Genomic DNA, 72,089 nt, shown 5'->3' with positions numbered 1-72,089 from the left:
ATATGCCGTATGCATCATTTTTGGTGTAGGAGATATGCCGTATGCATCATTTTTGGTGTAGGAGATATGCCGTATGCATCATTTTTGGTGTAGGAGATATGCCGTATGCATCATTTTTGGTGTAGGAGATATGCCGTATGCACCATTTTGGTGTAGGAGATATGCCGTATGCACCATTTTGGTGTAGGAGATATGTATGCATCATTTTTGGTGTAGGAGATATGCCGTATGCATCATTTTTGGTGTAGATATGCCGTATGCATCATTTTTGGTGTAGGAGATATGCCGTATGCATCATTTTTGGTGTAGGAGATATGCCGTATGCATCATTTTTGGTGTAGGAGATATGCCGTATGCATCATTTTTGGTGTAGGAGATATGCCGTATGCATCATTTTTGGTGTAGGAGATATGCCGTATGCATCATTTTTGGTGTAGGAGATAATTATGACTGCTGAAGTGTAGGAGATATGACAGTATCCTCATTTTTGGAGCCGCGTAGGAGATGTGGCTACGCCCCTTACAGTGTACTTGTCCAAGCGAATCCTTTGATTTATTTTTCCATGAATTCAGTACATTGTTCCAGAAACACTTCCCTGTAAAGAAAATATACGCAAGTATTAATCAAGAACTAAGCCCATATATTACTCCAGCCTTAAAATGGAACATTAATGAAAAAAATTGATTAGCAAGACTTGCAAATAAATGGCCCCTAGCGTATAAGGAAACTTACAGACAGTATAGAAACAATTTAACGAAAATATTAAGGTTAGCAAAAAATGAGTACTACAAAAGTAAACTTAAAAGCAGTCAAGGAAACCCAAAATCCCACTGGAAAACTATTAGCTCCCTTCTAGGCAGAGCTGACAAAAGCCACCATTTAATATCTTTAGACCCGTTATGTACCAACATCTCTGATACTTTCAATTAATATTTTATCAGTCAAGGCAGTGTTAAATACTTCTGTGAATAATTACGTGAGCTATTTAAATCAATCTCCCGGTTTTTCAATGTACATTACTCCAACAAATAGCAGGGAAGTAGTAAATTACTTAAAAGACCTTAATACGCCAGGCCATGATGAGATTTCACCAAAAATACTAAAACATTCACGTAATGCATTGGCCACCCCACTAACTTATATCATTAATCTTTCATTAAAACATAGTATATTTCCAGAACATATGAAGAAGGCTAAAGTTATTCCCATCTTTAAATCTGATAATAGAAGTGGAATCAGTAACTACAGGCCAATTTCAATTCTAACTGCTTTCAGCAAAATATATGGAAAAATCATTGCTTACCGCTTAATTAGCTATCTTGAAAAAAATAATCTCTTAACTAAGTACCAGCATGGCTTTCGAAAACATCGTTCAACAGGAACTGCCGTGCTCCATTTTGTTAATAATGTCTACAAATTTTTTGAGGAAAAGATGTATGTGGTTGGGATTTTTATTGATCTGTCCAAAGCATTTGATTCACTTAGCCAAAGTATTTTGTTAGAGAAATTGAAACTTGTTGGGATAAGAGGTATGCCGCTACAACTTCTTATCTTATCTTTGTAACAGATCACAAACTATTCTGTAACAACACCTATTCACAATTTAATTTTATATCGAGAGGTGTACCACAGGGATCAATTCTAGGACCAATTCTTTTCCTTGTTTACATTAATGATAATATAAGTGCTAGCTCTAAATTTCATTACATAATATACGCAGACGATACTAGTCTCATATTAGCTGACAAATATATTAATTCCCTACATTCAAGCGCTATAACGAAACTGAATCCAATCCATCAGTGGATAAAATCTAATAAATTAAAACTCAACGTCTGTAAATCTACTTGTAAGCTTTTTCAAAACCGTACTTGTAAGCTTTTTCAAAACCGATCAATACAGAACCTACTACCTCCATTGCAGTTAGAAGGCGAAACATTAAGTATGGTTAGCCACACAAAATTTCTTGGGATGCGAATAGACGAAAATTTAAATTGGAAGCTACATATAGATGAAGTGTGCACTAAAATCTCAAAGGTGTGTGGAATAATGTACAAGATTCGGTAAAATCTCACTACACATGCTCTGATCAGTATTTATTATACATTATGCTGCCCTCACCTAACATACTGTGTACCTATCTGGCCCAGCACATGGCCGTCATTCTTAAACAAGATTGCCATATCTCAGAAAAAAATCTCAGGTGTATTTTTTTCTTAGGTAGGTTTGATTCTGTGTCCGATATTTTTCTTTAATGGAGATTTTGAAATTTGATAAAGTACATGAATACTTCTCATTATTACATGCATGGGTTACTCATTGGTTCAGGATTAGCCTAGCCTGGTCAAATTAGTCAGCAATTAGTCCACGGTCCAAGACCAATCGAAAATAGTCATCCAGACTAATTGTTGAGGCGGCTTGACTAAGTTTTGTTTTCAGTGTGATATATAAAATGTTTTCAAAATTTTCAGATAATAAAATATTTAAATTTGCTGATAATTTACACCAGTATAGAAGCAATAACGTAGATCTGATTTGTCCACAGTTTAAAACATCTTTATATAAAAATAGCATACTATGCACTGGCCCTAAACTCTTTTACAGCTTGCCACTAAACATAAAATAACTACTCACGACAAGCAGTCTCCCAAAATTTAAAAGAGAAATAAAAAAATATTTACAACAGAACTCCTAGCACCACTACATTTTTGTATATAGTAAACTACTCACTAAGTAATGTATATATTGTTAGGTTGTATTTTTTTGTCAAATTTATTGTGATGTGTTAAAGGTGGAATAAAACATCTTCTCTATTAATTAACATCTGTCTGTCAGGAGCTTCGGCTTGACAGACTGTTGCTGAAACTGTTAAACTATAATTCTATAATATATATATATATATATATATATATATATATATATATATATATATATATATATATATATATATATATATATATTTAAACAATAAATATTTACTTACTCACTCACTTACCAACTCATCAACTCACTCACACTCTTTCCTCGTATGGCAAGTTTCTCAACCCCTGAATCATCTTAGTCATCCTCCTCTGCACCGATTCTAACATTTTGATATCCATTCTGTAGTGAGGTGACCAGAACTGAACCGCATAGTCAAGATGAGGTCTAACTAATGCTAAATATAGTTTGAGGAAGACTTCGGCGCTTCTGTTGCTTACGCTCCTTGAAATAAATCCCAGTACCCTATTTGCTCGATTTCTAGCTTGAATGCATTGTGCCCTTGGACGGAGATCAGAGCTCACTAAGACCCCTAAATCTCTCTCGCACCCAGACCTGCTTATGAGAGTGTCACTTAAGCAATAGTTATGTGAGGGGTTGTTCCTACCTACACTAAGAATACTGCACTTCCCTACATTGAACTCCATCTGCCATTTATCCGCCCGGTCATACAATCTGTTTAGTTCATCCTGGAGAATACTAGCGTCCTGATCCGACTCAATTACTCTACCGATCTTGGTATCATCTGCAAACTTACTGACATCACTACTCATCTGCAAACTTACTGACATCACTATTAAGATACATTCCTGTATCTAAGTCACTGATATAAATAATAAACAAAAGTGGACCTAATACCGAACCTTGTGGGACCCCACTCGTAACACATCCCCAGTCAGATCTTTTACCATTGATTTGCACTCTTTGCTACCTATTGCTAAGCCACGCCTTGACCCAGTTCAAAACTTTACCCTCTACACCGTGAGCCTGTAATTTAAGCAACAGTCGTTGGTGAGGAACTTTGTCAAACGCTTTACTAAAATCAAGATAGATTACATCATAATTTTCATCTCTGTCTACCGCCTCAAATACTTTATTATAGAAGGACAAGAGATTGGTGAGACATGACCTACCTTTCGTGAACCCATGCTGCGAGTCGTGAATTAAGCTATGTTTGTCTAGATGCTCCCGAATGTTCCTGGCTATTATGGACTCCAGCATCTTGCCTCTAACAGATGTTAAGCTAATTGGGCGATAGTTTGAATCAGCTGACCTGTCCCCCTTTTTGAAAATCGGCGTCACATTATCTACTTTCCATAGGCTGGGCACATGACCAGTATTTACCGACATCTTAAAGATATCGGTTAGTGGGTCACTGAGTACATCACCTAATTACTTTAATACCCTCGGCAATATCCCGTCAGGACCTGACGACTTCTTCTTCTTCAGCTTATCTATCTCACCCTGAACTACTTGCCTGGTAATGATTATATCCCTCAATTTATCGCCATCCCCGCCCTCGTACTCCTGAACCCTTTCCGGAATAGTCGTTCGATCCTCCTGTGTGATTACTGAAAGGAAGTAGTCGTTCAACAATATGCTCATATTTTCGTAATTTTCTACTAGCTCCCCTGTGTTTGTTTTCAGCGGTCCAATTTTCTCTCTTGTTTTTGTTCTATACATCTGAAAGAAGCCCTTAGGATTACTTTTCGCCTCATTTGCTACTTTGATCTCATAATTCCTTTTTGCTATCCTGGTGTTTTTCTTCACTAATCTAGATAGTTCGACATACCGGCCCCTGAGATGTGTTTCACCATTCTTTATTTTCTGATAAATTCCCTTCTTTAACCCAATCTCGTGTTTTAGTCCACGAGTCATCCACTTAGGGTCATTGTTTTCTTTTCTAAGTGTTCGCTGTGGTATATGCTGTCCTTGCCCCTCTACTATTACTCTAACTAAATTATTGTAAGACATTTCTACCTGGTTCTCCTGGCTCTCCAACTCACAGTTCTGGCCCTCAGGAATCCCTAAATTATCCCAGTTTACCCCTTCAGTATGTCTTCGAAGCCCCTCGTAATTTGCTCTTCTAAAATCTGGCACTAACACTGGGTTTGGTTCGCGGGTTACCGCCCAGTCTAAGCTAAAACGAACCTTTCTGTGGTCACTATTTCCTAACTCTCCGCCCACCTCCAGCTCATGTAGCAAGTTTCCATTATTAGTTAGGACTAAGTCTAATATGTTATCTCCTCTGGTAGGCTCAGTAACTACCTGCTTAAGGAAATTATCTTGTATAACTTCAAGAAAATCCTCGGTTTCCAGGTCACCCACTAGGTCTTCCCAGTCTATATTCCTATAATTAAAGTCCCCCATTACGCAGACATTTTTACTCCTACTCGCCCTGCCAATCTCCTGTAGTAATATACTCGTGTCCTGCCTGTTAAGGTTGGGTGGCCTGTACAGAACTCCTAGAGTTAGTTTTTCTTTCCCTTTGTAAACGTCCACCCAAACTGATTCTGAATCCATGTTAGTTTTGACTGAATTGTTAACTAAACATTTAAGTGAGTCTTTAACATATAGCGCAACTCCACCTCCCTTTCTGCCCCTTCTGTCTTTGTGAAACATCTGATAACCCGTTATTTCAAATTCCGATCTAAAATTTATATTGGCAGTGTCTATCCATGTCTCAGTGATCGCTATTATGTCAAAATTTTCTGAACAAGCTTCACCCCTTAGTAAGTCTATCTTGTTTCTGAGGCTCCTGCTGTTAGTATAGAAGATTCTTAGCCCGCCCTCTGTTACTCCCCTATAATTACTTATAAGTTGCCTGGTTGTATTATGAGCTAGATGTCCTCTCTCATTACTTCTCCCCCCCTCGTCTATACTAAAAAATCCCTCAGGGTACCAAGTGCTCGCTCAAGGGAGTCTGAGAGAGCCTCAACACCCTTGAACGTCAAGTGTAATCCGTCACGGGCGTAGAGGGCGTCGTTGCCAAAGAAGAGGTCCCAATATTGTCGACGAACAGCCACCCATTGCGCTCGCAGTGCTCAGCAAGTCTGCTGTTCACTGTTATCGCCCTGGACAGCCATCCATCGCCAACGCCCCTCTTTGGCAGGACGCCACACACTACTGGCGACCCATCAGCGTCTCTTATCCTACCTAATAATTCCCTAAAACGCCGGAGAAGGTCCTCGCTTGGCACACGGAAACGTCGTTTCCGCCACAGCTGAGAAAGACAATGGGGTTCGATCCCTCGCTTGCCATACACGCCTCAATCCTGTCCGATATATGGCCCACCCCTGCCCCTGGGAAACACACCCTCGTCCTGTTCTTATCCTTGGAGCAAAAATACCTGTCAATATAACGCACCTGACTATCACCAATGACAAGCACCCGGATTATCACCAATGACAAGCACCCGGCGGCCAGGAGAGGGACCAGAAGGAGGGGTGGGTGAAGGGGGGAGGGGAGAGACCTGCTGTGAAGAACGAGGAGAAATTGTGGAAGAGGTGGAAGATGAAGAGGAGAAGGGGGAGGAGAAGGAAGAGGGAGAGGAAGAGGAGGGGGTTGGGGAGGAGGGGGAGGAGGAGGAGGAGGAGGAGGGGGAGGAGGAGGAGGAGGAGGAGGAGGATGAAGGGGGGGAGGGAAGAATTGATGAGGAGAGGGAGGAGGAAGAGGGGGAAAGGGAAGGTGAGGGACAGGTGTGGGAGGGAGGGACGAACCACCCAACCACTCACTCACTCACGTATTAACTCATTCATTCACCCACTCACTCAATCATCCACCCACTCACTCACTCACCCACCCATCCCGCTCATCCCACCCACACACCCACCCTCTCTCTCTCTCTCTCTCTCTCTCTCTCTCTCTCTCTCTCTCTCTCTCTCTCTCTCTCTCTGATCGCCTGACCTGACGTTAAGAACTAACAATTCACTTTTACTTTCTTTTGTTTTCCAAGATAGCGCTGAAGAAAGGTTCATCGTGCTCCGGGAACTTTTCAGGACAAGTTTTCACAAGACGATCATCCGTTTGCAAGATTTGCCTGATGTGACAGCAGATGGAAACTAGACTCCTTGAGCAAGATGAGAGGCTGACAGCAGTCCAGGAGAAGATAACTGAACTAACTCGTACCGCTGAAACCTTGCAGGACTTTATCCAGTCAAACATCGTCGTACCTTCTACCACTGACGCCCCATCACCTGCCACGCCTGCTCTTCAAGCCCCGCCATCAACCGAAGGTGTCTCGCCACAGGGTAGTGGAAGAGCTTCACCTGACACTGCAGGTTTCACAGGAGGAGCAAGACCCGTTACCCGCGCCATTTACTCTACCCATTGCTTCAACAGATTTGCTATACTAGAGGAGGAGGAAGAGGAGCAGTGCACTTTCCTGGTTGGGGACTCTTATGATTCGCCACCAGGTGGTTGAATTCTATGGAAGAGTCTCCCGTCGTAGGAGTAATTATTGTTATCCTGGAGCTGCAGTTCACGACATCACAGCTGCCCTCGACCAGGTCTCCGTTAAGGCTTCTAATGAGTTTCGTTTTTTTTTTTTTCCCCGTAGGTACGAACGTCACCAAGACTAGGTCCGAGGAACTGCTGGATAAGTACCGTAGGACTATCCAGCAGTACAAGACTAAATCCCCTAAATTGTAATTTCAGGAATCCTTCCAAGGATGTCGGCGGCGAGCGACTTTTTCAGCAAGGTCTTCAGTCTTAACAACCGCTTACAAACTCTTTGCAGGGAGCTTAACGTTGGGGTCCTCAACGCCTGGGACAATTTCTACGGCCAGGGTGACTCCATCTGTTCCCCATCGGAGCAGGCAGACTTGGAAGGTTCCTTAACGATGCAGTACTGGACACCTGGTCAAAAAACTGCTCTCGGCCGTGTCTCACCCCCTCTCCTGTGTAAATAGATGACATGCAAGACAACAAACGCCAAACCGTGAAACTGCAAGTAATACCGCCTCCAAGATAATCTAAAAGTCCCAAGTTTCAATACGCGTAGCCTAAAGGCGCGTCCACACGGTGCGCAAACATCTGTTGTGAACAGAGCCTGTTTAGATGCATGTTTGCAACAGTATTTGGACAGTTGTTTGGAAACATGGTTCAGTAATGTTGTGAACTTGTTAACAACAGCGATGACGCCATACACGCGTCCACACGTGTGCTCGAACATCTGTTGTGAACACTTCAGGCAACATGTTTACCGACAAGTTTGCAGCAGTATTTAGACAAATGTATGCACACACAGCTCAGTAATGTTGCGATCATGTTTGCAGCAGAGGTAACGTGACTGGTGTGTCCACACGAGTTAGCCAAGACTCCAGCATAATGTCGTCGAGTGAGGACGCGATACTGGCGGCTGCAGCAGTAATAGTTTTGGCCGAGGGTATACCAGAGGAACGCCGTCGTCGTCGTTTCTGGATGCGTCCTTCAAGTCAATATCCGTCAGGGTTACTTTATTCATAAAAACATACACAGGTCATGAGAACAAACGAGACATATAGGAAACATGTTTGTGTATATATGCGTGTGTGTGAATGTTGTACTGTGTAGGTAGCATTTATGTGTTGGTGTGTGTAGTAAACAATGTGTAGAAGTGGACAACAGGAGGACATGGACGGACAGTCAAAGATAAACGAGTAACAAGAAAGACAAACGTTGAAGACGCACAAGACACAGGGAGACGAGGACAGCGATAATGAAAATACACTAACTGAGTCTGTGCTGCCACACTCGATTTTCTTAATTAGTCACTGGTAACTATTTTAGCGGGGACTCGCCCGCTACATATTATTAATAAGTCATGCACCTCAAAATGCATTCAATGTATAATGGAACTCTTATAACACTCACAGAGAGAGAGAGAGAGAGAGAGAGAGAGAGAGAGAGAGAGAGAGAGAGAGAGAGAGAGAGAGAGAGAGAGAGAGCAATGGGTTGTTATCCATTGGGGAAATAAGTTACTTTCCATAATGCTAAGGTGGAATTCTTCATGTATATAGTCATTTGCCCTCACAGCTATATCATGGTACATATTGCCATTGCATTAAGATGATGTTTTTCTGTTGGCTACATTTTGATTCTGCAATTTTTCACTCTTCTCATTTGTGTTTTCCTGTGAGACAACTATCTCCATATGATACAGCCTTACAGTTTACGAAATTAATTGTCAGTGCCATTGAAATTTATTATAAACGAAAATCTCACCCCTGTTGCCTTGTTCATTAATATCATTCTACAACAACTAATGACCTTTACTGAAATTTCTAGGCATAGCTGCAGTAGAGATCCTGGAAGAACAACATCGCCAAGAGGAACAACTATTAGAAGCGAGGGTTCCACGGATGGTAGCAAAAGATCGTGGGAACTCATTTCAGTGTTTGTCTGATGAGTTCCTTGAAAGGTATCGCCTCTCCAAGAATGCTACCATAGACCTTATTGAAGAAGTGAGGCCACGTGTAAATGTTGACAGAATGTGCAGAGGTATGATATTATAATTATACCTTGCAATGATAAAGATTTCCTGAACAGTAACATCGCTTTAGAATGTTCTATATCTATGACCACTTGATTTCAAGGTAAATTACTCAATTCCTTATATGAGTCTCAGGATTGTAATCTCTGGAGGGGGCGAGTGAGGCTCCAATGTTTTCTATACCAGCCTCAAAATTCCTCAACAGTGCTTGTTTTCAAAAGATTCCCCTAACCTGCACATCCTCACTGCACTCACCACCTTTCCACCCCCACTTCATTAAGCTATGATGCATTGTAGCCCACTATCTAAAAATCAGCCAAAATTACGGACCTGAATCTTTCATCTTTTGACCATGCATTACCATTATGTTTTCTCATTCATCATCATGGACTCATAAACTACATTACATTCTACTTTCATTAAAGTTTTCATTGTCTCTTATCTCTCTTCCTTTCTGAACACCCCACCTTCATTCATTTCTACCCTAATTTCACCGTTGTAGCATTTCTTTATTTATTGTATTAATAACCTTTGCATGTTTCTCTTACAGGATGTGGAATTCCACTGCATCTCAAAATGCTCGTCACTTTGAGAAACCTGGCGACAGGGAATTTTCTTCTCCTAAGCTGATAACTTGGACATGTCAAAGGCATCTGCTGGCAAGTGTGTTGGAGAGGTTGCACATCTCATATCATACCTGGCACCCACCTACATTCAGTTTCCACGACCAGAGGAAGCACACCATGTGGCCCACCGGTTTTATGACATTGCTGGTATGCCAGGTGTAATTGGCTGTGTCGATGGAACCCACATCCCAATACAGAGTCCTGGTGGGGACGATGTTGAAGTGTATCGATGCCGTAAAGGTTTTTATTCATTAAATGTCCAAGGCATATGTGATTCAGATTTGATGTTCACAAGTATTGTTGCAAGTTGGCCTGGAAGTGTTCATGACGCCAAAGTATTTGAAAATTCTAATGTGTGCTACAACTTAGAACAGGGTAATTATAATGGTTTGTATTCATTAGGAGACGGTGGTTATCCATGTCGAGAATATTTATTAACTCCAAGGAATGAAAAATAAATAAACTATAACATTTCTCACGCAAAAACAAGAAACTGTGTGGAGAGAACATTTGGTGTATTAAAAAGAAGATTTTCATGTTTAAGTATACCACTTCGCACCAAACTTACAAATTCCGAACAAATTGTGATGGCATGTGTGGTCCTGCACAATATTGCAGTGTCAAAAAAACTTGAACTCATAGTTGATGAAGTTCTACCACAGGAAGTCATAGAAATGGGAGATGTAGAACTTGAGCAAGTAGTGGCTGGTAACCGTGCAAGGGATAGAATAGTTCAAAGATGGTTCTAGCTCCTTGAGAAAGTATAGAATACTTTATTGCAGCGACAGCCAAATTTCTCAGGTAGGGAATATGAAATTCATGGCCAACTTTGTACATGCAACACTCAGCCACTGTCATGGAGCCATATGCCAGTACTGGGTGTAGGGTCAGGTGGGCCGGATACCTTGTCTGGATTTCCTTCATCTGATTTTTTTGCAAATTAGTAAATTTTACAATGAATAATTCTACCATTACTATACAGTAGGTCAAAATAAATATTTTCAATAGATATTTTTTTAATACAACTAAATATAAATATTTCCAATAATTCTCACATAACTATTGTTCTATATAGATTATTTTCCAATAAAAATATTACCATTAATATAACTAATTAAATATTTCCAATGAATATTTCTTACTATGAAAGAACAAATATTCACTACAATATTCTTAACCATTATATCATCATCTCATCGACTCCTGCTCCTAGGAGCTCCCACCAGGGGATGGCCACGGCAGAAGATTCTCCATTGCTCTCTTTTCATACACTAATTCCTTGCCTGCTCAAAGTACTATACAGTAGGTAAATATAAATATTTCCAATAGATATTCCTTTTTCTAATAAAACTAAGTATATATTTCCAATAATTTATTCTTACATTACTCTTGTTGAATAAAAAATATCTTCCATAAATCTTTGTCAATTAATATAGATAACTTTTTTCCAATAAATATTAATTATGAAAACAAATATTCTTCCCCCCCAACCTCAGAAAAGCAATAAATGTAAAGTTGGGAGCATATGCCATAGCTGCAAGTTACCTTGCAATCATCATGAGCTATAGTATTCCCATTTGAAACTGTCTGGTGGGGTGTAGGCCAGTGCAGGTCAGCTCTGCCACACACCCTCAAGACTTCTCGCTTCCTCTCATATGTCACCTATTTACTACCTTTACTACTATTAGCTAACACATGAGAGGGAGCTAGAGGTGTTGAGGGTGTTGGGCTGAGCTGACCCACACTGGCCTACACCCCACCAGCCAGTTTCAAATGGGAATACTATAAGGTTTGGTTTGGTATGAACCCATTATCTTGGGCCACAAACAACCATAGTATATGCCACTAATTTTACCTGGAGAAAAGTAGCCCAGAAATGTTATTATAAGACCTTATGAGTGATTTGGAATTTTTTTATCGTAATCACTTGACAGACGGGAGAAAAAACTATTTACAGTGTTACACATCCTTTCGAAGGTTGCTAGGTTTTGTATCTGTTTCATATTTTAACTGCATCAACTCTCGAGCCTTTTTATTAAGAAGTTCTTGGCTTTGTCTTAGACTGTTTAAATTGCTTTCTTTCTTTGCACCAAATCTCTTCCTCTTTAAACCTCTCCCTGTTTTACTATCCCCTGTAGAACTTGCGAATGATGAGGGGAAAGTTGCTGGGGGATCAGCCTGCAGTGCACCTATGGTGGATGAATCAGGACCCGCTGCTGGTTCAGCTGAGGGGATAGGGGTGGGATCCTCAGCAATCGACTCTGAAAAGACAGCAATACAAAAGAAAATTAGGAAATATTAGTAAGAGACTATCGACACATGCATATTGGTGGAGCGCTAACGTGAGTTTCAACTGAGGAAGATTACAGTCAAGCTCAAATGCAGAGCAAGGCACTTTGGGATCTCCTAGAATTTTATGGGATTCCTTCATCTTTTGGCAATAACAGGCACTGCCTGAGTAGGCGAAAGCTTCGGGATTTAATGTTGCTTGGGGAAAAGCCATCGTCCAGGGGTTTTCAGACAAAAGTCTTTTAAAGTTTGTGACTTGTGCAAGTCAGGGGATCTTGCCATGAGGGACCCTGGATGAGAAATGGGCTTGCATCGCATCCTTTTAACCATAAACGCCCCAGTGTTGTTGTTGTTGTAGGGCGAGGAAGGCAATGCACCTCCAGGCATATGCTCCTATTGACTGGCTTAATATGTACACAAAAACTGTTTAGGTATTTTTCTCTGTTAAGGAATGGAACTATTTGAAAAAAATCCCCTTATTGATATGTAGATGATTGAAATGTAAGTATTAAATAATGCTAATTTGATATAGCAAAAGTCATATGCATTAAGTGCTCTACTGCTTAGTTTTGGCCACAGGGGCTGGTGATGCCAGAAAAGGAACGGCTCTGCCCAATCAGCCTCCAGCCTGGGGTTAGATTCCCGCTCAGGGTGAGATATTCTCCGCTGCCAAGGAGCGATTACTGTCCCCCCAGGAGCACCGGGGGGACCAAGGAGTGTGTGGCGTGTGCAAGACCCAGCAGTGCTCACAGATCGACTATAATGAGATGAGCCTTGCTCTTGTCAGAAAGTGCTTGATGGCTATGACGAGGCCAGCTCATTATCAGGCCATGGGTTGGACATGTTTCCGGTCAACAAATTTATTTCAAACACACACACACACACACACACACACACACACACACACACACACACACACACACACACACACACACTCACTCACACACTAGGCAGGGGCATTCTAAAGCCACCTAGAAGGTTACTAGAGGCATATTTGAAGATCACCTCAATGATAGGTATTGGGGCATGGCAAGTAGTGGGGGGCAGGTCCCCCTTGTTCCTCCCTGCAGCTGCTAGGTTGAGTTACTCGTTAGCTTTTTTTATAATGAACAAGGGATCACTGGCACTATGATTTCATTTATTCTAATTAGCCATTATCTACAATTAGTAAATGGTATAATTAAGCAGATTCAACATGTACAGGTCTGCCAACATGTGGTCATGTGAAGCTAGGTCAGGTCAGATAGCATCATCTGGGCCCCTTGCAACCTTAAGCCTCATTATTTACCTATTCGTAGCATACAGGACCTGACCTGAGGATGTTTAAAGCATGGGAATGAACGTTTAACATAACCCGTTCTTTTTCCGTAAGGGACTCAAGGGTATGTATCTGGTGATGAACGGCATCAATTTGAGCCTGGGTAGCCGTGCCAAATAAAATATTGGATAAGGAGCCAAGGAAATTTAGGGCTCCACGCTTGGAACGATCTCTGGGCATGGCACCCATTATGTACGTTAAAAAATTATTCATGTCAAGAAACAATTTGTCAAACTCATTGTCAAATGAACGCAGGGTCTTTTTAAGAGAGTTGACTACCAGATACGAGTCATTCATATGTTGGATGTTCCAGGCGATATCAGCAGTTAAGTTTTTCGCCTGAATGAGGGGTTGCAAGATGTCATCAGCTTTGACTTCGAAAGGGACGATGTAATATCGTCCTGTGAGAAGGGCCCGGCACGCTGGCGAAAAGTTAAGGCCAGCGCGCACAGGAGATTCTCTCGACGGGGCATCAGGAACGACCCCGACGATAAGAGCCATCTGCGGAGAAACGTAGTCTTAGAGCAGCTCCTGATATCTAGAATGGGTTAACGCTTATATTCTATAGGTTTGGACATAACATGTGGAAGATTTGGAGGATCCGTAGATGATCGTAATTGGTAGCGGGGTGTTGTACTAGGTTCAATTTCGGTAGCGACTTCTGATGTGGCAGTTTCATTCTCAGTGTCATTCTCAGTTTCTTTCGCATCAGAACGGTGTATGACCGTTGGTGCAAGTGAAGAGTCGACAAAGTCGTCAATAGAATCGGGGAGGTCTGCCTCCGATGAATCCATGAGTGGATAGGCTCTCCGTATATGGGGATGTTGTTTGTAAGTGATGCTATCTTCGGGGATCACTTTCACACGGTCTGTATGGATAGTAGCCATTTTACTGGTCCTAATATCTTTGAGCTGAACTACCACGTCGCTCACTACTTTTACAACTCTATATGGACCTTTGAAGAGCGCCTGCAATTTTTTATACTCTTTTCTGCTAATTGTGTTTTTCAAGTACACTCTATCGCCTATTTTTAAGGGCTTTATCCTCGACGGCTTATGGTATCTTTCCATCTCTTGTCGACCTATCTCCAGGTATTCTTCACATCTGGCATAGACTTTCTGAGCTGCTAGGGTCATTTCTTCCTTATAGCTGTCTACATTATACCAAGGCTTGGTAGTCTCTTCTAACATATTGTAAGGCAACCTGGGGTCTCTAAGATACAGGAGGAAAAATGGTGTGTCCCTTATGATTCTGTGGTATGCGGTGTTGTAGGTATGAGTTGCGGCGGGTAGCATTGTATCCCAAATACTTATACTTCCTTCAACTAAAGTCCTTAGAATACTGACTATCGTGGCATTAGCCCTTTCTACCACTCCATTTGCTGCTGGGTGGAACGCTGTTATCTTTGCATGCTTTAATTGTAACCGTTCTGTTACATTTCTTAACACGTGGTTTACAAATTCACCACCTTGGTCAGTAACAACTGATTGAGGTATTCCGTGCGCACAGATTACCTTATCATAGAATGCACGAGCAACTTCTGTTGCTTCCTTAGTTTTGAGAGGCACAACCACTAAATATTTAGTGAAAACATATATTATTGTCAACAGGTACCTGTAGCCATTATCTGAGCGGCCGACAGGTCCTACCACGTCCATATGTACTCTCTCAAAAGGTGAGGTAACATCTGGGTAGTGTCGCAGGGGAGCAGGGTAAGAGTTCCCAGTCCTCTTAAAACGAACACAGGTGGTACATCTCCTACAAAAATCTTCTATATCCCTTTTCATCCCTGGCCAGTAAGCGAACTTCTGGCAACGCTGCAAGGTAACCTTAGCACCACCATGCCCACCTGTTGGCACGGAATGCGCTAAAGTTATCGCTTTGGAGATATACTGAGGGGGCAGAAGAACTACACATGTGTCTTCCCCGTAGGGGTTTCTCATTACTCGATAGAGTATAATTATCCTCTTTTAATTGACATCTATCTATAGGTACTCGGAGTTTTACCCTTGCTTGCTTCATTGCCATCTCTATCTCTTCAATTGACTTTCCGTCTCTAAGCATTCTCTTCATGAGGCCATAGGCTTCATGGCAGTCTTGTAGTTTAATAATTTCAGGTATGTCCCATGCAACGTTAGTGTCGTTAGCTCCTGAGACAACAGTCATCACTTTATCTCTAGGATCTACTAGTGAGATACCATCTTCTTCTACTCTACAACGTGATAGGAAATCCGCCACAACATTCTCTTTTCCGGGTAAGTGCTTTATCGAGAAGTCATACTCTGCTAGTAGTGACTGCCATCGAGCAAGATGGCGCCACTATAAACACTAGCCTGCGCCAGAACGGGCTGGGCCGACCATCAGGCCCCACCTGGAAGAGGCCTTGGGCCGACCATCAGGCCCCACCTGGAAGAAGCCTTGTGCCGACCATCAGGCCCCACCGGGAAGATGCCTACCGGCGCAATAGGCAACAACGTAAAAAAAAAAAAAAAAAAAAAAAAAAAAACGCCCGTTTGGGGTTGCTACCTTGAGTAACCAAACTAGGGGGCGATGATCTGTGTGAATCTCGATATGATAACCCAGTATTAAGGGTCGATTGACTTGGAGTCCGTATACTACAGCAAGTGTTTCACGCTCAATGGTACTATAGTTCCTTTCAGCTGAATTAAGAGTTCTAGAAAAGAACGTTATAGGGCGTAAACTACCACCATCGTCTTCTTGTTGAAGAACTCCACCTATACAAGTATCTGAGGCATCCGTAGTGAGAACAAAATTCTTTGAGAAGTCAGGGAACTGTAGCGTAACATGAGTCGCTAATGCGTCCTTGAGGGTGTCAAAAGCAACTTGAGCTTCATCGCTCCAAGGGATAGGAGTTTTGTCATTTTTCTTATGTTTCTTTTCCTTACCTCCCTTGCCTCCTAATAAAAGGGTTAAGGGTCTGCTTATCTGAGAGAAATCCTTTATAAATTTCCTATAATAATTGAGCATGCCCAACAATGACTGAAGGTCATTCAGTGTTTTCGGGGGTTTTAGGTTTTTAATAGGTTGGACTTTTGCTGGTTGAGGTTGCAAACCTTCAGCACTGATTACATGTCCTAAATAATCAACCTTGGGCTGGAAAAAATGACACTTTTCCATCTTCAGGGCAAGTTTAGCTTCCGCTAGTCTACTTAACACTCTGTCAAGGTTAGTGATGTGGTCATCAAAGGTTTCTCCTAGGACGATGACGTCATCTAGGTATACTTGTGTCATCTTTCCGACAAGTCCTACTAATACTGAATTGATGACATGTTGAAAACATGAGGGGGCTGTTTTTATTCCAAAAGGTAGGGAAGTGAACTCCCAAGTCCCAATGTCCAGCAGGTGAGGAAAATGCATTTTTTTCCATGCTGTCTTCATCCAAAGGTATCTGATGATAACCTTGTTTCAGATCCAGACACGTAAAAATTTTACTTTTTCCTAGTTGATACAATATCTGCTGTATATTAGGTAAGGGGTATTTATCATCTCTCAGAGTAGTGTTCAGGGCACGGAAGTCCAGACAGAGTCGTAAACCTCCATCTTTCTTGGGGACAGGGATTAGAGGTGCATTATAGGGAGAATGGGAAGGCCGAATAATACCCTGTTCTTGAAGAGCAACCAGTTGTTTGTCTAATTGTTCATGATAACTGACGGGGATGGGGTAAGGTTTTCGGTAGACAACTTCATTAGTAACTTGTTGAATGATGTGCATAAAATATGGAGTGACTGTCAAAGGTTCTTTTTCCGTGGAGAGAACTCCAGGATATTTCTTTATTAGTTTACACAGAGCTTTGTTCTCACGTGATGTTTTGGGAAATTTACTGTCAATAATTTCCTGTACTCCTTGTTGTTCCTCTACTACGGCGCCAATGAAAGCTGAAGGGGTCGCCTTTTGATAGTTTTCTTGTTGTAACGGCTGTACAAAACGTAAGGTACTGTCTTCATTTACTAGTACAGTTTCTTGTTCAACATTAATATATCATACCATAAAAATTGAGGTGTGTGTTTCTTCAGAGGGAATTAATCGTACCACGCCAGAGCACAGCACACGTGCGGCCGGGTTACCGGGACACAGAGTGAATAGCGCGTCTTGGGCTCCTGTTAGAGGGGTTCTGAGCATTAAATATCCCGTCACGGCAGGGTGAAGGATCACGGTCTCTACCGCTTTGCACTTTACCATATCCTCCTCGTTAACTTCATTAACTTCATTAAAGTCAGTAGTGGCGTTGTTCTCAAGGTCTCCTACATGCACTTTACCCTTTCCTATTTGTTCTAATGGGTACACACTCCCTTTTATTTCAAGAGCTGCAATCTCATTGCCTGGGGTGTTTCTTAAGGTGAGACTGATGTTGTGTGCCAGGAAGAAATCCATTCCTAATATAATAGGGGTGGGAAGCTGGAGGCCTTGTGTAAGGACAACCTCCTGTTCACTTAGCTTATTTCCTACTCTCAAGGTGAGTTCTAGGCGACCTTTATTATGGATTCTGTCTCCGTTTACTGAGCATACGTTAGCAGGAGTGTCTTCTAGTTTGCCATAAATATTAAATTTCTCTACAAAATCTTCTTCCATTAAACTAGTACATGCGCCGGTATCAACCAAAGCAACCACTTCTCTATACTGTCCATTCTTTTGCTTAACTTTTAATCTTATAGCTAATAATTCTTGTTCTAGTTTGTTACTAGCTGACCAACTAGTACCAATCATTTTCTTTTCAGCCTGTGCTTTTACGTCCTCGGTCGGTAATTAGCGCTTTTTTTTTGGCTAGTGTTTGGACCTTGCATCTGTCTACTTTTCCAACATGATGCAGTCCAATGCGTGTTTGAGTTACACGCTAGACAGGTTGGCTGTCGTCCCGCTCGACAATTTCTGGCAATGTGACCCATCTTGCCACAGTGATAACATTGTATGGGCTGAGGCCTGGCCGGGGGTCGTGTTTGTCTAGGGTTAAAGTTACGCCTAGGGGTTGCACCTGTCTGTGACTGATGAGACTGATGAGACTGATGAGACTGGTGAGTCTGTGGAGGTTCCTTGGTGGGGTTGGCTACCACGTTGACAGTGTTTCTAGACTCTTTGGCTATATCCTCGTCTCTGAGTTTGCAATGAGGATGGGTTTCTGCATAATTTAAGGCTTTGTCTAGCACAGTGTGTGGATGTGACCGATCTTCTTTCGTGATGACTGCCCTAAAAGTTGGAGGCATTGCTCGCATGAATGACAAAGTCATGTGATGGGTGGATGCAGACGTGTGTTCAGGCATTTCTTTTTTCAACTTGCACAGCATCTCATACAAGCGGACAAAGTAGGTGTTCAAGGTCTCTCTTGGCTCGCGCTTGGCTTCCGTTAGTCTAATGTGCCACTTATCATAGGTGTTGAGTTCCTTGAAGGTATCCACAATTAACTTTTTTAGTCTTGTCCAGTCAGGACCAGCTTCGTCTGTAGTACATACTATCAACTTACGGGCGGGGCCTACAGAGTATTGTTTGGCTAATTCTATCTTTCCAGCTTCAGTCCAATTTTGGACTGTCTTTGATGTCTTTGATCCATTGGGAAGAGCTAGTAGCAAAGGTTAAGTTAGGATAGTCTTCGTAACGAAAGTCACCACCTCCAAAGTACGGTAAGCCTACCACACGTGAAAAGTTATCAACGTCATTCCGGTTGATGATCTCTGCCAAATCAGAAGAGCTAACAATTGACGATGAAATTGGAGTTTCAGGCATGTTGGTGTATGAATAATCCCACCACAAAGGAATAGGACTAGAACGCGAGGGCGGGCTACTGGAGGAGTCGCTTGAGCGTTTATCTCTTTGCATTAACTAGATTAGTAACTCTTAAAATATCCCTTTAAGCTGCCACCAGTGTTGTAACCCGACCCTTTATATGTGGGTTTGCTTGAGGTTACAAGGTAACGTGTGCCGAAGCACGTGAGTTCTGGGATATTTAAAGATGTATAAACTAATCTATTTATTAAAACAATAAAGTGAAAGCGTTCAGAGACGCATGGTACTTCTTTCGCCTTGTATAGCGGCGTGAGTATTGTCACGATACTGGCTCACAGTGACATAACAAAACCACAAAATGATGACACAATCATAAAGAAATGGAGACAGTAATCACTGCTCCGGTACATACAATAGTACACAGTAATAAATCTTAACAACTTCCTAACAATTCCTAATAATTCCTAATAATTCCTAATCTATGCCGCACTGGACCTTAATCTACACAGCTCACACTTCTACTCACGAACAATACAGACATCAGCATTTTGGGTGAAGAGCAGAGTAACACGTTTCTTCTATCTTGTTTCTTCTATCTTGTTTCTTCTTTCTTGAGCTCTTGTTCCTAGAGTTCTTCTTTCGTGACTTCTTGCTTGAGTCCTTCTTTCTTGAGTTCTGCTTTCGTGACTTCTGGCTTGAGTCCTTCTTTCTTGATTTCTTGTATCTTGCTGCTTCCTGCCGCTTCTGTTTGTCGCGAGTGAGTGGAGCTTGTTCTGTAGCTGCTCTGGAGCTGTTCTCTGCTGTTCTCGCCTGTGCTCCCTATTTTATACGCAGTCTTCGACGAGGATGAGGGAGGAGCTCGAAGGGTGATCGTAGGACCTTCGAGGTGTGGCCTAGATTACTGCTTTCCCTAGGTTTTGCGTTTGTCCTGGCGTAGGCGGGGCTCAGGTACTTTTCGCGTCTCGTGGGTGGCTCTTTCGTTTCAGTGAGTTCCCACGGGGCCTTGTGATTTGTTGCTACTGTACGCTCAGCTTTCGTAGGTTCTTTGGAGCCTTGTGATTGGCTTCTAGTAGCGTGACGTAGCTGTGACACACTCTGGTTTTTCTTCCGCGAGGCTGGAGGCTAATTAGTATGCCTGACGCTGCAGGTGTAAAGGTCAGATGGGCGTTGTCCTTTCTCATTTTTCCTCGCCTCGGAGTCGGGTGTCAGGTGTCGCTGTTGACTAATGATGCTATGAGTGGTGTCACTTTATCTTCCTTGTTTCGGCGTAGAGTGGCGCTGATGACTAATGACTTCTTCCAATGACAATGACTTCTTCTATCGCTACTGTTTGTAACGCATGGGCCGTAAAGGGGCCGCTAATTGTCTTAGCGCGAAGGGACAGGGCTGGCGGCTTGATTGTCCAACAATGTTTTCATATTCTCTTCGTCCTCGGGGAGATAACGTCCAAGTCGCTGTGGTAGTGGGGCACTAATATTGGTGATAAACGAAGTCTGGCGACGAGGGACTGCTCCGCGTGGTATGTCGTCATTTGGGTTACCCGGTTGGTTACCGAAGTTACCAAGAGAACGGTTTGGGTTACCTGCAGGGTTACCACACCGCGCGGTCACACTGGAGCTCTCACGTGGTATTGCTTACGTTTTCACGCTCCTGCTTGCCAACCTCGGCCGACCAGTTATACCAACCTTGCCGACGATTTCGTTTGGGTGCGGCTCTTGTTCGGGAGCGTAAATCTTTGAGTGTTAAAGACGGGCACCTGGCTCTCGTACGCCAGCCAACGAACCTGGCGGGCGTTTTCGTTTTGCCACTCCCCAAAGGACTGTAAGACCGGCCCTCGGTTGTCACTGATGAAGACAGACAAAGCCTCCAAGAAGATTTGTATTAAATTTCAGCTTGGCCTGATAGATGGGAGATGCCTTTTAATGTAGATTAGTGCCAAGTTCTTCGAGTTGGAACAATAAATAAAAGGTTCGATTACGAAATGCGTGACGTTAAACTTAAAAGCGTTCAGTGTGTTAAGTCAAGTGTCAACAAGTATATTCAGACTGGATAATTTTTTTTCTTCACCAACGTTGTAGTGTGAGAATGGAATAAACTCCCACCTTCAGTGGTCCAGTGCAACATGACCGACTCCTTTAAAAACAAGCTTGACCGACACTTCCTTCAACTTAAGGGGGGCGACTAAGGGGGGTCCTCCTGCCCCCTGCTTTAAAATCTTAGTATGTTATTTGTTTCTGTAAATGTGACATTGTGAATTTCACGAAATTCGGGTGAAGTACACGGGAGACTCATGTAAAGTGTAATTGAACACCTCTGTGCAGAATTTGTTGTTGGAGCTGCAGTGATGTTTCATGTGGCAATGATTCTGCAGCTGGTGGTGATGTAGGTGGTGGTGGAGTAGGTGGTGATGAAGCAGGTGGTGGTGGAGAAGGGCGTGATGAGGTACTCGGTGTAGAGAGTGGCGAATCAGCTGGTGGTGGAGCAGGTGGTGGTGGTGATGAGCGGCGGGTGAGCGTGGCAGGATCACGACTCGCTTCATAAGCTCCGAAACTGCTCCCTTCCTGGTCTTGGCCGCTCCATCTTGTTGAATAAGCCTTCTTCATGTTGATGGCTCTCTTACTACTCAACTTGCGTTTGTATGTCATTTCTAAAGACCTTTATTTGGCTGGAGTACAAACGAACTGGTTGCGTGCCCTTCCCCGTTGTTGTCTGGGTAGGGACTGGCTCCGCCACACTCCTCTCCTCAACTCACACCCTCCCTGCGATCCGGCACGAAAGGAATGACACATGACAAAATTTACGGAGAAAAAGAAATATTCTGATGCAGATTTTACGTACATACAAGCACTGAATGATACAGCGTGTGTTGGCGCGCGAGACAGGCTATGGCGCAATAGCGCGGGCCATTTAAATATGGCTTCCAGGGGTGAAGGGCTTTAATTTTACGAAAATAAACCTCACCACATGGCAATTTTGGCTATCCCGGCCATGCTGAGCGAAAAAAACGTATTTGTCCGATTTTAAATATATTCTTAAAAAAATACCCTTAGTCGCCCCCCTTAATATTTACTAAATTTACCAAATATTAACTAGAAAAGTTTTGGAACTATTTGACTAATGTAGAATCACTTAGGTTTAAGAACAGACCACCCAGTCTAGATCATTGGGTATGTGTGGTCTGAATTTTTATGTAAATCTATGTAAACACTCTCTGTCTCTCTCTCTCTCTCTCTCTCTCTCTCTCTCTCTCTCTCTCTCTCTCTCTCTCTCTCGTTCACGTTTATTTATTTTCCTACCCAGCCTCTGGGTCTACCTCCTCTTTCTTGGCCTTGTTCTTTTCCTCCTCCTCCTCCTCTTCTTTCTCCTCCTCCTCCTCCTCATCACCATCCTCATCCTCATTCTCATCCTCCGCTCTCTGAGCGAAAACAGAGAGTAGTTATAAATGATGTTTCTTCTATCTGGCTCGATGCCAGAAGCGGCGCACCTCAAGGAACAGTGCTTGGTCCCATGCTCTTCTTAATTTATGTTAATGATATCGATGATGGGTTCACTTGCAAAGTATCAAAATTTTCTGATGACACAAAAATCGTTAGTAAAGTAACTACGACACTTGACGAAGAAGCATTACAATCAGACTTGCACGTTGGGCCAATCAATGGCAAATGAAATTTAACGTTGACAAATGCAAAGTGTTACACATCAGAAACAATAACAATCGCGTTCAGTACGTAATGAATGGCCAACAACTTTCTGCAGTAAGTAAAGAAAAGGATCTTGGAATCACTATATCAAGCGATTTAAAGCCCGGTCAGCATTCTTCAGAGGTAGTTAAAACCGCAAACAAATTGGTGGGCTTCATCAGACGAGTCTTTGATAATAAATCGGAAAAAAAAGTAATGTTAAAACTGTATAATTCGCTGGTTCGACCCCATCTAGAGTACTGTGTGCAGTTTTGGTCTCCCTATTACAGAAGAGACATAGAAATGTTAGAACGGGTTCAACGGAGAGTAACATAAATGATTCCTTGGTTGATAAATTTATCTTATGAGCAAAGGCTTAAAGAAGTAAATTTATTCAACCTATCAAAGCGAAGAATGCGAGTCGATCTACTAGAAGTGTTTAAAATGTTTAAAGGATACAATGATATTAATGCGGAAGATTACTTTACAATTGATCGATCAAATAGAACAAGAAGAAATCACAATTTCAAGATAAGTGGTAATAGATTTTCGTCGCACGAAGCCAAACACTTCTTCGATCGAGTCGTTAATGTTTGGAATTATCTACCCTGTGATGTCGTTGATGGTACAACAGTTACGGCCTTCAAGAATAGATTAGACAAGTATTTTGAATCCAACCAGCAACTAAGATTTTACTCATTGTCGTAATAACGTTAAGTTATTTCGAATACTGGTTTCCGTGTCCGTTTTCACCGCCCGGTTAGTGGTAGCAGTAATGGTAGTTTTTTTCCTCTTTCCTACATAATTTCCATGCAGTTTTTCCATGCTGCATGGTTCTTTTTCCTTTCCTGCCAGCTTTGGCTGGAGGGATTGTGGGGTGGGGAAGAGCATTCGCCTTTGCTGTTTTTCAGCTTCCACCTTTGATTAGATAGTTAGTGTGGCGTGTCACAAACAGCCTCCTAAGGGCCATCAGGTCTGCTGTTGTTTGTTTTTCTTTGTGTTCCTCCTACTCCTCCTCCTCCTTCTCCTTCTCTGTCTTATCCTCCTCCTCCTCTTTTAGTTTCACTCATTCTTAACCCCCGGTTAAGAGGATACGCGTACGATTGATGATTTATAACGAGAGAGAGAGAGAGAGAGAGAGAGAGAGAGAGAGAGAGAAAATATTGGAACATTTGAACATTTATTTATAGCTACAGTTGTATAATATTAGATTTCTTTACATATTTACATTCAGTGTTTTACAGCTGCAGCATGCCTGTGTGAAGCTGAGGTTTTCAGGCAAAGTTATTTCTTTAATAAATAAGAGAGAGAGAGAGAGAGAGAGAGAGAGAGAGAGAGAGAGAGAGAGAGAGAGAGAGAGAGAGAGAGAGAGAGAGAGAGAGACCTTTTACTGGTACTAGCTCCATCCCCCACAAATCTTCGTAACACGATACTGTATGATCTAGTTCATGTTTGCTCATATATCATTGATGTAAATGGAGGAGACACACTTTTTCCTGTATACTAATTGTTCGCCAATTATCGCATTACATTCTTAGCATCATTTGTTGTACTAACGGTAATGCAGTGCCTACTACAATCTGGCGTAGACCTTGTTGACTCGAGCGTCTTGGCTGATGCGGGACCCGGTACGCACACTTACCCACGAAAGTATAGAGCGACGTAATTTTGGGTATAATAATAGCTGGGCACGATAACATAAAACCTTATTCCCGATAACCGATAACTGATAATGGAAAACCTTATCGGTGATAACCGATATTCGTTAACTGGAGATACAAATATAGGCGATAACCGATACCCGATATAAATCTACAATTCCGATACTAGCTAGCGATAAGTCCGGTAAGAGAAAACGATACTATATTGATATTTCAAGTAAAAAACATATATGAATTCAAATTTTCATTATCTGTATTTTTGAAAACTTACAAAACCTTAAAACCACACGTTGACACGTACCTACCTATGGACGGTAATACTAGAAACGCCTAAATCGGTGTTGTGTTATTTGGCGTCCCCACATTCAATAACTGGCGCTTTTCTTTACAGACATTGGTCTCTCGTGAACTGCGCATGCTCAGACCAGCAAGCGTAGACCTGTACACTCTCAAAAAAGCTTTTTAACCGTAATTGAGAGTTGCTGGAAGGCTGAATCAGACATACAGTACCACTACCACCATCCCCGCTGTTTCTAGAACGACACTCTGTACGAGTTGTATTTATATGTAGTGTCGTTCTAGAAACAGCGAGGATGGTGGTACTGTATGTCTGATTCAACCTTCCAGCAACTCTTAATGTGATAAAAAGCTTTGTGAGACTGTACAGGGCTACACTTACTGGTCTGAACATGCGCAGTTCACGAGAGACCAGTGTTTATAAACAAAAGCGCCAGCTTTTGACGATTAGACACCAAATAACACAACACCGGATGCCTTCAATACCATGGCATGCTCAAAAACGAATATAGAATATCAAATTTGAGGCAGTGAATAATCATTTTTGGGGGCAAAGTTGAATGATTCTTCTCTTTGATATATTGATTTTTGAGTCTAACATAAAAAATAACCAAGTGTTTTAATGTTGATGATCCAAGTATGAAATCTCTTCACCGAAGATATTTCATACCCCGAAGTTTTTTCATACAACACCGGGCGCCCGGGCCACACATGCGAAGTAGGGAGAAGACAACGGTTTTTTTTTCAGAAAGGCGGAAAAAAGTAGCGATTATCGCTAGTTTGGTTACAAAAGTAACGAAGATACCGATATATATTTAAATAAGTAGCGGATGGCCGATAGCCCGATTTTGTTATCAGCGATAAAGTATCGCGATAACTTATCGCGATAACGCTCAGCTTTGGTATAATCATATGTTATAGATAATTGTTTCCTATAGTCCTGCACCATTCTCCTTCACTTAAGCATTCTAAGGTATATTGTTATCCTGTCAATACATTATCGCTAGATAATATCGATAAATGAAGGAAGATGTGTTTGTTCTAATAAGTGGTTAAAATGATTCGATTAATTTTTAGAGTGGTGTTTTATATATATATATATATATATATATATATATATATATATATATATATATATATATATATATATATATATATATATATATATATATTGCGTCCTGAGTGATAATATTATATCTTACAATCATCCTGTCCCGATTTGTAATGCTTAAGAGCATTGCTTGGTATGAATTTTTTGGTTGCTGTTGCTGTTGAATGTATTCTTGTTAATGGCTTGTATTTCCCTGATTAACATCTTTAATACATCAGTATAATTCTACTTTGGATCAGACTCTGAACCAAGCGCTGGGTCTGCCTGCCATCGAATGTCCAAGGCAAAGGTTTCCACGAGATGCCAGACTTCAAGCGTCGTAACTCAACCAACATTATGTGACGCAAAGAATGTTGTGCTTTCTAGGGATGGGAACAACAATGTACGCAGACAATTATTACAACATTGCCTGACTGAAAAGTATATAATTATCATTTAGCATTTTTGCGGTTGCGTGGAGAAGTGGTTAGCGTGTCTAGCTACACATCTGCGGTTACGGGTTTGAATCCAGTCTGGGGCAGTCGGCATGTAGATAACCCAGCTGTTTATCCTCCCTTTCCGGCTTTCGATGAACGAGTACTTAGGGAAAGCTGAGGAAGGTAAACTTTGGTAACCTGGAAGTCACACTTGTCCTGTATCCCGCGGCCACAGATTCTCACACGCCAAAGGCTCAAGGGCTAATGCGACGAAGAGGAGCACCGAAGCCATGCGCAGTTTTAGCGTATACTTCTAACGTTACATTTTACCCTTATCAAGAACCTTTAACATGTATAATATTTACATGCCGAGGCGCGGGCTATAATACTTCTAAGTGTAACATTTCGCATGGATGCTGTATGATATATAGTTATATATATATATATATATATATATATATATATATATATATATATATATATATATATATATATAATATATGTATATATTTATATATATATATATATATATATATATATATATATATATATATATATATATATATATATATATATATATATATATATATATATATATATATATATATATATATATATATATATATATATATATATATATATATATATATATATATATATATATATTAAATATCAATGACGCTTAACTCTCTCACGTACTCTCAACAATCATTCATCACTTACAACTTATAATTGTAAACCTAACAGCAGTATTTTTTTTTTCCTTACGGCAGAGGAAACAGCTCAAGGGGAAAAAAAAGGAAACAATAATATAAAAAAAGCCCGTTACTCGCTGATCCTATTAAAAGCGTTCAGAGGAGTGGCCGAAAGATAAGTCAAATTCGGGAGATGTGTCCAGACACCCTCCTCTTGAAAGAGTCCAAGTCGTAGGCAGGAGGAAATACATATGAAGGAAGATTGTTCCAGAGTTTACCTGCGTGAGGGATGAAAGAGTGAAGATGCTGGTTAACTCGTGCGTAAGGGATTTTGATAGTAAAGGGATGAGCTTGAGTAGAAAGTCGTGTGCGGCGAGGCCGCAGGAGGGAGGGAAGCATGCAGTTAGCAAGTTCAGAAGGGTAGTCAGCGTGAAAATATCGATAGAAGATAGAAAAAGAGGCAACATGGCGGCGGAATTTAAGAGGTAGAAGACTATCAGTAAGAGTAGGAGAGCTGATGAGACGAAGAGCCTTAGACTCCACTCTGTCCAAGAGAGCTGTGTGAGTGGAGCCCTCCCACACGTGAGAGGCATACTCTATACGAGGGCGGACAATGGCACTGTATATGGATAGCAACTGTGCGGGGGAGAAGAACTGGCAGAGACAATACAGAACGCCCAACCTCGAGGAAACTGATTTAGGAGAGATGTGAAGTTTCCATTTAAGATTTTGAGTTAAGGATAGGCCGAGGATGTTTAGTGGTGAAGAAGGTGACAGCTGAGTTATTGAAGAAAAGGGGATAGGTGTTAGGAAGATTGTGTCGAGTTGATAGGTGGAGAAATTGGGTTTTTGAGGCACTGCAGGACACAAGGTTCCTTTTACTCCAATCGGAAATGATATTAAGGTCTAAGGTTTAGCGTTCTGCAGCCTCCAGTCTGGAGTCTTGTAATTCCTGTTGAGAGGGTCTTCTGCTGAAAGAAGTTGAATAATTCAGAGTGGAGTCGTCAGCGTATGAGTGGATAGGACAGTTTTTTTTATGGAAAGATCATTGATGAATAACAGGAAGAGAGTGGGTGATAGGACAGAGCCCTGTGGAACACCATTGTTGATAGGTTAATTAAGGGGAAGAACAGTGACCGTCTACCACTGCAGAGATAGAACGCCGGAAAAGAAAATGGAGATAAAGGAACAGTGAAAAGATAGAATCCGAAAGAGGGCAGTTTAGAAAACAAAGCTTTGTGCCAGACTCTATCGAAAGGTTTCGATATGTCGAGCGCAACTTAGAAAGTTTCACAAAACCGGCTGAGAAGATGACCAAGAGTCAGTTAAGAGAGCAAGAAGATCGGCAGTAGAACGCCCCTTGCGGAACCCATACTGGCGATCAGATAGAAGGTCAGAAATGGAAAAGTGCTTTTGAATCTTCCGGTTAAGGATTGATTCAAATGCTTTAGATAGACAGGAAAGTAAAGCTATAGGCGGTAGTTTGAGGGATTGGAACTGTCACCCTACTTAGGCACAGGCTGCATGAAGGCGTACTTCCAGCAGGAAGGAAGGGTACATGTTGATAGGCAGAGGCGAAAGAGTTTGACCAGGCAGGGTGTCAGCACGGAAGCACAGTTCTTAAGGACATTAGGAGGCACTCCATCAGGTCCATAAGCCTTCTAAGAGTTGAGGCCAGAGAGGACATATAAATCATCATTCTTAAGAATTTTAAGAACAGGCATAAAGGAGTCAGAGGGGTGGATGAAAGGGAGGAATTGTAACAGTCACCGCTCAAATTGTGTGCTCGTTCCCCTTAGTGACACTTAAGAAAATGGGCGCTACAAGCACAAACTATGTATTTTGTTATTGTCGTCCGTTGACTTGTATTGCTTCTCAATTGTTTATATATTGTTTCTCGTTTACCTTCTACTGTCCGTCTATGTCCTCTTGTTGTCCACTTTTACACATTGTTCTACACATACACCAACACTTAAATGTTAACCCACACTTCACAACATTCACACAAACACATACACACACAAACACCTTTTCTTTGTGTTTTGTTTGTGCCCATGACTTTGTAAGTTTGTCCAAATAAAGTAACCCTGGCGAATATGACTTTCTCTATCCGTGAACCGATTAGCACTTAGGACACTCGCTACCACCAACAATTGGTGACCCTGCAGTGTTGTTATGGTTCAAGGTGGCTTATAAACCGGTGCCGTTTCAAGAACACTCTCTCCCAGAGGGTGGACCTGAGTCAGAAGCATCTGATTCATTCGTCCTACCCTCTCCTGGGGCAAAAATCCTCACCGCCATTTGGGGTTCGTGAGGCTGAGCACTCAGGCCGGGAGAATCATTACGCCGTGGGCGTAGTTGCCACCTTTAGGGTTCTCCCCCGCCCTCCCCCTGGCGCCTTCTGCGCCTCCTCCAGGCACCCTCTGTGCCCTCCTCCAGACGCCTTCTGCGTCTCCTCCAGGCACCCTCTGTGCGCCTCCTCCAGGCACCCTCTGTGCCCTCCTCCAGACGCCTTCTGCGTCTCCTCCAGGCACCCTCTGTGCGCCTCCTCCAGGCACCCTCTGTGCGCCTCCTCCAGGCACCTTCAGCGCCTCCTCCAGGCATCCTTTGTGCCCCCTCTCCAGGCATCTTTTGTGCCCCATGGTGCTCTTCCCGGCGCTCACCCACCCACCCCCACCCCTCCTCCTTCCTGCCTTCCCGCTGGTACGGCGACTGAGACACGCACACCGTGTGACACTACACAGACTCAGTGAACACTCAAACACAGTGTGACACATTACTGAGACACAGTGCCACACACTCAGTGTACACGCCACACACAGACTCAGTGTACACGCCATACAGACTCAGTGTATACGCCGCCACACACCACACAGACTCAGAGAGACACGCAAACACAGTGTGACACCCTACTGGGATTACTAGCTGCCCCCTGGATTAACCACCGCCTCCTGGATCTACCACCGCCCTCTTGGATTATCCTACACTTGTGGATCTTTGTGTACAGTGCAGTGTGTCCAGCAGCAGTTCAGTGCAGCGCGTCCCCAGCAACAGTTAGTGTCACAGTGTTACCCACTAAGCGTACAGTGTTGTGTTACAGTGCCTTTTTGAACACTGGTTCACTCCCCGAGCCACAGAGGCCCCCGGCACGTGCCGGCGCCTATAGTACACGCAGTTCGTTCTACTCTCACGGACTGCCGCGGCTCCTGGCACATGCTAGCGCCCCTCACTTTTCAACCCGCTGTGGCCCCCGGCTCGCTGGCATTTAGCGCCTTCCCACGCAGTCGTTCGACGCACTCACGACTGCCGCGGCTCCTGGCACATGCTAGCGCCCCTCACTTTTCAACCCGCTGTGGCCCCCGGCTCGCTGGCATCTAGCGCCTTCCCACGCAGTCGTTCGACGCACTCACGACTGCCGCGGCTCCTGGCACATGCTAGCGCCCCTCACCTTTCAACCCGCTGTGGCCCCCGGCTCGCTGGCATTTAGCGCCTTCCCACGCAGTCGTTCGACGCACTCACGACTGCCGCGGCTCCTGGCACATGCTAGCGCCCCTCACTCCTCAACCGGCTGTGGCCCCTGGCACGCTGGCATCTAGCGCCTTCCCACGCAGTCGTTCGACGCCCTCACGGACTGCCGAGGCCCCTGACACGCTGGCAGCTGGCGCCTTTAATACACGTTGTCGTTCTACTCTCACCGACTGCTGAGGCCCCTGACACGCTGGCAGCTAGCGCCTTCACACGCAGTTCCCTCGACGCACTCTCTGACTGCCGTGGCCCCCGGCGCGTTTGCGCCAGTGCCTCTCGCCCATCTCCACGCCGCTCGACTTCATCATACCTGACGACGACAACTTCCTCTACTACAGCGGTGTCCTTCAGAGCACCACTCTTCTGCTCAGGACCCGTCTACGTGGTTCGCGATTTCGGAGCCTTCCAAGATCTATTAAACAGCCAACCACTTAACTTACTTCAGCTCGACTTACCGTAGCTGTCCTCACTGCGCTACTCATCTCAGCTCGACTCACCGTAGCTGTCCCCTACGCGCAACTCACTTCAGCTCGACTCACTGCAGCTGCACACAACCCTCAACTCACTCCAGCTCGACTCACCGTAGCTGTTGTCACCGCACTACTCACTCCAGCTCGACTTACCGCAGCTGTTGTCACCGCACTACTCACTCCAGCTCGACTTACCGCAGCTGTTGTCACTGCACTACTCACTCCAGCTCGACTTACCGCAGCTGTTGTCACCGCACTACTCACTCCAGCTCGACTTACCGCAGCTGTTGTCACTGCACTACTCACTCCAGCTCGACTTACCGCAGCTGTTGTCACTGCACTACTCACTCCAGCTCGACTTACCGCAGCTGTTGTCACTGCACTACTCACTCCAGCTCGACTTACCGCATACACACACAAACACCTTTTCTTTGTTTTGTTTGTGCCCATGACTTTGTAAGTTTGTCCAAATATAGTAACCCTGGCGGATATGACTTTCTCTATCCGTGAACCGATTAGCACTTAGAACACTCGCTACCACCAACAGAATATCCCCAGAATCGTCCAAAGTGGAATTTTTACCGAGAGTTTGAGAGAATAGTTCAGCTTTAGAGATAAATGAGACGGCGGTGCTGCCGTCAGGGTTAAGGAGAGAAGGGAAAGATGAAGAAGTGATATTGGAGAATAAATTCTTGGCTAGGTGCCAGAAGTCTCTGGAAGAATTAGAAAAAGCAAGGTTTTGACATTTACTATGGATGTAAGAGCTTTTGGTACGTCGAAAAATAGATTTGGCACGATTCCGGGCAGAAATGTAAAGATCATGGTTAGCAGGAGTGCGAACCAACAGTAATACAGTCACAAGATATAGCCTGAGTCTGCTGCAATGTTTACAATTCAACCAACTTGTCACCCGTTGGCCTGGTATTTTGATGGTCGGGGAGGTCGGCTGAGACTGCCTTTTTTTGTCCCCCTACCGGGCAAACACGGGCTTTAAGGAGCCCGTAACTGAAAAGTGTTCATGATTCTAGGGCGAAGCAATATTCAACGGGGGAAAAGGTTGCTGAAGCAGAGGTCGATGAGGGAGGTGGTGCTAACGTTTGTTACTTTAGCTGCCTGTATTGTTTCTGCATCCAGGGGGATTGGAGGGGGACATCGTAGCCGGTGTGTTCCGGGGCAGCGAAGAAAGGAAGTGATAGAGTAGATGGGGGTCCTCCTCAAGTCAGTTGCCGCACGAATAGGATCCCTGACCACCTGCGACCTGCAGCGGAAGCTCATTTTCAAGGGGGAGATATTCGTGGCGAGGGGGGTTTTATGGTGGTTGGTAGGCGTAGCGGTTCGTGGTTCGTGGCCGCTGAGTAATAGGATGCAGAGTCAGAGCCCTCTGCCACGTGATGTTGGAGGGCTCCCTGATGCCCTCATAAGCCACAGTGTTCGCAGCTGCCTTGATATGTGCCAGGCTAGGCTGTAGGTGGATGTCGACATCCTGTTTCAGAGCCCCACTGCGCGCAGCCCTGCCCGCCTCCCCATTGCCTCGAATGCCTACATGCCCATGTACCCTATAGAAAGTTACGCTTTTGTTGGCGGCCCGTAATCGGCACATTATAGCCAGTGTTGGGCACCGTTAACCGAGGAGTTAGCTTCGCTAACTGGTAATCCACTGACTAAAAAGTTAGCTTCGCTTACGCTAAACCGCTAAACTGATAAATAATTTAGTGGAAGCTAACGTTAACCGCTTACCATTATTTTTTTTATGTATGGATTTAGCTTCGGTTTAGTATTTTGGCTATAAAACCCTTAAAAACAGACATAGTGACCTGAAATTTTAATATGTTGTAGCTTAGACAATAAGTTTCCCTAATAATTGTCCAATTACCCTACTTTAATTCGTAATTTACTCAAAAGTGGAAGCCCTGAAATTATTCGGCCATGTGGCTCAACTGGTGCTGTGTCTGCCCACATCGACAAGAACAAACCAGTATGATTTTTTTTAGTGAACTTTAAGTTATCGGAGGAGGAACTACATTTAGCGAAAGCTAATTAGTCCGCTAACTGTTTCCAAAGTTAGCGAAAACGTTAATCAGCTAACGAAGAAATTAGCTTCGCCAATTCGTGGTTAGCGGATTAGCGGAACCGTGCCCACCACTGATTATATAGCACTGATGATGATGTGGAGCTCAGCGTTCTCTGAAGTGATTGTGGCATAGGGATTCCAGGGCAGAGTCCCGTAGGCCCAAGGCGAGTTGGGCGGTGACTAAGATGGCGGTCAATTTCACCTGGAAGGCAGAGGTACCAGCTGAGAGGCGAAGGGTGTGTTCGCCGTCGTTGGAAATGAAGTCTGCACCCGGATGGCCGTTAGCCCCAACTGAGCCGTCGGTGTAGCAGTAGTAGGAGCGAGGCGAGCGCAGGCTGGTCAGTCGAGCGAGGCCCTCCTGGCAGAGAAGGGCCAGGGGTGAAGCAGGGGTTCCTACTGTTCCGTCTTGACGGCATCCGTCGACATTAGTGACGTCAAAATGACGTCAGCGAAACAGCGGCCGCCCGTCAGGGATGAGATACTATCCGTCCCTCCGTCGCGCACCTTATGTTGACAAACATGGCCGGCCTGAACCACAACGACTTCTTGATTGTTGTCGCTCTGCTTGCTGCTGGAGAAGAAGAGAGGCCAGCTAGGAGGAGGCGAAGGTTCTGGACACGCCAGCTGTGTGTGGAGAGGCCACTTCGCGGAGAACATAGGGTTCTTATGGAGGCAGAGAAGTTGTTCGATGGAGAAGCGTTCCACGCAGCTTACCAGATGACCCCAGCCACCTTTGATGAACTCCTGGAGCTAGTCGGCCCTCACGTCGAGAAGCAGGTCACAACGTTCAGGGACCCTGTTGGTGTACCTGAGCGCTTGGGAATAACACTAAGGTATGTTCATCTTGAATCCTATACATAATAATGGTAGGAACCAGCACTCATGCCCGTGTCCCGTGTAGTTTTCTGCATCCGCCTCAAAATGGCCTTAAAATTACTTGATATTCACAGAAATTCCCCCACCTTCGCATGCTCGCTTCACTAGCCACTCTCCTCCAAAACTCATGGACGTATTTTGCCCTCTACAATCCATAAACCTTCCAAAGTTGCAGGCCTGTTCACAAAATATATGTGACAGCAAGGCTGCACTGACATGAGTGCTGTTGCCTGCCCACTTCAATAATAATAGTGGAAATAAGTCTTATATTTATGTTGTGTTGAATTATCTATCTACCTGTGATTTTATGCTGAACATTCTGTTTACCAGATTAAATTGCCCCACTCACAAAGGTGCCAATTGCTCTCAGCTTGCCACTTTGTGGTTCAATTCATTACCTAACATAATAAATTAATACAAACTAACATTTTGTTTGCCGAAATCATTGTTGGCCTGAATTGGAATGATACTGTCAATTTTAATCAATATATAAAGTATAAAGGGTACCCTAGACTAATAGAATATTCTTCTCCGACAGATATTTGGCTACAAGCATGAGCCAGAGGGATGCTGCCCGCTATTTCTGCGTGGGGAGGTCAACCGTGTGCAAGATGATACGAGAAGTGTGCAAGGCCATATGGGTGGTAGTTGGTCCCCTCTCCATGCCTAAGCCAACTCCTCAGGACTGGACAAGGGATCGCTGAGGAATTCAACAATAGATGGAACTTTCCTCATTGTCTGGGTATGTTTTGAGAAATTCCTCAGTTAAAAAAAATACATTAAACCAGTATCTGTTGTTCAGTAATGTCATTCTTTCAATGCATGTCTTTCCACTTGATACTGAATAAGTTGACACTAATGTTTTATTATGTAGCTACCATAAGACCTTAACATTCTGCAATTTAAAGTACGTCAGAAATGGGAGTAAAAGTAAAGGCAACAGGCCACTCCGGCCCTGGTCACTACAGCCCCCCCACCCTGGTCACTACAGCCCCCCCACCCTGTTCACTCCACCCTATCAACCAGTTTGAAAGAGTGATTGGGAGAATCAAGGAAGAACCACTGGTCGCAACATCAGTCTATTGATGAAGGTTTTGACCTGCAGTTAAATATTTGAGTCAATTAATAATATTAAAAATATAAGATACAAAATATATTAAAAAAGTAGAATAAAATACAAGTTAACTTTCCACTTTTCACGCTGTTGGTCCTGCCAAGTGTGTGCGTGCCCTGAGCAGTTGTTAAGTTGTCATCTCGTACTCTTCGTATTTCTGCCAAAGGAAAATATTTGCACCTGTTGCTTGTGGTAAGCCTGGGAGCCAGAGTGCCTGAAAACCAACGTAATTCTCTAAAGGATGAACTACACAGTACCAGTATGAATTAGCAAGTTAAATGTGCATAGCTAATCTGTCTCTGCTATGGTCGACTGTCACTGTTCTACACCCAAGCCTACCAACAGTTGTGTCCTGCTGGGCTCTGTTTTATCCCCCATTCTATATATGGTGTTCACCAACGATCTTTCCACAACTAAATGTTAGGAAATAGTGATCACAGAACGGTTCGTTTTAGCTTAGACTGGGCGGTAACCCGCGAACCAAACCCAGTGTTAGTGCCAGATTTTAGAAGAGCAAACTACGAGGGGCTTCGAAGACATCTTGAAGGGGTAAACTGGGATAATTTAGGGATTCATGAGGGCCAGAACTGCGGATTGGAGAGCCAGGAGTACCAGGTAGAAATGTCTTACAATAATTTAGTTAGAGTAATAGTAGAGGGGCAAGAACAGCATATACCACAGCGAACACTTAGAAAAGAAAACAATGATCCTAAGTGGATGACTCGTGGACTAAAACACGAGATTGGGTTAAAGAAGGGAATTTATCAGAAAATAAAGAATGGGGAAACACATCTCAGGGGCCGGTACGTCGAACTATCTAGATTAGTTAAGAAAAACACCAGGATAGCAAAAAAGAACTATGAGATCAAAGTAGCAAATGAGGCGAAAAGTAATCCTAAGGGCTTCTTTCAGATGTATAGAACAAAAACACGGGAGAAAATTGGACCGCTGAAAACAAACACGGGAGCTAGTAGAAAATTACGAAAATATGAGCACATTGTTGAACGACTACTTCCTTTCAGTATTCACAGAGGAGGATCGAACGACTATACCGTAAAGAGTTCAGGTGTACGAGGGCGGGATGGCGATAAATTGAGGGATATAATCATTACCAGGCAAGTAGTTCAGGATGAGATAGATAAGCTTAAGAAGAACAAGTCGCCAGGTCCTGACGGGATATTTCCGAGGGTATTAAAGGAGTTAGGTGATATAATCAGTGACCCACTAACCGACATCTTTAAGATGTCGGTAAATACTGTCTATGTGCCGAGCCTATGGACAGTAGCTAATGTGACGCCGATTTTTAAAAAGGGGGACAGGTCAGTTGCTTCAAACTATCGCCCAATTAGCTTAACATCGGTTATAGGGAAGATGCTGGAGTCCATAATAGCCAGGAACATTCGGGAGCATTTAGAGAAACATAGCTTAATTCACGACTCGCAGCATGGGTTCACAAAAGGTAGGTCATGCCTCACCAATCTCTTGTCCTTCTACAATAAAGTATTTGAGGCGGTTGACAGAGATGAAAATTATGATGTAATCTATCTTGATTTTAGTAAAGCGTTTGACAAAGTTCCTCACCAACGACTGTTGCTTAAATTACAGGCTCATGGAGTAGAGGGTAAAGTTTTGAACTGGGTCAAGGCGTGGCTTAGCAATAGGAAGCAAAGAGTGCAAATCAATGGTAAAAGATCTGACTGGGGATGTGTTACAGTGGGGTCCCACAAGGTTCGGTATTAGGTCCACTTTTGTTTATTATTTATATCAATGACTTAGACACAGGAATTAGTAGTGATGTTAGTAAATTTGCAGATGATACCAAGATCGGTAGAGTAATTGAGTCGGATCAGGACGCTAGTATTCTCCAAGGTGAACTCAACAGATTATATGACTGGGCGGATAAATGGCAGATGGAGTTCAATGTAGGGAAGTGCAGTATTCTGAGTGTAGGTAGGAACAACCCCTCACATAACTATTGCTTAAATGACACTCTCATAAGTAGGTCTGGGTGCGAGAGGATTTAGGGTCTTAGTGAGCTCTGATCTCCGTCCAAGGGCACAATGCATTCAAGCTAGAAATCGAGATAATAGGGTACTGGGATTTATTTCAAGAAGAGTAAGCAACAGAAGCCCAGAAGTCTTCCTCAAACTATATTTAGCATTAGTTAGACCTCATCTTGACTATGCGGTTCAGTTCTGGTCACCCTACCATAGAATGGATATCAAAATGTTAGAATCGGTGCAGAGGAGGATGACTAAGATGATTCAGGGGTTGAGAAACTTGCCATACGAGGAAAGACTCAAACAGTTAAACTTGCATTCTCTAGAAAGGCGAAGGGTGCGTGGAGACATGATCGAGGTTTATAAATGGATGAAGGGCTTTAATAAGGGAGACATTCATAAGGTTTTGTTGGTAAGAGAACCGGGTAGGACACGAAGTAACGGGTTTAAACTGGATAAATTCAGATTCAACAGGGACATAGGCAAAAATTGGTTTACTAACAGGGTGGTGGATGAGTGGAATAGGCTTAGCAGTCATGTAGTGAGTGCCAATACAATTGTCACATTCAAAAATAGACTAGATAAATTCATGGACAGCGATATTAGGTGGGGTTAGATACACGGGAGCTTAGGGTCAAAGGAGTTGCCTCGTACAGGCCTACCGGCCTCTTGCAGACTCCTGCGTTCTTATGTTCTTATGTTCTTAAATGTCCTATCCACACACAGCTATTTTTGATTGAGTGAATTCAAAGGCTCTCATTAATTTAATTAACTCCTTTCTTTGTTTCTTATTAGTTTATTGCACTTGAGTTGTTTCCTTTTCTAAAAAGAAAACTTTTCTCCAAAACAGGTGCAGTAGATGGCAAGCACGTCCAGATAAAAAAAAACGGACCTGTCCGGCTCCTCATACTTCAATCACAAGAGGACCTTCACCACGATCCTGATGGCTGTAGCAGATACCTCGTATCGGTTCATTTTCCTAGATATTGGATCCTATGGGAGGGAAGATGATGCGAGTGTGTTCGCCCAGTCAGCGTTCGGGATTGCGCTGGAGGATGGCACCCTGTCCCTTCCACAGGCTCAAAACGGAGGTTTGCCATATGTGTTTGTGGGGGATGAGGCATTTCCTCTAAAATCCCGCCTCATGCGGCCTTACCCTGGGAGTAACCTGCCAGAAAACAAAGCGGTTTTCAATTACCGATTGAACCGTGCACGAAGGGTTGTTGAGAGTGCCTTCGGCATAATGGTGACGAAGTGGCGCATCCTCCGGCAACTCATCATTGGCAAATCAGAAACAATTGACACTGGTGAAAGCAATTGGTGTGCTACACAATTTCATGAGGGACAGGGAGGGGGTACCGACAGCCCTTGACATGGGAGGGGAAAATATGTGCCTGTCAGATGTGACCGGGAGATTGGGTGCCAATATATATGCATCCGAGGCAGAAAACATCAGGGGCTCCTTCACAAATTACTTAAATTCCCACCCCGGCAGTCTCCCATTTCAAAATGAAATAGTCAACAGGGGGCGACTTCAGTAGGCTGGCAGCTTGTTGCTCAATCTAGATTTTCAAAGCCCTGCTCCCTCACGGATGAGCCACCAATATTCCCTCTGAGGTCACTGTTGGCGGCATAGGTTGGGCTGCAGCGCCCCCTCATACTCTGCTAACAATACTGTATCATATGCAAACATACTGTACCATATACAAACAGGCCTGCCACCAGTGACACTACTGTACCTCTCACTTTCAGCCTTGGACCTATCTACCCCACTCTGGTTTTCATTTCTCGCATGCAACTGTCCATGTGCACGTTAGAAAGCCATGGTGACATCACGCACCCCTGTACACCCACAATAACACCTAAACTCTCACGCAAGTAATTGTTGATTCACATGTAATGATCTCTTGTATTCTGTATAATTTAATAATCTTTTTAAGATTGAAATATTTGTGTTCCCTCCTTTATTTTAAAGTTTTCAGGGAGTTCAGTGGTAGTTTTGAAATATTAATTGTGAGTGAATGAACGTTACAGTAGTAGTGGACGACAAAACAATAAGTAATCCACGGACTTAATAAACAAAGGAACAACTGTGTTGGATTATCATTGTGCAGGTGATAAAGGTGCTGCTGGCAGACAGTATGAGTCGTGTGTAGAGGAGTGACTTAAATAGAGAATTAAGTACAGTTATATAAATAATAAAGCTCAATTTAAACTTCAGAATATAATAATAAAACGATATACATCCATTTACACCTATGTTTTTGTTTAGTACACCTTTTCATTGACAAAGGCAATGATTTCAGTGACAGCTTGTGCCATTTCAGTGGTGTCTTTGATGCCATACGAGGAAAGACTCAAACAGTTAAACTTGCATTCTCTAGAAAGGCGAAGGGTGCGTGGAGACATGATCGAGGTTTATAAATGGATGAAGGGCTTTAATAAGGGAGACATTCATAAGGTTTTGTTGGTAAGAGAACCGGGTAGGACACGAAGTAATGGGTTTAAACTGGATAAATTCAGATTCAACAGGGACATAGGCAAAAATTGGTTTACTAACAGGGTGGTGGATGAGTGGAATAGGCTTAGCAGTCATGTGGTGAGTGCCAATACAATTGTCACATTCAAAAATAGACTAGATAAATTCATGGACAGCGATATTAGGTGGGGTTAGATACACGGGAGCTTAGGGTAAAAGGAGCTGCCTCGTACAGGCCTACCGGCCTCTTGTAGACTCCTGCGTTCTTATGTTCTTATGTTCTTAGCAGAGCACTTGTTACATATTGTCCAGCGGCTTGTGCTGGTCCGGGCACCTCCTGTTGTTTGGCAGAGAGTGCCTTCACAAGTTCTGCTTGCCAAGGGTGGGGCTCCAAATACATCTTCTTGCGTGTTGGCAACGCTTTATGGGTTTCCTGCTTTCGGGCACCGGACACCGCAGATGGCAGGATAGTCGGTCCTGTCCCATTATCGTCTTCACTGATGAATCAGGCAAAGAAAGCAAACACCCAAAAATGAACAGGAAAAATATTGCAAAGGTGCGCACTTGGCACACCAATCCTACTGTAATCCAGCCTTTAAGTTACTAAAATGTAGAGGGTTGCCTGATACAAAGAAATGTTGGTTACCGACATTGACCCTTCAAAAACATTTTAAGGAATAGGATATGAAAAAGTTAGGTTAACTAACATCTCTGGCATACTGTAGAAGCCTCATTAATACAATTTCATCACCTAATATGTCAAAACAAGCCTTACAGCAGATACCTTTGAATGAATAATATGGGAACATTGCCAAAAAAATGGGTACAAAAACTATTTCATGTATACAGCAAGTGTTGAAATCAGGCATGGGAAAATACAGAAGAAGGAAGGTCACTCTAGACTTTGCCAGTGAATGAGATGAAGGAATGAAGATGTGTGTTGACTCTAGCATCAGGGATTTGGATAGGATAGAGATGTGTTTGAGTCGAAAGTTGGATGTAGCAGGGCTGCAGATAGGGGTGGAGGCATGCAGCTACAAAGTTCAGTGCAGCAGCTTGCAAGAAAATATCAATAAAATATATAAATAAATATCTATCTATCTATCTATCTATATCTATATCTACATCTATATATATATATATATATATATATATATATATATATATATATATATATATATATATATATATATATATATATATTTAGAGAGAGAGAGAGAGAGAGAGAGAGAGAGAGAGAGAGAGAGAGAGAGAGAGAGAGAGAGAGAGAGAGAGAGAATACTTACGCAATATAGTACATACAGTATTATTTCACAGTACATACATACATAGTTATATAAATTTACATGAGGCCTACCTTCATACTACATAGTCATTATGTAAAATTTTCTCCCTCCTTCTGCCCTTCCGCAAAAATCTTGACACATTAGGTTATGTAAATTTGAAAGGAAATTAATACGAGGTGTAAATTTAGTAGATAATTACGTGAACATGCATTAATTAATTTTCTTCAACTTTGCAAGCTCTGTACTCTGTAGTCTGCACTCTTTTCAGAGTTTGTGACTCATATATATATATATATATATATATATATATATATATATATATATATATATATATATATATATATATATATATATATATATATATATATATGCAAGATGGCGCCACTATAAATACTCGCCTGCGCCAGAACGGGCTGGGCCGACCATCAGGCCCCACCGGGAAGAAGCCTTGGGTCGACCATCAGGCCCCACCGGGAAGGAGCCTTGGGCCGACCATCAGGCCCCACTGGAAGAAACCTACCGGCGCAATAGGAAATCAACGTAAAAAATAAAAATATATATATCTATATATATTTATATATATATATGTATATATATATATATATATATAGATAAATATTTATATATATATATATATTGCTGAATGAAAAAAAAAAACTAACATGCTATACTCACATCTCTATGGGATCTATGAGGTCCGGTGTTGGGGATGGTGTGTTGATGGGTGACGATGAAGATGGTGTATCTGTTGGTTGAGACCTCGCTGGCCCGAACTGGAAACTGTTGCCCCCTCTGAAAGATATATGGATTAAATGAAACACAACAGCAGTGTTTATGACAAATAATAACCTGGTCATTGATATCATAGTGCCTTCAACAATCGCCTCCGAAACACACTACATTTTATGAAAGGTTTTATGAAAGTCTTCTCAAAAGAACGGGATAGCATTATAGCCATTTTATGTCCTCAGTGTGACCCTTTTAAGGCCTCTTTTTACTTAGACTGCTTCCACAAGGGTTCTGACTCATCACATGCCTCTAAATATGTTTACAACACTTACGAACGATGATCTACACCACAGTGCAGCAGGGAATCCAATAATGGGTACAATTCCCACTTTATTTTGGGCACAGCTTCTGCCCCTGACCCACTGGGGAGTGGCCTCTCCTTAACCCTCCTTGTACGGGCATAGCGGTCTCGGAGGCATTGCCAGCGTTTCCTGCACTGCTCCTCTGTAAGGAAAACAACAATACGTAAGGGTATTAATTAATGTACTAATTAGTTTGCCGATGCATAAGTACACACTTTGTTTTCATGCCTTACTGGTTAAGACTTATGTGTTCCCTCTATTCCATTTTCACATTTCACCTCTCCTCTTATCTAACTCTTTTGAGGCCTAACTTTCTTCTACCCCCTCCAACCTAGGACTATTTAATGCCCATGCACCTCCTCACTTTCATTTCACTCACTCTCTTCCTGTGACCATATACCATTTCAGCATCTGTTCTGCTCTAATTCCCACAATCCCCTCTACTCTACACAATAGCCTCTATCAGCTATAACCCTATCAAACCACTGTTCTGTATCCTACAAATGTTTCTCAAGCACTTCATATGAACTCAAATTAATGCTCTCATATGCTTCCTCTCTCTGCCTCCACATGATTAGGTATATATATATATATATATATATATATATATATATATATATATAAATATATATATATATATATATATATATATATATATATATATATATAGACTCAAATAAATAATGGCTGTTCGTCATCTTCATCGTTATTAAGAATAATATGCATACCATTCATGTTTAGTCTTGTTGCTATTTCACGCCATGAATTGCGTTTCATTACTACATCTTTATAATCTTCATGGCCCATGTCATAGAGCCAGGGGTACTGCCCCACTGCGTCGACCAGGGCTTCGTCCTGCTCCATGGGCCACATTCTGCAGGTAATATAATAGTAGTGGTAGTAATAGTTTATTGTTGACTGTACAACAAGGGAGGAGGTTGGTACCTGCCAGCCTCCCCCTAGACAATAAGAAAATAAAATGAGGGAACTGAGGAGTACATTGCTAAGGCACTAGATGAGAATGAATACAGAGATAGAGTAAGTCCTGATTCAAAGGAGAATACTGCAGAAATCACGTACAGCCTTGTATTGCATGGCAGTACTTCAGGCTGCCACACACTGCATCGCCACCTTGGAGCAAACTCAGGGTGTTCCTTGAGGATGGCAGGGAGGACATCATGACCCAGGAGCCAACAAATTGTTTGGGGAAGGTCAAGGCAGTCCCGTGGTTTAAATTTACCAATGAGAGGGCATTCAATTGTAGTGCCGGGACGTAGTATTAAGTATGTGTAAGTAATGTTAAGTTAATGTAAGTAGCATTTAAGTTAGTGTAAGAATTATTAGTAACATTGAATTATTATTGCGTGATGCTCACACCCCCGAGACAGACGGACAGACAGACAGACATGTTGACGCCTGCAGGAAGTAGGTGATCGGTTCCATACGAGATAATGGGCATAATTTTAATACAAGATAGTAGCTTCTAGTTAGAATTTTTCACCTTGCTATTCAGGGGGTACCTCTTTGGCAGACTCGGTAAGGAGTGGCTCTCCCGTCACGCTGGTCGCGGGTTCAATCCCAGGCAGCCGGGGAATACCCTCTCCTTGTTGTGATTAATTTCTCGTGTGTTTCGATACACGCAGAGGACGTGTGGGACCGAGAGAGTAATAGAAAAAAGAGAATAGAAAATCACGTCATTAAACTGGTGGCAGCGTTGAACTAATTCTCATTCAGATTACATCAGGCAAGTAAAAAATATCCTTTTGGTAGCGTTGAAGACTTAATTACAGTAGTCAATAATGGCCGAATTAATCCCTTGATCCTCTTAACTCATTCACCAGAATACAATAATGGGCGTTAAGCTTGTTTGGATGTTACACGGGTGTACAGTCTCCTTCACCTAGCGAGGGTGATATTATTCACAAACGTGGTACGAAAAATAGTTCAACGCTACCACAAGTGAAGGAAGAATAAAGGTCTTAAATCAATGATTGTGAATATCTTCTGACCAACTATTGAGCATTGCCCAGGAAAACCCTATATCCTCATTACACTGGTGGCTTATTTCGGTGGGATTTACAGTTGTTGTAATTCACCGGGAGTGTGTATTATTCACGAATCATGTGGAAGATTTCTTTTGTGGGACACAGTCAAATTCCTAGATACTTTGAATTCCCAGGCACTGAAATTAGAATTTCCCGTGCCCCTGGAGCCAAAGCCAGCAATTTTTTTTCAAGATGAGCGTCTGAAAACAGTCTTGGAATGGGAACATGATCTAACGATCCTTTGGATCGGTAGTAATGACATAAATGTTGATGCTAACCCATTAGAAATTTTCAATGACATCAAGGAGATTTACCAAGAAATTGAAACCAACTGCCAGTCTGTAGTGTATATCTGCCAAGTTGAACCTAGAGTCCAGGCTAGAGGTATGCCTGCAGAAAGTTACAAGAAAATTCAATGTGGGATAAATAACAGAATCAAGAGATCACTGAAAACACCTAACATTCATTTTAACAATGTGAGTTTTGTGGAAGAGTTAAGTGGTGATGGAGTGCATTGGGGTGGAGCTGGCAGAGTGAGAGTTGAGTCTAAGTTTAAGAAGATAATTAAAGGATTCATTGGGGAAGACGAGATTGATGAGTGAGGAGTAGTGATCGCTAAGTTGTGGGGGCCTGAAGAATACGCTTGTGTCGAAGGTTTATGAGGATCGAACCTCTACTCAAAACTTACGTAATCTACACCTCACCACAACCAGTCGCGGAAAAATGGATGATCGACCCATACACTCAAGGTGGGGGGCCAGTTCTGGGGAACAAATGGATGAAACTAACTTTAACCCTTTCAAATCCAGTCCAGTAAAATCAGAGGAGAACGAACATAATCTTAGTACATTGGAACAAGAAGTAGACAGCCTTAAACAGATAGTGGCGCAACAAAATCGAGTACTGCAACGAGAGGCTCTCACCGCGCACCCGAACACGCTTGCCACTCACGAGCCATCTCGTGTGTATACAAGGAGCAGCCGGCACGACCAGCTCAGAGAAACGCCACTCCTCGTCGACAGACCGACTTGGTCAGCTAGGCTAACGTCATCCGATAGAGTCGCTCTGTCGGCACCCTCCCCTCCCTTTCATGAGCCTATGGTCCCTCCTCGGAGGGACGTATGCGTTTGACCCTGACGGGCTCCATATAACCCGTGTCCCCTCCCTTGAGGTGGCACAAAAATTAAAAACAAACAAACAAACAACTCCAAGGCAGGAAGGCGAACAGCCCGCAACCCTTTATCTCTCCTACTTCCTTCCATTTTTTTTTAAACTTTTACCTACCCAACCATTTCCTCTTTTACCTATCCAAACATCAACAACAACAACAGCCCCACTCAGACTGAAGATGTTCCCTAGGAAGGAACGAACCGTTGGAACAAGCAACTTAAGTTTTGGGCAGCACCTCAGACCTTTAATTAAACACCGTGAAAAGAGAATTGATAACACTAATAGAAAAAACACACCAGAAGCTGAATAACGCTGAAACATCCTTTTATTTTAACCTCGACTGTTTGAAAGGGGAAAAAAAATATATATATATATAGATATATATATATATATATATATATATATATATATATATATATATATATATATATATATATATATATTTATTTATTTATTTATTTATTTATTTATTTATTTTTTTTACGTCTTGGCCTATTGCGCCGGTAGGCTACTTCCCGGTGGATCCTGGATTTCTGATGGTCGGTTCAAGGCTTCTTCCCGGTGGGGCCTGATGGTCGGCCAGCCCGTTCTGGCGCAGGCGAGTGTTTATAGTGGCGCCATCTTGCATTGCCCTCCCGGAGCTCATCTTTAATCCCAGAATCTAGGGTCAGGGGTGACTTCTGGACAGCATGTGGGTAGTTTTAAGCCACTCGGCGGCGGCTGAAAAATCCCAGCTTGGTGGCAACGGTCGGGGATTGAACTCGCGTCCTCCTGAACGCGGGGCCGTCTCGCTATCCGTTCAGCCGCCGCCTCCCCATATATATATATATATATATATATATATATATATATATATATATATATATATATATATATATATATATATATATATATATATAGCTAAAAAGGCCATACCGGTGTTGGAAAGGGGATTGGTAAGGGTGGTAAGGTAAATGGAGGTGTTGAGAAAGGGAAGTGAGGGCTGAGGAAAATGAGGAGTGAAAGGTAAGGGATATGGGAAGGGAAGCAAAATTTAGAATATTGAGAGAAGGGTAAAGGAAGAGAGTCAGGGAAACAAAAAGGATTGGGGAGAAGGGAAAGGAATAGAGTAGAAGGGACATTTAGAGGTAGAAGAATGGGAGGGTAAAGATGGAGAGAAAGGGAGGGGTGCGGGGATGGGAATGAGGATAATGAATAATAACGAGGCGCAGTGTGCACGGTCGAGGACCTGTTGACCAAGAAGGGGGACAGACGCCATACCTCCCCCTTAATCCCCATCCACCTCTCCCCATCCCTAGCTAGGGCTGATGCCCCCCCCAAAAAAAATTATATATCCCCAAGCCCTGCCTCCTCATCTCACAGTCCTTCCTTACACATAAAAACGAAACCCTACCTACCATTCCTTTTTTATTCCTTCCCTAGTACATTTTTCCTGTTTTTTTTTTTTTACTATCGTTTTCTTTTCTCATCCAGGTCGATCCCTCCTCCCAGTCCTCCTTTCTTTTCTATTCCCATCCTAGTCAACCCTGCTTGTCATTTCTTCCTATCCTTTTCCATTCTCATCCTAGTCAATCTCTTCTTCCAGTTTCTCCCATCTTTTATATTCCCATCCTATTCAATCCTTCTTCCATTTTTTACAATAAAAGATGCAGCTGAAAGGCAAACAAAAAAACAATAATGAGAAAAGAGCCCGATAATCGCTGCCCCTATAAAAAAGAGTTTAGAAGATAGAGACGAAGGAAGATTGTTCCAGAGTTTACCAGTGTAAAGGATAAGAGTGAAAATGCTAGTTAATTCTTGCATAAGGGATTTGGACAATAGAGGGATGAGCTTAAGTAGGAAATCGAGTGCAGCGGGGCCACAGGAGGGGTGAAAGCATGCAGTTAGCAAGTTCAGAAGATCAGTCAGCGTAAAGACATCGATAGAAGATAGAAAGATGCAACATGACGGCGAAATATAAAAGGTAGAAGACTGTCAGTATGAGGAGGGGAGTTGATGAGACGAAGAGACTTAGACTCTGCTCCGTCCAAAAGTACTATGTGTGTGGTCAGGGATACGAGTAGGGTGCTTAATTACTCAACTGATCAAGGTCATAGAGGAGAGCAAAGTTGTAGGCTTGTTCACCAGGCTGGTCAGTGAAATTGAAATTGAAATCTTCTAAGATGGATGTATTTCAGCGAAGGGAGAATGTTTCAAGATGCACTCCACTTAAGAGTTCAAATAGTCAAATAATTTTACATAATTGGTAGAGTTAGGTGAGAGATCAATAGCACAGATGATCTAAATAATAGTAATAGTTGTAGTAATGTTGCAGAAGTTAATAAAGAAAAAGTTCGGAGACCTATCAGGACACCTCCGAGATCTAAAACCAAAAGGGGAGTCTGCTCTGGGGGCATTTGTGCTCCCCCTTTCCCAGACGGCGACTCCGAGGCATCTTGATGTACGGCCATTTTGAATTTTGAATTTTTTGGAGGAAATGATTTGCGTATAGCGTGTATGCAGTAATTTTTTTTTTTTTTGTACAGCTAAAGAAACATGTAGGCGGTAGCTGAACAGATAGCAAGACGGCCCCGCGTTCAGGAGGACGCGAGTTCAATCCCCGCCCGGTGCCACCAAGCTGGGATTTTTCAGCCGCCGCCGAGTGGCTTAAAACTACCCACATGCTGTCCAGAAGACCACCTATCAACCCGGACTCTAGATTCTAGGATTAAAGATGAGCTCCGGGTGGGCAGGATGAGCCAATGCAAGATGGCACCACTATAAACACTCGCCTGCGCCAGAACGGGCTGGGCCGACCATCAGGACCCACCGGGAAGAAGCCTACCGGCGCAATAGGCCAAGACGTAAAAAAAAAAAAAAAAAATCAAAGGCAACACAAAAAGGTGTAAAAAAAAAAAAAAGGCCCGCTAATCGCTGTTCCTATAGATACAAAAGATATGAGCGGCCAAAAGAGAGGTCAATTTCGGGAGGAGAGGTTTCTTGATACACTCCTCTTGAAGAATTCAAGTCAAAGGCAGGAGGAAATATAGACGAAGGAAGGCTGGTCCAGAGTTTACCAGTGTAAGGGATGAAGGAATGATGATGCTGGTTAACTCTTACATAAGGGGTCTGGGCAGTATAGGGATGAGCGTGAGTAGAAAGTCTTGTGCAGCGGGGCCGCGGGAGGGGGGGAGGCATGCAGTTAGCAAGTTCAGAAGAGCAGTCAGCATGAAGACATCGATAGAAGATAAAAAGAGACGTTTCCCGTGTGCCAAGCGAGGACCTTCTCAGGCGTTTTAGAGAATTGTTAGGCAGGATACGTGACGCTGGTGGGTCGCCAGTAGCGTGTGGCGTCCTGCCAAGGAGGGGCGTTGGCGATGGATGGCTGTCCAGGGCGATAGCAGTGAACAGCAGACTTGCTGAGCACTGCAAGCGCAATGGGTTGCTGTTCGTCGACAGTTGGGACCTCTTCTTTGGCAACGACGCCCTCTACGCCCGTGACGGGATACACTTGACGTTCAAGGGTGTTGAGGCTCTCTCAGACTCCCTTGAGCAAGCACTTGGTACCCTGAGGTATTTTTTTAGTATAGGGGAGGGGGGGGGGAGTAATGGGAGCAATGGGAGGAGTAATGGGAGAGGACATCTAGCTCATAATATAACCAGGCAGCTTAGAAGTTTTAGATCAGAATTTGAAATAACGGGTTATCAGATGTTTCACAAAGACAGAAGGGGCAGAAAGGGAGGTGGAGTTGCGCTATATGTTAAAGACTCACTTAAATGTTTAGTTAACAATTCAGTCAAAACTAACATGGATTCAGAATCAGTTTGGGTGGACGTTTACAAAGGGAAAGATAAACTAACTCTAGGAGTTATGTACAGGCCACCCAACCCTAGCAGGCAGGACACGAGTATATTACTACAGGAGATTGGCAGGGCGAGTAGGAGTAGAAATGTCTGCGTAATGGGGGACTTTAATTATAGGAATATAGACTGGGAAGACCTAGTGGGTGACCTGGAAGCCGAGGATTTTCTTGAAGTTATACAAAATAATTTCCTTAAGCAGGTAGTTACTGAGCCTACCAGAGGAAATAACATGTTAGACTTAGTCCTAACCAATAATGGGAACTTGCTACGTGAGTTGGAGGTGGGCGGAGAGTTAGGAAATAGTGACCACAGAACGGTTGGTTTTATCTTAGACTGGCCGGTAACCCGCGAACCAAACCCAGTGTTAGTGAGAGATTTTAGAAGAGCAAATTACGAGGGGCTTCGAAGACATCTTGAAGGGGTAAACTGGGATAATTTAGGGATTCATGAGGGCCAGAACTGCGGATTGGAGAGCCAGGAGAACCAGGTAGAAATGTCTTACAATAATTTAGTTAGAGTAATAGTAGAGGGGCAAAGACAGCATATACCACAGCGAACACTTAGAAAAGAAAACAATGACCCTAAGTGGATGACTCGTGGACTAACACACGACATTGTTAACCCTATCTCGTTTTTAGTCCACGAGTCATTTATCAGAAAATAAAGAATGGTGAAACACATCTACGTACGTGCGTCGAACTATCTAGATTAGTTAAGAAAAACACCAGGATAGCAAAAAGGAAGTATGAGATCAAAGTAGCAAATGAGGCGAAAAGTAATCCTAAGGGCTTCTTTCAGATGTATAGAACAAAAACACGGGAGAAAATTGGACCGCTGAAAACAAACACAGGGGAGCTAGTAGAAAATTACGAAAATATGAGCACATTGTTGAACGACTACTTCCTTTCAGTATTCACACAGGAGGATCGAACGACTATTCCGGAAAGGGTTCAGGTGTACGAGGGCGGGGATGGCGATAAATTGAGGGATATAATCATTACCAGGCAAGTAGTTCAGGATGAGATAGATAAGCTTAAGAAGAACAAGTCGCCAGGTACTGACGGGATATTTCCGAGGGTATTAAAGGAATTAGGTGATGTACTCAGTGACCCACTAACCGACATCTTTAAGATGTCGGTAAATACTGGCTATGTGCCGAGCCTGTGGAAAGTAGCTAATGTGACGCCGATTTTCAAAAAGGGGGACAGGTCAGTTGCTTCAAACTATCGCCCAATTAGCTTAACATCGGTTATAGGCAAGATGCTGGAGTGCATAATAGCCAGGAACATTCGGGAGCATCTAGAGAAACATAGCTTAATTCACGACTCGCAGCATGGGTTCACTAAAGGTAGGTCATGCCTCACCAATCTCTTGTCCTTCTACAATAAAGTATTTGAGGCGGGAGACAGAGATGAAAATTATGATGTAATTTATCTTGATTTTAGTAAAGCGTATGACAAAGTTCCTCACCAACGACTGTTGCTTAATACGAGTGGGGTCCCACAAGGTTCGGTATTAGGTCCACTTTTGTTTATTATTTATATCAATGACTTAGATACAGGAATTAGTAGTGATGTCAGTAAGTTTGCAGATGATACCAAGATCGGTAGAGTAATTGAGTCGGATCGGGACGCTAGTATTCTCCAAGGTGAACTCAACAGATTGTATGACTGGGCGGATAAATGGCAGATGGAGTTCAATGTAGGGAAGTGCAGTATTCTGGGTGTAGGTAGGAACGACCCCTCACATAACTATTGCTTAAATGACACTCTCATAAGCAGGTCTGGGTACGAGAGGGATTTAGGGGTCTTAGTGAGCTCTGATCTCCGTTCAAGGGCACAATGCATTCAAGCCAGAAATCCAGCAAATAGGGTACTGGAATTTATTTCAAGGAGCGTAAGCAACAGAAGCGCCGAAGTCTTCCTCAAATTATATTTAGCATTAGTTAGACCTCATCTTGACTATGTGGTTCAGTTCTGGTCACCTTCCTCTAGAATGGATATCAAAATGTTAGAATCGGTGCAGAGGAGGATGACTAAGATGATTCAGGGGTTGAGAAACTTGCCATACGAGGAAAGACTCAAACAGTTAAACTTACATTCTCTAGAAAGGCGAAGGGTGCGTGGAGACATGATCGAGGTTTATAAATGGATGAAGGGCTTTAATAAGGGAGACATTCATAAGGTTTTGTTGGTAAGAGAACCGGGTAGGACACGAAGTAATGGGTTTAAACTGGATAAATTCAGATTCAACAGGGACATAAGCAAAAATTGGTTTACAAACAGGGTGGTGGACGATTGGAATAGGCTTAGCAGTCATGTGGTGAGTGCCAATACAATTGTCACATTCAAAAATAGATTAGATAAATTCATGGACAGCGATATTAGGTGGGGTTAGATACACGGGAGCTACACGGGAGCTTGGGTTCATTGGAGCTGCCTCGTACAGGCCTACCGGCCTCTTGCAGACTCCTATGTTCTTATGTTTTTTTTTTTTAACAACAAAGGAGGCAGCTCAAGGCCACACAAAAAAAGAAAACAATAATAAAAAAAAGCCCGCTACTCGCTGCTCCTCAAAAAGAAACAAAAGAGGTGGCCGACGGACTTTAAGAGGTAGAAGACTTTCAGTATGAGGAGGAGAGCTGATGAGACGAAGAGCCTTAGACTCCACTCTGTCCAAGAAAGCTGTGTGAGTGAAGCCCCCCCCACACATCAGATGCATATTCCATACGAGGGCGGACAAGGCCCCTGTACATGGATATCAACTGTGCGGGGGAGAAGAACTGGCGGAGACGGTACAGAACGCCCAGCTTCGATGAAGCTAATTTAGTAAGAGAAGAGATATGAAGTTTTCAGTGGAGATTTTGAGTTAAGGATAGACCGAGGATGTTTAGTGCTGAAGAAGATGATGATAGGTGAGTGTTGTTAAAGAATAGGGGATAGTTGTTTGCAAGATAGGTGGAGAAACTGTGTTTTTGAGGCGTTGAATTACACCAGGTTCTTCTTGCCCCAAACGGAAATAATAGTAAGGTCTGAGGCTAAGCGTTCTGCTGCCTCCAGCCTTGAATCGTTTAGTTCCTGTTGTGTGGGCGTTCTATTAAAAGAAGTTGAGTAATGCAGAGTAGAGTCATCGGCGTAAGAATGGATAGGCCAGTTCGTTTTGGAAAGAAGATCAACAACAGAGAGTGGGAGATAGGCCAGAACCCTGCAGGACACCACTGTTAATAGGTTTAGGGGAAGAACAGTGACCATCTACCACAGCAGAAATAGAACGGTCAGAAAGGAAACTAGAGATAAAGGTACAGAAAGAAGGATAGAAACCGTAGGAGGGTAGTTTGGAGAGCAAAGATTTGTGCCAGACCCTATCAAACGCTTATGATATGTCCAGCGCAATAGCAAATGTTTCACCGAAACGGCTAAGAAAGGATGACCAAGAGTCAGTTAGGAAGTTAAAGGAGATCAGAGGAGGCGGTGGCTGAACGGATAGCGAGACGGCCCTGCGTTCAGGAGGACGCGAGTTCAATCCCCGACCGGTGCCACCAAGCTGGGATTTTTCAGCCGCCGCCGAGTGGCTTAAAACTACCCACATGCTGTCCAGAAGACCACCTATCAACCCGGACTCTAGATTCTAGGATTAAAGATGAGCTCCGGGAGGGCAGCATGAGCCAGTGCAAGATGGCGCCACTATAAACATTCGCCTGCGCCAGAACGGGCTGGGCCGACCATCAGGCCCCACCGGGAAGAAGCCTTGGACCGACCATCAGGATCCACCGGGAAGAAGCCTACCGGCGCAATAGGCTATGACGTAAAAAAAAAAAAGAAAAAAAGAACGCCCCTTGCGAAACCCATACTGGCGATCAGATAGAAGGTCAGAAGTGGAAATGTGCTTTTGAATCTTCCGGTTAAAGATTGATTCAAAAGCTGTAGATAGATAAGAAAGTGAAGCTATAGGTCGGTAGTTTGAGGGATTGGAACGATCACCCTTCTTAGGCACAGGCTGCATGAAGGCATACTTCCAGCAGGAAAAGGAAAGGTAGATGTTGATAGGCAGAGGCGAAAGAGTTTGACCAGGTAGGATGTCAGCACGGAAGCACAGTTATTAAGGGCAATAGGAGGCACTCCATCAGGTCCATAAGCCTTCTGAGGATTGAGGCCAGAGAGGGTATAGAAAACATCATTTTTAAGAATCGTAATAACAGACATAAAGAAGTCGGAGGGAGGATGAGTAGGAGGAATATGCCCAGAATCGTCCAGAGTGGAGTATTTAGAGAAGGTTTGAGAGCCTTAGAGATAGAGGAGACGGGGGTGTTGCCGTCAGGACTAAGGAGAGGAGGGAAAGATGATGAAGTGAAGTTGGAGGAGATGTTATTGGCTAGATGCCAGAAGTACCGGGAAGAATTAGAAAAAGTAAGGTTTTGGCTTTTTCTATTAATGAAGGAGTTTTTGGTAAGTCGGAGAATAGATTTTGCACGATTCCGGGTAGAAATGTAAAGATCATGGTTTGCGGGAATTTGAAGGCTCTGATACCTTTTGTGAGCTGCCTCTCTATCTTTTACAGCACGAGATCAAGCGTGATTAAACCAAGGCTTTTTAGCTGAGCAGTAGAGAAAGTACGCGGAATGAATGCCTCCATTCCAGAGACAATCACCTCTGTGATGCGATGGGCACACACAGAGGGGTCTCGCTCCTGGAAGCAATAATCATTCCACGAGAAATCGGAAAAGTACATCCTCAGGTCGGCCCACCGAGCTGAAGCAAAATTCCAGAAGCATCGCCTCTTCGGTGGGTCCAGAGGGTGTACAGGAGCGATAGGACAGGAAACAGAAATAAAGTTGTGATCGGAGGAGCCCAACGGAGATAACAGTTTGACAGAGTAAGCAGAAGGATTAGAGGTAAGTAAGAGGTCTAGAATGTTGGGCCGGTCTCCAAGATGGTTGGGAATACGAGTAGGGTGCTGGACCAACTAGGTCATTGAGGAGAGCAATGTTGTAGGCTTGTTCACCAGGCTGGTCAGTGAAAGAGGATGAAAGCCAAAGCTGGTGGTGAACACTGAAATCTCCCAAAATGGAGATTTCAGCGAAGGGAGAGTAGGTCAAGATGTGCTCCACTTTAGAGTTCACGTAGTCAAAGAATCTTACATAGTTAGTAGAGTTAGGTGAGAGATAAACAGTACAGATGTATTTAGTAATAGAATGACAATGAAGTCTTAGCCAGATGGTGGAAAATTCTGAAGAATCAAGTTCGTGGGCATGAGAGCAAGTGATGTCGTTGCGCACGTAGGCGCAACATCCAGCTTTAAATTGAAATTTAGGATAGAGACAGCTGGGGGGAACAGAGTAGAGAGTAGACATTGCTGTCAGTAGCCTCAGAAAATGAAAATTAGAACGAAGTAGCCACAGAATGAAAATTAGAACGAAGACCGCGAATGTTGCAGAAGTTGACAAGAAAGAGGTTCGAGGAATTATCAAGATACCTCTCAAGTCGGCAGCCAGAAGGGGAGTCCTCCCTGGGGGAATTTATGGATCCCCCCCCCCAGGCGGGGACTCCGAGGCACTAGTATTGTACGCCATTTTGAATTTTGAATTTTGGGAAAAGGTGTGTTTGTTGTGTGAATGACGTGTGGTGTGGATATATAGACGATCTGTCTTTAGAGAGCATGCTGAACTACTCTCCGGTGTTGATGAGACAATAGGAAAACGGTTAATGAGGACATGGGAAGGGTCTTTGGAGGGCTTCAGCACCCTCCTCACTTCCCATATATACCTCACCGGGAGTGGCTTGCGCCCGTTTGGTATGTGTCTTCCTACCTACTCCATTATCTTTACAAAGGATGGTGAACTACCCTCTTGTGTTGAAGAGACAATTGGGAAACGGAAAGTGAGGACACTGGAAAGGTCTTTGTTGGGCTTGCAGCACCATCCTCGCTTCCCGTATATACCTCACTGGGAATGGTTTACGCCCGCTTCGGTAGGTGTCTTCCTACCGGTCATTTCTTCATATCCGTTTCTATTCTCATCCTCTCAATCCCTCCCTGTAATTCCTCCTATTCTATCCTAATCCCATTCAAGTCAATCCGTCCGGCCATTTCTTCTCCTTTTTTTTTCTGTTTTCATCCAAGTCATATCTTCTCCCCAGTTGTCCTTTATTTTATATTCCGATCGTAGTCGATCCGTCTTGTCGTTTCTTCTCTTTTCTATTCCTATCCAAGTTACTTTTCTTCTCACTTATTCCTATTCCTTCTATTTCCATCCTGGTCAATTTTTACTCCCATTTCGTCCTATCCTTTTCTATTGCGATCTTATTCAGAGTAGTCTCTCACATTAACACTGTACTTTTTTTTATATATATTGCCTCCCCACAAAGAAAGCTGCTATTGCCTTTCTTTCTTCTTCTTCTTCTTATTATTATTATTATGATAAGCTACCAAAGCCTCCCTTCAGGGAGCCAAAAGGAGGAAAAATAAAATTACTGTTTCAAAAAGACATGCACACGAGACGATGTAGAAATGTCTGCAGAAAGGACAGTCTCATTGGGTAACTGATTCCATAAATTTGTCAAGAACGGAAGAAAATATCGTGAAAATTATGTCGTACAAAAAGTATAGGGTTAAAAGCAAGATCGTTTTGATTATGAGCAAACCTCGTGACCCGGGCAGGAGTAAAAGGATCAGGCAACGAAAGCTTTGCGTAAGGGATGCCGATTTCTCTTAAAAACTTTAAATAAAAAGCTAGGGGCACCAACTTGACGCCGATGATCAAGATGAAGAACAAGTGCCGGATAAATAAATTGAATTGAATTGATAGTTCTGTCAGATAACTTTAAATGGCAATTGGCTGCACACACCCAAACAGGAGCACAATACTCAAAGTGGGGCAAAATGAATGCATAAAAAGATTTGATTACAGTTGAGTCACAAGCAAATATTTTGAAGCACTTACGAATTAAGCCTGTCTTCTGTGCAATAGTGGAAGACATGGAACGGATGTGCTTATCAAATATCAGTTTAGAGTCAAGAGTGACTCCCAACAAACGAATACTAGAAACATCCTTAAACTGTTCACCAAAAATATGCAAACAAGGATCAGGTGTATTCAAGGTACGGGATCTACTGATGGTAATGGAATGTGTTTTATTAGCATTAAGCTTCATGCCCCACAGTTGACACCAAGCGGTGATCAGCGCCAAGTCCTTATTCAGATATGCGGCAACTTCACCTCAGTGGCTAGGAGAGTGAACAAAGGAGTATAGAGTTGTATTATCAGCATATGAAATAAGCTCATTTTCGAGGTTAATGCCCAGGTCAGAAATAAAAATGTTAAAAAATAAATGTCCAAGAACACTGCCCTGAGGAACACCAGAAACAACAGGCAGAGAAGCAGAGCAGCACCATCAACAGCCACACACTGCAATCGATTAGTTAAAAATTATTTTAAAATATTTAGAAAACTTCCACCAATACCAAGGAGTTGTAGTTGATAAATTAGAGCCCTATGATTCACAACATCAAAAGCAGAACTAAAATCAATAACAACAACTCGAGACTCATGCCCACGATCCAAAGACGACTGCATGGCATGAGACAGAGTCAAGAGAGCTTACCATGTTCCCAAACACTTACGGAATTCGAACTGAGAATCAGATAACGGATTGAATTTATCACAGTATATGGAAAGCCGTTTAGCCAAAAGCCTCTCAAAGATCTTAGAGAGGAAAGGAGTAATAGAAATTGGGCGGTACTCGGTAGGAAAAGATGAAGGTGAGCCTCTCTTCGGGATGGGGGTGATGTTGGCCTTGCACCAACAAGAAGGAAAACTACAAGACTTCAGCAGTAGCCTAAATACTACAGCAAGTTTTGGTGCTAAGAACGTAGCAATCTTCTTAAAGAATAGAGGAAAAAAAACATCTGGGTCAGTCCCACCATATGTATCAAGATCTAGAAGGTACTTTTTCAAGTCACTATCTAAATGCAACTGAGGTAAGTTTTGGAAAGGGGAAACAAGTCAAAGGTAGGGATAATTCATCATCGCACTGTTTGTTAATAAAAATATCAAAGTAAATAAGCCTTTCTGAAAGGATCAAAGGACATTGAACCATCAGACTCGCGTAATGGAGACATGCTAGAATCGACAGCAAACAAGGAGGAATTAATAACATAATTATCCCATAGTAACTGGCATCGATTCTGTCTCCATAGGTGATAAGCAGCCTGCTTATAAACATAGGCCCGCTTACAGTCATCATTAAACCAGGCTTTATATCTCATACGAGATTTGATTATCTTAGATGGAACTCTTCTGCGTAAAATATATAATAGACAAGCAGAGACTGGGTCATTAGATCGAAAAATAATATGCCACTGAATATTATCAATTTCAGAACAAACATTGTCCCAAATGACTCTAGACTTAACCCGGTAGCTGCGGGGATCATGTTTCCTAAAGGCGCCTCTAAGCGAGAAAAATGAGAAAAAAATCATCACTCACGCAAACCATTTCAGAATATATATCAACGCATTTGTGATCAGTTTACGCATCATCTCTTTTTGGGGGGTTTACATCATGGCAAAAATTTGGCCCGTCGCTGGTACACGGTAAAGCCACAAATTTGGCCCGTCGCTGCTACCAGGTGTTAGGGCGAGGGTGTTTTTAACCACTCGTCAGGTCAGTCTCGCGGTTCGTTGACTCCCCAATCACACCACGAAGAGGTGGTGCGAGGACTCTCGAGAGCTGTCGATTGTTAGGCGGCCAAAACCTCCCAATCCGAGACTACCAATACTATACACGAGAGGTATAGTCACGCAACGGAATAATTGAAAACGCTAAAATAAATAATTACTTTAATATAAATAACCAAGTCACTCGGATATAAATCACGCCAAGGAACAAAAGTAAAATAACGAAAGGAGCCTGCCTCGGTACGAGAGACGGCACCGAAGGCAAGGGGGTTCCCTCTCCACTTACAACGTTAAAAGACTATTGCACCCAATAACAATGCCACAACTTAGAAAAGATAACAGGGCTCATATGTCTGCAGCATTACAACAAGAAATATCCTACACCGCAAGCAGACTACTGGTATTAGCAAAATTAAACATGTAGAAATAATTACAGCCCGACACAATAGTTACACTGCAGCAACGGAAGTTAACACCACCAAAAATACACAACACAAACAAACACTAAATTAACTCCAGCGCCCAGTGGTCACAAACACACCAAGTTATAAGTCACGGTACTCCCGCATGACACTGTGAAAACGAACACTAAAGAACAAAACAAGCAAGCGAAGCAAATACTACACTCGCAATTAGTATTTAGACTTAAACACAAGTCCCAGTGTCCAATACCGGCTCGACGTTACATTCACGTTACCAAAGCGCTACTAAACGGAGTCTAATCGCTGATCGGACAAGGCGAAAGCACTGAATGGCACAGACTGATATACAGTCGGACACAATTACGAGGCACTAAGCGTGCCCCGGAGTCCGTTCAGTCCACAGGCTCGCTTACAAGCAAGTTACCAGTGATGTGTTCGCTACGGTGGTTCCTGAAGAGACTGCCTTAAACTCCTGAGGCAAGGCAGGAGGTAAAGGAGGTTCGGGGCTCCGATTATTTAGTCAACTGAAATGAAACCTACTACTGGGCGCTGAACAAACATTTGAAACATACGAGAAAAAGCGAAGCAAGGAGCCAACGAGGGAGGGGAGGAGTTATAGCCTCTCACAGGTACTCACTTCTTTACTTAACATGCCTTTCAACAACCTGACGGGAAATGGTGATATCAGGCACAGTGAAGTCTAAACATATCTTACGGTGTAACTGATTACATAAATCTGTCAACGACGGAAGAAAACATCGTGAGAATTGTGTCGTACAAAAATTCATAGAATTAAAAGCAAGATCGTTTTGACTAAGAGCAAACCTCGTGACTGGGGCAGGAGTGAGAGGATCAGGCAAAGCATTGTGTATGAGATGCCGATTATTCTTAAATACGTTAAATAAAATGCTAAGGGCACCAACTTGACGCCGATGATCAAGATCAAGAACAAGTGCCGGATAAATAAATTTAATTGAATTAATACCTCTGTCTAGTAACTTTAAATGGCATTTGGCAGCTGACATCCAAAGAGGAGCACAATATTCAAAGTAGGGCAAAATGAATGCATAAAAAGATTTGATTACAGTTGAGTCACAAGCAAATGTTTTGAAGCACTAACGAAGTAAGCCTGTCTTCTGTGCAATAGTGGAAGACATGGAACGGATGTGCTTCTCAAATGTCAGTTTATAATTAAGAGTGACTCCCAACAAACGGATACTAGAAACATCCTTAATCTGTCCACCAAAAATATGTAAACAAGGATGAGGTGTATTCAAGGTACGGAACGACTGATGGTAATGGAATGGGTTTAATTAGCATTAAGGTTCATGTCCCAAAGTTGAAACCAATCGGTGATCATTGCCAAGTCCCTATTCAGAGATGCAGCAACTTCACCTTTGCTGGTAGGAAAGTGAAAAGAGACGTATAAAGTTGTATCATCAGCATATGAAATCAGTTTATTTTTCGAGGAAAATGTCCAAGTCAGAAATAAAAATGTTAAAAAATAAAGGTTAAGGACACTGCCCTGAGGAACACCAGAAACAACAGGCAGAGAAGCAGAGCAGGCACCATCAACAACTACACATTGTGGTCGATTAGTTAAAAATTCTTTCAAAATACTGAAAAGACTTCCACCAATATTAAGGAGCTGTAGTTTATAAATTAGAGCCCTATGATTCACATCATCAAAAGCAGAACTAAAATCAATAGCAACAACTCGAGGCTCATGCCCACGATCCAAAGACGACTGCAAGGCATGAGGCAGAGTCAAGAGAACGTCACATGTTCCCAAACCCTCACGGAATCCGAACTGAGAATCAGGTAAGTGATTGAATTTATCACAGTATATGGAAAGCCTTTTAGCCAAAAGCCTCTCAAAAATCTTAGATGATAGGAGTAATAGCAATTGGGCGGTACTCAGTAGGAAAAGTTGAAGCTGAGGCTCCCTTCGGGATGGGGGTGATGTTGGCCTTGCGCCAACAAGAAGGAAAACTACAAGACTTCAGCAGTAGCCTAAATACTACAGCAAGTTTTGGTGCTAAGAACGTAGCATCTTCTTAAAGATTTAAGAAAAAAAACCCATCTGGGTCAGTCCCACCATATGTATTAAGATCTAGAAGGTACTTTTTCAATTCACTGTCTAAATGCAACTGACCTAAGTTTTGGAAAGGGGAAACAAGTCAAAGGTAGGGATAATTCACCATCGCACTGTTTGTTAATAAAAAAATATCACAAAGTAAATTAGCCTTTCTTAAAGGATCAAAGGACATTGAACAATCAGACTCGCGTAATGGAGGCATGCTAGAATCGACGCCAAACAAGGAGGATTTAGGTGAAGCCCACCATTTGTGTGGTTGATTACTTCCTGCAAGAACCTCCTGTATATGAGAAGTACAAGCAGCTTCAGATGCATTATAGGTTATCTAAGCATCAGCGTTAAGAGCAATATAATTATTCCATAGCAACTGACATCGATTATGTCTCCATAGGTGATACGCAGCCTGCTTATCATCATAGGCCCGCTTACAGTCAGCATTAATTAAATCAGGCTTTATCTATCATACGCGATTTGATTATCTTAGATGGAACTCTTCTGCGTAAAATGTCCAATAGGCAAGTATTAAGAGCAGAGACTGGGTCATTGGATCGAAAAATAGTATTCCACTGAATATTATCAATTTCAGAACAAACATTGTCAATGATAGAGAGGAAGCTCACAAAAGGTACCAGAGCCTTCAAACTAATGCTAATTATGAAATTTACATTTCTGCCCGAAATCGTGCCAAATCTATTCTCCGACTAACCAAAAATTCTTTCATTAATAGAAAATGTCAAAACCTTGCTTTCTCTAACTCTTCCCGTGACTTCTGGCATCTAGCCAAAAACATCTCCTCCAACTTCACTTCTTCATCTTTCCCTCCACTCCTCAGTCCTGACGGCAACACTGCCGTCTCATCTATCTCTAAGGCTGAACTCTTCTCTCAAACTTTTTCTAAAAACTCCACTCTGGACGATTCTGGGCATGTTCCTCCTACTCATCCCCCCTCTGACTCCTTTATGCCTGTTATAAAGATTCTTCAAAATGATGTTTTATATGCCCTCTCTGGCCTCAATCCTCAGAAGGCTTATGGAACTGATGGAGTGCCTCCTATTGTCCTTAAAAACTGTGCCTCCGTGCTGTCACCCTGCCTGGTCAAACTCTTTCGCCTCTGCCTGTCAACATCTACCTTTCCTTCTTGCTGGAAGTATGCCTTCATACAGCCTGTGCCTAAGAAGGGTGACCGCTCCAATCCCTCAAACTACCGTCCCATAGCTTTACTTTCTTGTCTATCTAAAGCTTTTGAATCAATCCTTAACCGGAAGATTCAAAAGCACCTTTCCACTTCTGACCTTCTATCTGATCGCCAGTATGGGTTCCGCAAGGGGCGTTCTACTGGTGATTTCCTAGCCTTCTTAACTGACTCTTGGTCATCCTCTCTTAGCCGTTTCGGTGAAACTTTTGCTATTGCGCTGGACATATCAAAAGCTTTTGATAGGGTCTGGCACAAATCTTTGCTTTCTAAACTACCCTCCTACGGTTTCTATCCTTCTCTCTGTACCTTTATCTCCAGTTTCCTTTCTGACCGTTCTATTTCTGTCGTGGTAGACGGTCACTGTTCTTCCCCTAAATCTATTAACAGTGGTGTCCCACAGGGTTCTGTCCTATCTCCCACTCTTTTTCTGTTGTTCATTGATGATCTTTCCAAAACGAACTGTCCTATCCATTTCAACGCCGATGATTCCACTCTGCATTACTCAACTTCTTTTAATAGAAGACCCACCCTTCAGGAACTTAACGACTCAAGGCTGGAGGCTGCAGAACGCTTAGCCTCAGACCTTACTATTATTTCCGATTGGGGCAAGAAGAACCTGGTGTCCTTCAACGCCTCAAAAACACAGTTTCTCCACCTATCCACTCGACACAATCTTCCAAACAACTATCCCCTATTCTTTGACAACACCCAGCTATCACCTTCCTCAACACTTAACATCCTCGGTCTATCCTTAACTCAAAATCTCAACTGGAAACTTCATATCTCATCTCTTACTAAATCAGCTTCCTCGAGGCTGGGCGTTCTGTACCGTCTCCGCCAGTTCTTCTCCCCTGCACAGTTGCTGTCCATATACAGGGGCCTTGTCCGCCCTCGTATGGAGTATGCATCTCATGTGTGGGGGGGCTCCACTCACACAGCTCTTCTGCACGTCATTATTATCATTTGGACTCCTATATAGGCTGAAAATATAATGATTATTGTATTTTATTGTATCATTTTCGTCCTGATTATTTTTTTTCTCTATCTTTGAATTCATTCCATTCTTTCCACTTGCCGAACATAACACAATTATTGCCTTCGCTACCCTCATTTATTGCCATCACTGTCTAGCCTTTCTTTTTTCTCATTCATATTCTTCCCCTTTACGGCACCAATCCAACTTTTTAATCAAATCCTCCTGTCATCTCCATCCCCTTCGCGGTCAGTCCATTCCCCTCATTTGTCATATCTTCTTTATACACTACAGCAATGAACTGATAGCTTTCCTAAATAAACACTGCCGTACCTTTTTTTTTTAATTTCCATCATCAATATGTTTTTTTCTTTTGATTATTACCTAAGGCCCGTCTTCCGGCCCTTTTAACATATATAATTATCCTTTTTTTAAATCCTGTCTCTTAAAACCAAATCCCCAAATCTTATTTTTTTGCTGGTTAAAACTTATGTCAAACTTTACTTTTGCTTTTCCTCTTCGTCACCTTCGCCCCCACTCCCTTTACTTACCGTCTCTTAACTCCCTTGAGGCCACGCAACTGCAGCTCTCTTTCCTGCGTGAACCTTCTTCAAAACTCCATTTCCGAGACGGTCTCCACCTATTTTAACCCAGCTTTTAAGAACTCTCTCTCTCTCTCTCTCTCTCTCTCTCTCTCTCTCTCTCTCTCTCTCTCTCTCTCTCTCTCTCTCTCTCTCTCTCTCTCTCTCTCTCAAACCACCCCAGCCTGTCCCACACCTGTTCCTGGCACCTCTTCAACACCTGGTACGCCACTATCTGTTGGTGCCACTTTTTTAACACCTGATGCACCACCAGCTGCTACTTCTATATAACCGATTCCCATCCCCAAAGCTTTTACTACAGGCAAAAAATAAAAATAAAAATACAGCGGCTTGAAAAAAAAAAAAACATGATACATCACCACACAAAAATAACGAAAAAAGAAAATAAGGGTGGATAAAAGCGACTACCAGCCAGGAGGGTTGTGAGCACCATCCAGGGAACCACTGACTTCATAGCACCAGCCTGACTACAATTCTGAGTTGGGCTGAGTTATTTCTGCAGCTGTACACGGCAGTCTCAAGGCTCCCAGCTCCCTCCGGCTGATGTGCAGAGCTGCTGCTGATTCATCATTAGACGAAACTCCACTCTCGCACGTGGAGGTGAGAAAGGCTGTGAGTAGTTGAAAGGTGGAAAGGTAGCTGGGATCTGTAATATTAGCGCCGAGATGCTGAAAGGTGTGGGCGATGCCATGACTCTTGAGGTACATGCAGTGCTGTCTATCTTGTGACACTGGGTAAGGAGTTTGGTTGTCGCTGTCTGTAAAAGGAAATTGAATCGACGGACCTGCAATATTTACCGTGGTATTACACAGCACAGTGTGCCGGGCAAAATGTTTGCTCATCTGCGATTGATGCGAATTCGATCTCGTCTACCAAAGTTTCAGAGACCTGAGCAACTCAGGTTCACGCCCGGCAAGTCAACAATGACCGGATCCTAGCACTTTGCGGAATCGGTGGAGGTCGTGGTGTTGGCTCTCAAAGTGCTGCATGAAGAGACGAAGCCTCTGGAACTAAAGGTCTCCTTGGCTTTAACTAAGGTCCAGTCGTTAGGAATCTTGCTGGATGACACAATTCAGTATGTTCATGCATGTGGTGTGAACAGTAAGGTGAGCAAAAGTTGTACATACCTTCCTAGCGTAGTACATAAAAATGGTGGGTCTTGCCAAGAAGTCACTTGACGTATCGGCCTGCCCCACGAATATATGGACCCGCTGAACACAAGTGTATGGCGTTGTCGATATCTATGAAGAAGGGCATTGATTCGAATCATTGTCGTCTTTGTCAAGTCATCTGTGCTCAATGTCTTACGGTATGGCTATGAGATATGGGCAATGAACAGTGACTTGAAGAGACGTGTCGATGGGTTTGGTTCTAAGTGCTTTCGCAGGATCACGGGGTGTCGCTGGATTGACTTCGTTTAAAACCAACGACTATCTTAGCATAGTTCTTGAACACCAAGTCCGATTATATGGGCACGTGGCACGCTTCCTGGACGGACTTAATCCTGCGTATAGGGTTGTTTCTATATGAGGCAACATTGAGTGGAGGACACTAAGGTGACGCCCACGTAACTCATGGGTGATGCGAGGTGATCGATTCTGCCGAAAAGGGGCTTGAAATGGAAAGATTGATAGTAGTTGCGGTGAAGCCTGGGGAACCATCGAGAGTGGAGGCGCTGAGCGAGTGAAGCAGCGCGCTGCCTGGGGTCTGCTTCCCTTTAGTTAGTAATTTAGAACCTTTCATCTAATTATCGTTCCTTCTTAACATTATCCAAGGACTTTTAACCCATTCCTGATATCTCTTCCTCTCCCACTTCTTATCACTTCCCTGAGTCTTTTCTCTCTCTCCTATCACCTCTTTTTCCTTACTTATCTTCCCTTCTATTCCCAGCCAACACATTCCTTAACCTATCTAACTCTTTCCATATTTATCTCCTCCCATTTCTCTTCCATCTTGTCACCGTTGTTCGTTATCTTACCTTTACTTTTATTCTCATTGCTTTCGCATCTTCCATCACAATCTACAGCGGACATTATTATTTCATTTATTTCCTCGCCCTTTCCTCGTGTTTGCCTTTCCTTTGGCTCGCCTCCTTTCAACAACCCCCCAGCCTTCCCATGCCAATGAGCTCATGAATATTTTAATGTCTGCACTTTATAGGGAAGGAGGAGGATCGATATAAGTGGCCAATATATAATAATAGACAAACAAACGACCTTCACTGCCACACCGCGACGGCAACTTTTGTTACAGCTGCTGCTGCTGCTGCCTTTGGTACAGGTAACTCTCGATTTACGCGAGTTTGTTTTACGCGTTTTTTAAATAACGCGGGGTCCAAAATCTAAATAAATGTTTAATTTACACGTTTTTTCCACTTATACGCGATATTTTATGGAGTGGCCACCATATGTCTCACGCAACTGGACTCACACGGCGCCGCGGCCACACAGCTAAGCTCAGTTCTTCCTGCGCGCCACTTGAACAACAATACAGTACCCACGCTGCCACGCTACTCAACGATAGAGGTGGGCAGGTAACGGTACCAATACCGGTACTAACGGTACCAGGTATACGGTACGGTACCGGTACCAGGCTGCTCGGTACCGGTACCAATACTAGCCAGGCGCTCATGCTGTCCCTCATTTCTTTCTCAGACGAGTGAGGCTGAGACTGAGTGCCTGATTGAATATGTCGGTGATATGGATATTCTCTCTCTCTCTCTCTCTCTCTCTCTCTCTCTCTCTCTCTCTCTCTCTCTCTCTCTCTCTCTCTCTCTCTCTCCACTGAATGTATTATGCGCACCTTTTTCACATAAAAAATGCCTGAAAGTTTAGCCCTGCGCGTTATACGCCGAATGTACAATTTTTTTAATGATTTTAATCTTCTTTGGGGTGTTTTTAAGGATCTGTGTTTCGTTTTATCCAATAACAACGGCAAACTTACCTTTATTACTGTTAATGATCCTTCATAGTCCATAGCTGTCTTATAATATGTTACCACAGAATACAGGGCGATCAAATAACTACTATAAAAAAATGAAATCGGTGGAGCATCGCCCATGTCTTGCCGTTATCCCGTTTTCCCGTCGGGCGCCATTTGTATATCTTGATCTTGATGTCACAGGTGGCTTACGATTGTATGACTAAGGAGCAGTACAAGCTACATAAAAAAAATTAGGTTAAGATTCGTTTTAGGTCCGTGCCAGTATCTCATTGCCTACCTTATGAAACATCAGTATCTCTTCATATATCTTTTCTACAAACCTTCAACAGTCATGGAAACGCTTTGAAAATCCAATTCAAGGACTTTTTTTTTACTCTTGAAAATAGGGGATAATGTTTACGAAAGCATGTCGCCTCCTCTGGCGGCGGTGCAGCCGGTGTTGCGAGAAACACCTCCTCGCTGAAATGTCACATATAGGAAAAAAAGTCCTTGAATTGGATTTTCAAAGCGTTTCCATGACTGTTGAAGGTTTGTAGAAAAGATATATGAAGAGATACTGATGTTTCAAAAAGTAGATTATGAGATACTGGCACGGACCTAATACGAATCTTTACAAAAAAATTATATTGGAAAAAATAACCATGTGTTCATTATTAATTATTAATATTAGTGAGAATAATGGGGTAAATATGATATCAGAAACTGTGCATCATGAGTCTTGTACGAGGAGTTATTTCACGCCCGGCCGCCATTTGCATTGTTTACAAACCACACAACCACACCCACACAACAAAAAGCTGCATGCCGCATTGTCTGTCATAACCTACGAGTGACTGTGAGAATAATATTTTTATTTATTTATTTTTTTTTTTTTACGTTGCCTATTGCGCCGGTAGGCATCTTCCCGGTGGGGCCTGATGGTCGGCCCAAGGCTTCTTCCAGGTGGGGCCTGATGGTCGGCCCAGCCCGTTTTGGCGCAGGCGAGTGTTTATAGTGGCGCCATCTTGCATTGGCTCATGCTGCCCCCCGGAACTCGTACTTGATTCGCTTGGACGGCTTCCTCTAGAGTCCGGGTTGATGGGTGGTCTTCAGGACAGCATGTGGGTAGTTTTAAGCCACTCGGCGGTGACCGAAAAATCCGAGTGGTAGCGTGAGGATTCGAACCCGCGTCGTCCATCACGCGGCGAATGTGGGTCCAGTACGCTATCACTTCGGCCACCGCCTACCCAAATATGCTTATTATGATCTCAGAAGCTGTACATAATCAGTATGGACGAGGAGATATTTCTCGCAACACCTGCCCGACCGTCGTTTGCATTGTTTACAAACCACACAACCACACCCACACAACAAACAGCTGCATGCCGCGTGTCACCAGAACCGCTTGAATTGTGTCTTGCCTAGTTGTCTGTCATAACCAACGAGTGATGGTGGGAATAATATGCTTATTATGATATCAGAAGCTATGCATCATCAGTCTGTACAGGGATGTATTTCTCACAACACCAGGCCGACCGCCATTTCCATTGCTTTACTCAAGGACACTTGTCAATTCAAGCGGTAAAGATTACACCTAAAATATATAAATTTCGGAAAACTGTACAGTGTCAATGTTCTTTAACCCGTACATATTTCTGAGCATTTTAAGAACTTTTTTTTTCAAAGTTTGGGGTGCGCGTTATACGCCGCAAAATATGGTATTTATTTTTCGACAGAAACCTACCTCTTGTTTGATTTACATTGTTTTTGATTTACGCGACCTCTTCAAGAGCGCAATACTCGCGTAAATCGAGAGCTACCTGTACCACCACTACAATAACTACAATTACTACAGCAACAACAACAACTTCTACGACTACTGTCTCCTTTGCTGTAAAAAACTACTACTACTGCTACTACTACTACTACTACTACTACTACCACTACCACTACTAGTAATAATAATAATAATAATAATAATAATAATAATAATAATAATAATAATAACAATAATAAAAATAATAATAATAATAATAATAATAATAATAATAATAATAATAATAATAATAATAATAATAATAATAAGAAGAAGAAGAAGAAGAAGAAGAGGAAGAAAGATCATCATCATAATAATAATAATAATAATAATAATAATAATAATAATAATAATAATAATAATAATAATAATAATAATAATAATAATAATAATAATAATAATAATAATAATAATAATAATAATAATAATAATAATAATAATAATAAAAATAATAATAATAATAATAATAATAATAATAATAATAAAAACAATGATAATACCACTACTACTACACCAACAACAACAACAACAACTACTACTACTACTACTACTACTACTACTACTACTACTACTACTACTACTACTACTACGACTACTACTACTATTTTTAACCTACTACTACTTTACGGGCCTCCATCTATTAGAGTTGCGTTGTGAGCGGTATATTTTCTCATATCCTTTCACAAAGCAATTCACTGGCCCCACCCCGCCAATGACTGTGGCCGACAACCATCTTTATTTAATATTACAAACTTTACTAAACATTTTATTTTTAAGCTAACAGAGCTTGTGGTACTACTATTACTACTACTACTACAACATAAATGATACCTCCACCCATGTTTATTTTCCCGACACATAATCATGGAGGGCTCCATAGCTTGGAGGTCATTAGCCCCAACTCTGTTCGCTAATGACTGTGGCATCCAACCATATCACTAATACTACCTGACACTAAATCACCTATCATCTATTACGTCTAGATCCCCCTTTCCTTCCCTACTCAAGTCACTCCCGACCCACCCTAATGTCACTCTCCACCACTGTGGCTTCATAGTCCATATTGGAGATGGTGGTGGCTTTTGGGCCAGAGTGTCTGGTGCCCCTGAGACATAGGATGGCCGACCTGAGCAGGGAGAACGAGAGGCGACACCTCATCCAGGCGACAACGTGGCTCCTTGGCTGTTGTTTCTTTTCTGAGATTAGTTCCGCGAGGCGTGCGTAGAAACATTGGGCCCTGGGACCCATCCCGCCGGATGTGGTGAAGACGAGGGGGGTGAAGCTGCCCTGATCCACATGTTGGATTCTTTCACCGTATGCCCTTGTCTTCTCCTGCTCGTTCCTGTGGTGGGCGGCTTGCAGGGGCAGCTCACGGTGACAGGCAGCCATCGGGTCGAATATGCGGATGTCCATGAACGCCCGCTGTCCGCGCACCCAGAATCCGCGGGCACTTACATCAACCCGTGCCTCCTGTGAGGTATTGGCTGTCCTGTACCGAAGGTGATCGCCGTCCAGTTGAAGCAGTGCCAGCTCGGTAGTGACGTCTTGGCATACCTCCCCGAGCATGCTGGCTGTCAGATCCCTCACTTCATCGTGTCGAATACAGACGAAGCCTCCTTTTTTACATGTCATGGTGTGGGTGACATCATTTGGTGATCCACATGCACAGAGATCAGGCAGTCCCTCAATCGGCCAGCCATATCTCAGAGCAATGGCGTCGACAAATTCTTGTTTGTTGAGGCTGAAGCCCTTTGCTCTGATTGGTAATGACGTTAGCCAGTTAGAGGCGCCTGCCTCCTGTGCTGTGTGTATTTTTCTACCCATTTCTGTGGACAGGTGGTGTGTAAGACGGTCCAGCTCTTCTTTTTGGGCCTGTTGCCTTTCTTCTGAGATTTTTCTTTTAATATCTCTTATTTCTGTTTGGTCTATCTCGCCCTCTGCCTCCTGAGCGATGATCCTGTTGATGAGTGACCTGGTAAGGCTGATGGAGTTTTGGTTCTCCTTATCTGCCAGCTTCTCAGGGTTGGTGATCCCCATCCCACCCAGTCTTGGGGAAGTGCTAGCATATCCTCTCTTCCTCCCCAAAGCATGATATTTCACCAGCGCCGGCAAATACATTCTTGACGGCATTTTCAATGGTCGGAGGAGGTGGACTGATGCCGGGGATGGTGCGCATCAGGAACGTCCACCGATGTTGGATGCCGTGGGTGTACGCTGAATAGGCAGCGTGTGGCTCAGTCTTGGCAATGGCAGACAAAGCTTCTATTTCCTTCACCCATTCAGCTACTTTGTCTCCCACGTACTCCTTCTTATATACCTCTGTCCCGATCACTGCACCTAAGTGTCGTTGTCCGTCTTTGTCACAATGACGCCACTTCCTCTAAAGTTTCTGCGGCATGGTCATAATGTTCAGGTTTGACAATAAGGACAGACTTGGTGGCGTAAAGGATGTATCCTATCTCAGGGCCGGCGGTGTTCACAGTGTCCCACCACCCTTTTAAGTCTGAGATTTTACCAGCACCTGAGAGGTCATCCGCATAAGCCACCTGTTTCACCCGTGTTTCTGCGAACGCGATTTCATTTTGGAGGACTGATAGGCCCAGGGCGTACATAGCCATGGCTATTGGATCACCTTGTGTTGTTCCCTCAGATGATTTTAACACTTTCACCTTTCCACTGTGGCTATTTATGTATAAGTCAGTCGGGTATGTATAGGTATTTTCGACATACATAGCTAAGCTAGGGCACTTGGTTTTAATGTTATGTATCATAGTCTTTCTATTTATTGTGTTGAAGGCATTTTGGCGTCAACAAGAAGCACTACTTCGCACTCCACGTGGTCGAATATCTCCCGCATGGCATGGACTGCTGCTTCTCCTCCTGCCTGCTGCCGCACAAACTTGGAGGTTCCCTGCTGCCATTCTCACATCTTCTTTGACGACAGCCATGATGCATTTGCCTACGATGCGCCGCAGGACTTCTCCGACTCCTATAGGCCTGCATCCCGGCCTCTTGTCCAGGGGAACGAGGCGGCATGCCGTCAGGGCGTCCACATAGTGGCAGCTGGAGGAGGCGAGTTTTCTTGCCAGTGCTGCAATGGTGTTGCGCAAGTCGGCAGCTGCATTGCCAAAGTTGGCGCTGCTCAGCAAGCTTCGCCATCCCCGTGCATCAAGTCCTGAGGGCCCCGCGCTGCCACGAGTCTGGAGGGCCTTCTTCCACACCATCTCTCCTGTTATCCTTTCGTATATAACTGGATTCGGTGGTTGGTGACATCCTGCCAGTCTCAGTCCCTTCAGGTCACTCGGTGGAGGATGTTTTTCCTTGAGTTGACTGACCGTGTCCCTGGTGAGTGGAAGCACACCCCGTGTGGAATTTTCTGACAAGGCTCGTGTTGCAGACGCAACGTTGCCTTGTCGCATTTTGTCTGCAAACTTCCGGGCCCTGTCTTCTGTGGAGGTGTTGTTTTGTTGGGGTCCGGGGAGCCTCTCCTGTATGGCTCTGGCTTCTCCAAGGAGGGCATCTAACTCGTTAGTTTGCCACAAGGCAACTCGTCTTCTTAATGCCTCGATATTTTCGGCTTGTTTGGTCTTTGGGTGTGCTTTTTGGAGGAAGAGATGGGGGAGAGTGAATACAATTTTCAAGGATAGGGGCGCCAGTGGTGTGTTCTGGATGTAGTTATTTAACAGGGTGACAATTTCTTTGATGATAAATGTCGTGGCTCCACATCTGGGTGGTTCAAAAAGATTTCTTGCAGACCACCCAACAACTTCAAGGTATGTGTCATCCACCACCTCGTTGCTTCCCCTCCGCTAGCCCTTCCAAGCAAAGCTTCCACCGACCTCCGCCGCGCCCTGTCCAGTCGAAGAGGAAGAGTGATGAGGGGGTGGTGGTAGTGGTGTTGGTAGTGGCAACATTGGAGGTGCCAATGGAAGGGGTGGTACCGGTTGAGGGGGATATAGAGGTGGCGGTTGTGCAGCACTACTACTACTACTACTACTACTACTACTATACTACTACTACTACTACTACTACTACTACTGCTACTACTACTACTACTACTACTACTACTACTACTACTACTACTACTACTACTACTACTACTACTACTACTACTACTACTACTACTACTACTACTACTACTACTACTACTACTACTACTACTACTACTACTACTACTACTACTACTACTACTACTACTACTACTACTACTACTACTACTACTACTACTACTGCTACTACTAATGCTACTACTAGTACTATCTTGATAATCTTCAGTCATTTTGACATGCAGAGTAAAGATTGTAATGTTTGTTCTTTCAATTGTTGCTCGCTACGTAAGAACATAGATTTGGTACG

The sequence above is a fragment of the Eriocheir sinensis genome, chromosome 68 (assembly GCF_024679095.1).
Source record: "Eriocheir sinensis breed Jianghai 21 chromosome 68, ASM2467909v1, whole genome shotgun sequence".
Classification (NCBI taxonomy): Eukaryota; Metazoa; Arthropoda; class Malacostraca; order Decapoda; family Varunidae; genus Eriocheir; species Eriocheir sinensis.
Note: the sequence above shows the minus strand (reverse complement) of the source record.